Source organism: Lotus japonicus, chromosome 3, assembly GCF_012489685.1.
Source record: "Lotus japonicus ecotype B-129 chromosome 3, LjGifu_v1.2".
Classification (NCBI taxonomy): Eukaryota; Viridiplantae; Streptophyta; class Magnoliopsida; order Fabales; family Fabaceae; genus Lotus; species Lotus japonicus.
In genome coordinates this window covers 11,043,679-11,112,816 of record NC_080043.1, presented here as the reverse complement: position 1 = coordinate 11,112,816, position 69,138 = coordinate 11,043,679, and the positions used below count along the sequence as shown (strand labels likewise).

The 69,138-nt window shown below is 37.2% G+C and overlaps 3 protein-coding genes, 2 long non-coding RNA genes, 1 other non-coding gene and 1 pseudogene across 8 annotated transcripts; 4 read left to right on the top strand and 3 right to left on the bottom strand.

Moving 5' to 3' along the window:
• The first annotated feature begins 5,342 nt into the window (after window positions 1-5,342).
• Window positions 5,343-5,449, top strand: LOC130709731 (small nucleolar RNA R71). The gene has a single exon (XR_009010201.1). It is a non-coding gene; the product is annotated as a small nucleolar RNA R71 (small nucleolar RNA).
• Window positions 5,450-12,453: 7,004 nt separating this feature from the next.
• LOC130748424 (uncharacterized) lies at window positions 12,454-14,661 on the bottom strand. Its single transcript, XR_009022674.1, has 2 exons — window positions 14,260-14,661; window positions 12,454-12,744 (listed from the first exon to the last, which is right to left on the bottom strand). It is a non-coding gene; the product is annotated as an uncharacterized LOC130748424 (long non-coding RNA).
• A 3,504-nt stretch (window positions 14,662-18,165) lies between these two features.
• On the bottom strand, window positions 18,166-20,297 carry LOC130748400 (uncharacterized). Its single transcript, XR_009022671.1, has 2 exons — window positions 19,923-20,297; window positions 18,166-18,407 (listed from the first exon to the last, which is right to left on the bottom strand). It is a non-coding gene; the product is annotated as an uncharacterized LOC130748400 (long non-coding RNA).
• An 11,649-nt stretch (window positions 20,298-31,946) lies between these two features.
• LOC130743599 (uncharacterized) lies at window positions 31,947-37,713 on the top strand. The gene is made up of 3 exons (XM_057595839.1): window positions 31,947-32,021; window positions 32,232-32,658; window positions 37,673-37,713. Exons 1-3 carry the CDS (start codon window positions 31,947-31,949, stop codon window positions 37,711-37,713), a joined length of 543 nt encoding a protein of 180 aa, XP_057451822.1.
• Window positions 37,714-42,092: 4,379 nt separating this feature from the next.
• On the top strand, window positions 42,093-48,254 carry LOC130746276 (uncharacterized). Of its 2 annotated transcripts, none has more exons than XM_057598845.1 (3): window positions 42,093-42,465; window positions 44,093-46,271; window positions 47,890-48,254. In XM_057598845.1, exon 2 carries the CDS (start codon window positions 44,656-44,658, stop codon window positions 45,502-45,504), a length of 849 nt encoding a protein of 282 aa, XP_057454828.1. In that variant the 5' UTR covers window positions 42,093-42,465; window positions 44,093-44,655; the 3' UTR covers window positions 45,505-46,271; window positions 47,890-48,254. The 2 variants fall into 2 exon arrangements, with proteins under 2 accessions (XP_057454828.1, XP_057454829.1); XM_057598846.1 differs by lacking the exon at window positions 42,093-42,465 and adding an exon at window positions 42,472-43,056.
• Window positions 48,255-48,454: 200 nt separating this feature from the next.
• LOC130746277 (uncharacterized) lies at window positions 48,455-49,410 on the top strand. The gene is made up of 2 exons (XM_057598847.1): window positions 48,455-48,592; window positions 48,673-49,410. Exon 2 carries the CDS (start codon window positions 48,724-48,726, stop codon window positions 49,153-49,155), a length of 432 nt encoding a protein of 143 aa, XP_057454830.1. The 5' UTR covers window positions 48,455-48,592; window positions 48,673-48,723; the 3' UTR covers window positions 49,156-49,410.
• A 2,190-nt stretch (window positions 49,411-51,600) lies between these two features.
• On the bottom strand, window positions 51,601-57,546 carry LOC130743598 (cytochrome P450 CYP82H23-like; annotated as a pseudogene). Its single transcript, XR_009021485.1, has 5 exons — window positions 57,541-57,546; window positions 55,784-57,267; window positions 54,109-54,168; window positions 52,214-52,321; window positions 51,601-52,130 (listed from the first exon to the last, which is right to left on the bottom strand). The product of XR_009021485.1 is annotated as a cytochrome P450 CYP82H23-like (transcript).
• Between the last annotated feature and the right edge of the window lie 11,592 nt (window positions 57,547-69,138).

Genomic DNA, 69,138 nt, shown 5'->3' with positions numbered 1-69,138 from the left:
TCAACATAGACTTCTTCATTCAAATAGCCATTCAGAAAAGCACTCTTCACATCCATCTGATAAAGTCTGAACTTCAAGAGACAAGCAACACCCAACAAGAGTCTTATAGATTCCAGTCTAGCTACTGGAGCAAAGGTCTCATCAAAATCAACTCCTTCTATCTGAGTATATCCTTGAGCAACAAGCCTTGCTTTATTCCTTGTGACTATTCCAGTTTCATCTGATTTTTTCTTGAAGATCCACTTAGTGCCAATGATGTTTACTTCTTCAGGTCTAGGCACTAACTCCCACACTTCATTTCTCCTGAACTGCTCTAGCTCCTCTTGCATAGCATTTATCCAGTATTCATCAGTGAGAGCGTCATTGACATTCTTGGGTTCTATCTTAGAGATGAAACAACTATGAGCAATTATACTTCTGGATCTGGTAGTCACCCCTTCTTGAAGATTACCAATAATGTTTTCTTGAGGATGATTCTTCTGAACCCTGATTGATGGAGCTTTTGTCTGACGTGATATCCTTGTCTTCCTTTTCATCAGCACTTGCTTCTGACTCATTGTCGAGGGCAGTTGCTGGAGCATCGGCTGAAACATCAGCACCATCATCATCTTCATTCAATAGGAGACAATAGGAGACATTAACCCTTAGGAATGAATATCATGAGTTGGGAATGAGGTCTAAACCGAGTGACTAGTCGGGATACTCACCTCTCTAGAATAGGATTATCTAGTCGGAACTATTAGGATTTCTTGAGTGACAGTCAGAGATTCTATCCACTAGGACATGAACTTCTTAGGTTAGGAACAGAGCTTGGGAATGTCTGTTGGTTAATCCGCAAGTGTACGGAATTCACCCGGTTTTAAATTATCGAACCACAGGGAATTGGTGTGGCAATTCAGTTTAAGATTCGAGTTCAAGGTTGGAAAGCAAATAAAATTTAGTTTTAAGGGTTGATTGTTCAAGTGATTGAGTGACAAACTTAAGAAATGTAAGTGTGTGATAACAATGGTGATCTTGCCTTGGGTTCTTGCTTAACTAAATCAGTTTTAAATTAACCTATTCTTCCCACAAAAATTCTGAGTCTCTCCTTGATGTTATAGCCTATGTAATCATCTATCAATGCCTTGTATAGACAATACTCTAAAGTCAAAAGATAGGTTCAATTCCTTGACAACCTAAACATTTGCTAAAGGCACTAAGCATGCAATTCAGGCCAACAAACCCCAACCCCTACTCTATTCCTAGTAGCAAGCATAGAAGAGGTAATCCCATATCATGTCCCTAATCTATAACAAATTTCCATTATATTATAGAAAAGCATAAAGCTAGCTCATGATCTAACTTGAAACATAAAGCATAGATATGGAATTCAAGGGTTTACTCAGATGATTCATGTGAAGAAAAAGGAAATAAGATTAAAACATCAAGAGTCTTACAAGGAACCCAAAGCAAAAAGGTGTTTAGCCAAGCATGGCTATGAAATCCATGTTAGAAAATAAAGATAAAACCTGGAACATAAGACCTAGGGAAAGCTCCCAAAGCTTCAGAACTCAAGCTCTCTCTTCTAACTTATGAAACAAAATGATAAAAATGACAAAAGTTACAAAAGAAATGACAAAAAGCCTATTTAAAGGCTAACAGGTCGAGTCTGGGCGCTCAGGCGCCAATTCAGAGCGCCTGAACGCCAATTGCATGTAAAAAACATGCTCTCTGGACCAATTGGCGCCTAGGCGCCCATCCCCCAGCGCCTAGGCGCTCAAGCTCGCTTGAAAATGACTTTTTGGCTTCTGAAACTCCTCTTTTCAATCCTCTTTATGTTCTTCATCAATTCCATGCTTCTTGGCCTTCTTTCTCCTTTAGTTTATGCACTCCAAACCTAACCAACAAGACAAGGAAGATTCTAGAAGCTCCAAGAGCTCATTAGCACAAGAAGTCCTTCATAAAACACAACAAAACCATGCAAGTCCTAAACTTGACTTAAAATGCAAGAAAACTACCTATAAAATCACCAAATTACCGAAACGAAATAAAAACTAAAGAAAAGAATAAAAATGCATGAGAATGCATGAAACACTACATGAGACTCAACAAAAAGACTCAAAACCTACAAAGAAATGACCCTAAAAACACTACTAAATCCGGGTCATCACACCACTATACTCAACGACAGCTCGTCCTCGAGCGTAAATAACACTCGCTTGCCCTCAAGCATAAGAAATGCTCCCAAACAAGTGCTTACAACAAGGAATACTTCACAAAAACAGGGGGGACAAAGTAGTCACAGCCAGTTCCAAGAGAAAGACCCAACAACCTACTTCATGCATCTTTTGAAAACAAAGAAGATTGAAGAGTCCATCCATGAGAAGCATATAGATCTAAAATCCTAGGATGAGATATATATTTAGTGCACTGAGCACACAAGCAAGTTCTTAGGTTCTGAATATCATTCACTCAAGAGCAGCAGAGATCAAGCATGCATAAATTCAAAGAGACTTCAAAAAGGGTTGTAATGTTGGCTTGGTAAAGTACAAGGTGGTTGGCTCCTAAGGAAAGCTAAGGCTTCAAAGCACATTGAGTGTGGTCCAACTAGTAAACAAGGAGCTTCAACATCAAACATCATTAGCACATGTCTCTTGACCCATTTTTCAAGTTTCTTTTCTCTTTTTTTTTTGCACTCCAACTTTGATTAGGAGTATTTTTTTCTCTTTTTTTTTCTTTTACTTTGGGCAAGAGACAATTCCAATATTATTTCAGCTCCATAACATTGCAAAAACCAACACTTCCCAAGTTCCAACCTATCCTTCATCCCATCCATGTGGCTAACAAAGGAAATCTTCAATAAGGCTCAAGTGGGACAACTAGGGACAAATGTACAAGTTAACAAACTCTGAAGCTCAAACAAAACCTAAAAGTCTCAAGAATAAGGCAAGTATCACAAGCATGCTATGAGTGAAATCAACACAGAACCAAAAAGTGCAAGTGAGTCAGGATCCTCCAGGGAAATTTTATAGTGAAGGGTCAAGAATGGACCCTTAATGGACTCACATCAACTTCATTCTCAAGAAACAATCGGAAGACCGAAGTCTCCTCCTCTCTTCCCTAAAGCATGCAATCACTCATCCCCAAAAGACACAAGTATTCATGAAAACATTTTCGAAACTAGCAACATGTTAGAGAGCAAAACTACGGGCAAAAACATGTGAGTATAGGGAAGTAACAACCAAAAAAAAATGACTCTAACAAAACAATGCATGAATAAAAGAAAAATAAAAGCTACAAAAGAAAAATATGCAAAAATGCATGAGCTAAACTAAGGGAAACAGTTTACCTCCTTTACCAATTACCATGGAGGCCTTAGATACACCTCCTTCTCCAGAATTCAGGCTCTCATTCCCTGCAAAATGCAACAAACAAACAAGCAAAATAAAACAAGACTTGGGTTGTCTCCCAAGCAGCCCTAAGTTATAGTCCTAGGTGGACTCTCCTTCCTTTGGGGTTAGGAAGGAAATTCCTTACCATCAAGCTTCCTTCCACATGTGCAAGGTAGAAACCTCGCACAAAAACTTTGGAACAATTCCTCCCAAGAGAGGGTATCATCTAAACCATCGTACCAAATCCTTGCTCCCCCCTTCAAGGAGTGAGGGAAGAGCTTAACCTTGAGCTCATCACTAGTCACACCTTCCATCTTTCCAAGGTGACTAGCTTCAATGAATCGGGCCATGTGGTCTTTGAAACTCTCATCTTTAGACCCCCCATACTTGTTTTTACTAACAAGCTTGATGAGAGCTTGGCTAAGCTCAACATCTTTTTCACTTACCTTGGGGGTCTCCTTTGAAGACCTGGACAAGCTTTGAATCATATCACAAACAAAACCATCATTAAGGTTAGCTTGCAAATTAGGATTGAAAACTGAAAATCTTACCTTGTCCTTACCAACTCGGAGAATGAGCTGACCCTTATCAACATCAATTTTAGCCCTACCAGTGGCTAAGAAGGGTCGGCCTAGAATAAGAGGTATCTTTGCATCTTCCTCCATGTCCAGCACCACAAAATCAACAGGGAACACATACTTATCCACCTTCACCATAACATCCTCAATGATCCCATATGGTGTCTTTAGGGATCGGTCTGCCATTTGTAAGGAGAGCATAGTTGGGGTGACCTCTCCTAAGTTCAACCTCCTAAACATGCTAAGCGGCATCAAGTTGATGCTCGCTCCTAAGTCACACAATGCATCCACTTTCGACACCCCACCAATCTCCACCGGAATAGTAAAGCTTCCGAGATCTCTCCTCTTCCTAGGTATCTTCCTTTGCAAGATTGCACTACACTCCTCAGTCAACATGACCGTCTCATCAACCTCACTCAACTTCCTTTTTTTACTTAGGATATCCCTCATGAACTTAGCATAGATTGGCATTTGCTCCAAGGCTTCAGAAAAAGTTATATTGATGTGAAGTTTCTTAAAAACCTCCAAAAACTTAGAAAACTGTTTATCCAGATTTTTATTAGCCAAAGCCTTGGGGAATGGAATCTTGCTAAGTTCAGGAGAAGGAGTGCTCAAAACTCTAGCTTTCACAGGTTCACTCACCCTCTTCTTTATAACACCTTCATCTTTTTCCTCCACTTTGTCATTTTTCTCTCCCTCAACTTGTTTTTTAGACTCATGTAACACTCTCCCACTCCTAGTGGTAACTACAGCAGAATTTTCTTGTTTAGAGAAAATTAAAGAATCGGGAGAAAACTTACCTTGAGGTATCTCGGCCATTTGCTTGGCCAGTTGGCCAATTTGACTTTCCAAGTTCTTGATAGCCGCCTCTTGGTTCTTATGGTTGTTGTTCATGCGGTTGATGCAACTCTCCAATAGCTCCTCTAAACTCCTCTTGCAATTCACCTTTCCAACAACTTGTGTTTGGACAAGAGGTTCATGATTTGAGGATGGAACTATGCTTCCTTGAGCTATAGCTTTGGCTTCATTGCTCTCAGCATTGACAGTACACAAGTTACTAACATGAGGTCCACCACAAGACTTGCACTCCACACAAGTCATTCTTGCACCAATAGCCTTGGTCTCCTTAATATGCATTCGAATCTCCGCCACTTGTTCGGTGAGTTGCTTGTTGGAGGCCAAGAGCTTGTCATAAGCTTCCGCTTCAAACTTATTCCTTCGGGTTTGGCGATCATTTTCAGAGTTCATGGCTCTCGCTGCCATCTTTTCTATTAAGTCATACCCCGCTTGTGCGGGAAGAGCATCGAACTCGCCATTTGAAGCTGTGTCTAGGCCAAACCTCCAAGAGTATTCTAGACCATCATAGAATGTTGCAACCAATTCAGCTTGGGTGAGATTATGTTGAGGGCATTTCCTCAAGAGCTTCTTGAAGCGCTCCCAAGCTTCATAGAGATTTTCTTCAGTGGGTTGCACAAAATTCATAATGTCTTTTTTCAGCTTCCTCAAAAGAGCTCTTGGGAAGAACCTTGTTGTGAATTTTTCTGCTAGGTCTTCCCAAGTAGTGATACTCCCTTGAGGTTGTGAATTCAGCCATTCCTCCGCTGCATCCTTCAAAGAAAATGGAAACAAGCTCAACCGAATTGCATCCGTCGGAACATTGTTCACACGGTAAGTGCTGCAATTCCGGACGAACCTCTCCATGTGAGCATGTGGATCTTCCAAAGTACCTCCACCATATTGGTTTTGGCTCACCAAGTTGATGAATGCCAGTCTCAACTTAAAGTTTCCCACTCCCTCGGGAAAGACAATGCTCCCGGGATAGTCATAACTCATGGTAGCCGAAGTGAGTTCCCGAAGAGACCGGTTGGCATTCTCAACTTCTAGTTCACATAATCGGAGGGTGATCCCCTCTTGGATTCTTGCCTCGATATGGGCTTGCATCTCTTCCTCCGTCATATGGCCACCCATGACGGTGTCTCTCGTGAGAGCAACCTGAAAGTGTGGCACTAAAACAAAGAAAGATTAGTAGCACCAATTCTAGACAAAGATAAAAACAAAAAATAAAACCACAAACTAAAAACTTAAACCAAAATCCACAAACAATTCCCCGGCAACGGCGCCAAAAATTTGTTGGTTAATCCGCAAGTGTACGGAATTCACCCGGTTTTAAATTATCGAACCACAGGGAATTGGTGTGGCAATTCAGTTTAAGATTCGAGTTCACGGTTGGAAAGCAAATAAAATTCAGTTTTAAGGGTTGATTGTTCAAGTGATTGAGTGACAAACTTAAGAAATGTATGTGTGATAACAATGGTGATCTTGCCTTGGGTTCTTGCTTAACTAAATCAGTTTTAAATTAACCTATTCTTCCCACAAAAATTCTGAGTCTCTCCTTGATGTTATAGCCTATGTAATCATCTATCAATGCCTTGTATAGACAATACTCTAAAGTCAAAAGATAGGTTCAATTCCTTGACATCCTAAACATTTGCTAAAGGCACTAAGCATGCAATTCAGGCCAACAAACCCCAACCCCTACTCTATTCCTAGTAGCAAGCATAGAAGAGGTAATCCCATATCATGTCCCTAATCTATAACAAATTTCCATTATATTATAGAAAAGCATAAAGCTAGCTCATGATCTAACTTGAAACATAAAGCATAGATATGGAATTCAAGGGTTTACTCAGAAGATTCATGTGAAGAAAAAGGAAATAAGATTAAAACATCAAGAGTCTTACAAGGAACCCAAAGCAAAAAGGTGTTTAGCCAAGCATGGCTATGAAATCCATGTTAGAAAATAAAGATAAAACCTGGAACATAAGACCTAGGGAAAGCTCCCAAAGCTTCAGAACTCAAGCTCTCTCTTCTAACTTATGAAACAAAATGATAAAAATGACAAAAGTTACAAAAGAAATGACAAAAAGCCTATTTAAAGGCTAACAGGTCGAGTCTGGGCGCTCAGGCGCCAATTCAGAGCGCCTGAGCGCCAATTGCATGTAAAAAACATGCTCTCTAGACCAATTGGCGCCTAGGCGCCCATCCCCCAGCGCCTAGGCGCTCAAGCTCGCTTGAAAATGAGTTTTTGGCTTCTGAAACTCCTCTTTTCAATCCTCTTTATGTTCTTCATCAATTCCATGCTTCTTGGCCTTCTTTCTCCTTCAGTTTCTGCACTCCAAACCTAACCAACAAGACAAGGAAGATTCTAGAAGCTCCAAGAGCTCATTAGCACAAGAAGTCCTTCATAAAACACAACAAAACCATGCAAGTCCTAAACTTGACTTAAAATGCAAGAAAACTACCTATAAAATCACCAAATTACCGAAATGAAATAAAAACTAAAGAAAAGAATAAAAATGCATGAGAATGCATGAAACACTACATGAGACTCAACAAAAAGACTCAAAACCTACAAAGAAATGACCCTAAAAACACTACTAAATCCGGGTCATCAATGTCATATCGTGTAGTTATGTGCTATAATGCTCCTTTTATGATCATTAGGGCTTAAGGAATTAAGGCTAGGTTCTTAATTGGTAGATTCACTTAGCTAAGAAATTAGTAGGTGAATAGCTCTTATCGGCATCTTAAATGTTAATTTCATCTTATAAAAGTATTTTGGTAGAGAATAAGTTGTAAATCAAGTGAACTCATTTTCCAAATACGTTTTCTTCTTTGTGTGCCTCCGTAAACTTCTGTATCGGTTTAATTACAATTTTCCTTTATTTAAATAAACGATATTTCACTTTTTGAACCGCTTATCCAATATCTAGCTAGTGAGATTAATACATAGCAAAACAATCCCTGTGGAGACGACAAAACCCGATACTATACTACGATTGAGTCTTGAAAGGGATTTGATAGTAGCTAGTGGAGGAAAACCTCTTCATTAAATATCCTTTCATCACATGTCCAGAAGCAGAAGTTGCAACGTCAGGGGATCCAAGCTTCCGTCTGACTCTGATCAAAAGCTTCACCAACGTCCATCTGAAGCACTCCAGATCATAAGTCAGCTGGTGAAAGGACAGGTCGCTGTCATAGTACACATCGTACTGTCATAGCCTGTCCGCCACCTACCTCGTTCAGCCTAGCAGTCTGATATTACAAGAATGCCACTCCAACGGACAAAACCCTAGCAACGGCTACACCATATGCCTTGGAGTATATAAGGACTGAACATAGAAGAAAGAAGCTAAGAAACTTTGCTTATATTCTTGAATCCATTCTAACCGATCTCTTAGCAATATTTCTTCATTGTTCTTGAACATCTGAGTTTACTATTAGCTTTTTAGAAGCATTTCTTGTAAACCCAAAAGCTTTTACAAACACTTTGTAAAGTTCCTTAAGAGACCAAGTTTGGTCAGATCTTGAGAGGACTGAATCAAGTTTGATTCAGTGTTTAGCTAGTCTTGAGATGATCGGTTGATCAGCATCTTGAGAGTATACTAGTGAGAAAATCAGTGTACTGTTAGTCACTTTGCAGGTTGCAAGTGCAGTTGTAACATTCATTGATTTTAGTGAATTACCTTCATCAGAAGAAGGAAGAAATCACCTTCACGGGTGGACTGGATTAACTTGAGCTTTTATCTCAAGTGAACCAGGATAAAATGCTTGTGTGCTCTACTTCATATTCTTTAGCACCTAGTTCTTATCTTTAAGTTTGTCAAAACTTAAAAAGGGGAAAACTTTTGTTGAAAAACTCTATTCAAACCCCCATTTCTAGTGTTTTTCGCACCTTCAATTGGCATCAGAGCTCCGGTTCTGATTTATACACTTAACAGTGATCAGTGATCCAGAACCTAGTGTGATAAACAACGATGGCCCAAGCCAATACTTCCGCTGACAACAACAACAACAACAACAACCAACTCAGAGCACTAGTCTTTGATGCTGAAAAGTTTGAGTACTGGAAAGATAGAATCGAAAGTTATTTCCTTGGCATGACCCAGATCTCTGGGATATGGTCATGGAAGGCTATACTGATCCAGTAGATGCTTCAGGAGTGAAGATCCCCCGTACTGAAATGACTGACGCTCAGAAGAAGCGTTTCAAGGATCATCACAAGGCGAAGTCCATGTTGTTCAGTTCAATATCATATATTGAATATGAGAAGATCTCTGACAAAGAAACAGCAAAATCCATCTATGACTCCTTGGTCATGACGCACGAAGGAAATGAAGAAGTCAAGGAGACTAAGGATCTTGCTCTCATAAAACAATATGAGCAGTTTAAGATGGAATATGGTGAAACCATTGAGGAGATGTACTCAAGGTTTCAAACTCTGATTGCTGGAATCAGAGTGCTAAACAAGAGCTACTCTACTGGTGATTATGTCAAAAAGATCATCAGAAGTTTGCCTAAGGAGTGGATGGCTTTTGTCATTGCACTGAAACTTTCCAGGAATCTGAACTCCTTGAAGCTAGAAGAGCTTGTGAGTCATCTCAGAAGCCATGAGATTGAACTCAAGGAGCACAAGCCTCAAAGGAAAAGACAAATCAATTGCTCTCAAGTCAAAACCTGACAAGGCGAAAGCCTATCAGGCAGAAGAGGAAGATTCCTCTGAAGAATTATCAGATGCTTCTGGTGATGAAGAGCTATCTCTTCTCACAAAGAGATTGAGCAAGCTCTGGAAGAACAGACAAAGCAAGGGCAAAGGACCGAGGAAAAGTAAAAGAAGATTTGAATCTTCATCTAGTCAGAAGAAGACCTCTGGGAAGGAAGTCACCTGCTTCGAGTGCAAAGAATCAGGGCACTACAAGAGTGACTGTCCCAAGCTAAAGAAGGACAAGAGACCAAGAAGTGTCTTCAAGAAGAAAGCTCTTGTGACCTTTGATGCGACTGACTCTGATGAAGCTGAGTCAGAAGAAGATGAAGCTGTGGAAGCTCTGATGGCTACCACTAGCAGAGATGCTGAAGCACAGGATGATATGATAGCTTCAGAAGATGATTCAGACTCTGAGAATGACGATGAGGTATTCTGTAACTTTTCTTCATTTGAACTAAGAACTGCATTGTCTAAAATAATGAAGAAACATGATGTGCTTTTAAATAAACATAAAGAGCTTAAAAGAAAATATGCTGTTAAAACTAGTACATCAGAAGTTCATGAGAAGTCAGTCTCTGGACTCATTGAAGAGAACTTATCTCTTAAAAATGACAACTCTGTTCTTCGTGTTAAAAATGCCATGCTAGAAGATCAACTTGCATCATCTGATGTTAAGCATGAAACCTTATATGAGAAAGCATTTCAAAGGTTCCTAGCCAAAGGGATAGACAGCAGTGTTATGGCTTCATCCTCAAAAACCTTAATTGTAATCATCAAAATATAGAGATGCAACCACTGATCAAATCTTGATCTTACAACAGAGTCATTTTCTTTGATAGATCAATTAATCTCATTTTTTTATATAGCCAAATGTTAGTTGTTAGAAATGTTAATAAATTAATTTCTCCCCCGGGTTCGAACCCGGGACCCTTCACCCTTCACCCTTCACCCCACCCTACCCTTATGTCCCTAACTCTTACCACTTGAGCTATCCTTCGGGAACATCAATTAATCTCTTGACGATGTGAACTTCGGACCATACTTGTGCTTTTAGAACGATAAGATATATAGACATTGAGTCCTCTTTTTCCTTTTCATTTTTATATTGACGATGGGTAATATATACGTTGAGTTCCCTAAATTTGTGCATTTCATGATAGGGCAATTAAGAACGTTGTTATTACTCAAAACATGAGAATAGAGATTTATGAATCTAACGTTTGAACTTTACAGAGTGTTTGATCCTCATGAGACACACTCTTAGGGAGACCTTAGACCTTTTTTAAAATCGGATAGAACAAGATTGTCTTAGTAAAAGATTCGCATGTTAAACCAAAATTTAAGAAATGTAAAGAAAAAAAGAGAATGTGTCAAATATATTGTACAATTCCTACTATCCTAAAGGCTATAGCATGTAAGCATGGTATAATTACAACAAAAAAAATGTAAGCATGGTATAACTTCACTTTTTTCCGTTGCAGCAAACGATATAGATGGACAATATTGTCGTTTGATGTAGCGAAGGGTTAATAAGGCTGATGGAGAGTGCTAGCGAGAGTAAGCCACGAGAGAGGATCCATATCCATGCATAATATTTGTAGTAGCTCAATATTTGTATTTACATATTACAACATAAATATGAGAGATAGATATCTATAGGGTCATACGCATAGAATTAGTCCAATAGAATATATTGTTTTATTAGACCAGTTCATTGGATAGATTATTATTGGACAAACCTTTGGATGAGGCCAAGTACGCTACAATAAGTATTAAGGTTAGCTTTCTTTTAAGGGCCTATAAATATAGCATAAAATGCTCAAATCCTAACTATCATTTACGCACCTAGTGCTTCTGCTACTACAAGGAGCCACAAGTGAATCCTAGTTGGAGAGTTCGCGTGAACTACTGTAGAGACGAGGCTTTGACTTCTTCTTTCGTTCAGATCGTCCAGAGATAATTGGTATCTCTTGTTTTTCTTTTCTTTTATCTTGTATTGTGATGTGTGGTCTCGCAAGGCATTTCGTATTGGGAATTCATATTCCCTTGCGGTAATCAACCGCATGATTCCTTAACGAGTCGAGTACTGAGCTTATCCCGACTGGATTATCACTTCACTGTCTGTGGTGACGGGGGAGCCTTTCTACACTATTATATCCCGAGTATTTCTGTCTTCGTCATTCTACGGTAGGCGAGGAGAATGTGATGTGGACCATACACGAGTATTCGACAAAGGGGACATTGTATTAGCTTCTTCCGAGTAGCTGATAGTTCGAGAGTAGATTTGATCATGCATGACCTTCCTCCTCTTTTTGTATATTTGGGTATACATTTGGGTAGAGTTCGGTGCTATTTCTCTACTTGTGATTCTTGTGTGTAGGATTGCAGAAAGTATATCGTGTATGGAGTCATTCATGCGTGGTGTACTCTATGATTTGTGAGCAACGACATCCGAACTTTTTATTTGAGCCCAGGGGAATTGTGTCATTTAATTATCTTATCCTTTATTCATATGTACTTACTTGCACGATCAAACATAGTTATGTATACTTGTTTCAATAAAAATTACACATGGCTATGAAAGGTTAAAGATGGTTTAGTATGTTTAATTTCAGCGTTTAGTCACTATGGTAAAACCCTACAAATCAGGGAGTTACACCTTATGTTTCTGATTGAATCACTGAAAGCAACCACCACAACCCGTGTCGCAACTCGCCTCCACGCGTCATCACCTCTTCCGCGCATAATCGTGTGTTCGACCTCTACTTCATCTTGTGAGAACCCAAAGCCGGATTACGTACCATCTGTAACGCCCCGATTTCTCGAGTGTTACTCAGTAACTAATTAACCCATTTTCGTAAAGAGTTTTCGTCGATTCACTTATTAATCTTCAATTAATGACAAACCTCTCATTTTACGAAAACTCTTGAAACATAACCTTTCCAAATACACGCGGAAGTAACCAACATCGTAAAACTTTTTAAATAACCAACTGTAAAGAGTACGAATCAAAGGCCTGAATGAAAATAAAGATTACATCAAAACTTGTTCATTCGAATTTAAGCAATAAAATTGTTCGATACCAACACTTCGGAAACTCTCAACCCCAACAGAAAACAAAAGACTCTCAACCAAAACCCTATTCCTTAGCCTCTTCCTCTTCCTCTGAAGTGTAGTCGTCCTCCGGTATTGGCACGTCACGTAGCATCAACTCCCAAGAATGAGTCATCGCCATTATCTTCACGACCATCTACCCCCCCCAAATAAACACATAGCAAACAAGCAGGGTCAGGTCCAACAAAAAGAATGATAATGACAAAATCAACAACAACATATATAATATAAGTACATTATATGTCTTTTATGGGAAAGAGTCAGTTACTAACGGAATCTCACTTCACACAACCACCTTTCAACTTGGATCCAACACCATTCGTCCAGCAGACGAACAACACCATGAGCAAAGCTCACAACATCATGGCGTTCCTTGGAACGACCACAGCACACCATGGGTCAGACACCCACAAGTCATAACATCACGGTTCAAACCGCATTCACCCTCGCGTGCAAGTTATCCGTTTTGTCTCTAACGGAACCATTGTTCTCATGGTCCATAGTCCTAACCAGACCTATGTCCAAATTATTCACATTTACTTGCAAGCGAGTTATAGATTCATTCTCTTGGTGTTTAAGGCTCTAATGTCAATCCTAGAGTCTTATGAGTTAATATCGTATCAGATTACAACGTCAAGAAATAACAGTCACACTAGGAGGAATTACAACTGGGTGAGCGACCTCCTAAACAAGTCACAACTAAACTTCATGCAAAGCATAGAAATAATCAGGGCCTCCCAAATTCACAAATTATTTACAAATTCCAGAGGCTCAGTTTACAGATATCATCATATAAAAATCTCACAAAGGTCCCTAATCACATGTTACTAACATTTCCAACAATTTCTCAAATTTAGTGTTTTTGGACAACAGGTGCAGCGTGTACTAAAACTGGTCTACAGACCGCAATACTTAGCCACAAAATTCACATGATACATGACTGGAAAGATAATTCGAAACTCTACACTTTTATAGTTTATCACTTTTCCATTTGAGATCTATAATTAGGTGATATTAGGCCTTAAAGCTTGCTGTCCGGTACAGGAAGAACAGCAGGTGCAACAGTCACTAAGATCGACCTCCAGACCTCATTACTAGACCAAAAATTATGTTCTTTATATGCATAGAAAGCCAATTTGAAAATCTACAATTTTCCAGTTTATCCCTTTTTCATTTGAGACCCCGAATTAGGTGTAATTAAGCTCCAAAACTCGCTGTCCAGTACAGGAAACTGGCAGAGATACTTTTGCCTTCAAATTAATTTTTCAACCATTCAAGTCCCAGAGTTTTAAACCATATTCCAGCAGCAAGAACCACATATCATATATCATATATCATGCTTAAATTTCCAGAACCAAGATAACCATCAATTCTAGCACAAAAGGCAGATCTAAGCATATAAATCTTCAATCATTTTAATCAAGCAAAGTCATAGAAGAAACGGTAGTTGTAGTGATGATTAATGGAGAATCATGGCATCAACATTTCATCTCAAATCAGAAGCAAAACATCAAGACCTCAAGGCAGAAAAAAAACAGCAAGCATCATGAACACAAAACTCTTGCAAAAGCAATCATGTTCATGGCTTTTCTCATAGTAAAACATGGCAAATACCCTAGGCAATCTACCCAATCCTAGGACCAGCCCTTACCTTGGGTTCTTGGTCTGAAAAGAAGAAGAGAATGAAGTTTGGAAGAACAATCTCTTGCTGTCCAGGTCTCCTTCACCTTCCTTCTCCTTCGCGAAACCCTCTCTATTCGCGCTCTCTCCCTTGCTCGCGCGCGTGACCGGCGACAATGGTGGTGGCTTGGGCGGCGGCTCCCTTCTCTTCTCTCACACGTTCTCTCTTTGTTTTTCACGTGAAGGTGCTGTAGTGTATCTCTGTTTTCTGATTGTGGAAGAATAGGGTTTCCCCCCTTGGCTAAAATCCCATGCAACCCACAAGTGGGCTAGGGTTTTGTTTTCCACAAGCCCGACCCAAGTCCAACCTTAACCCACCAGTCTAATTACCTAATCAGACCTGAAACTTACTAAAACCTAAGCCCTCAAAGGTAAATTCATAATTAAATTCGGACTTAGAAGAAAAACAATGTAATAATCCCGCTGGCACTGTACAGCCGGAACTACGTTCACTAAAACGGGGATATCTGGAGCTACAGATATTGGATCGACACGAAACCACTTGGAGAATTTTCTAGACTTGAAGGGCTACAACTCTCATGAAGGAAGTTTTCTCAAATGAAGTCGTTAAGACCCTCTAAAAATTCACACAAGTTGACAGTTCTAATCTGCCAGTTATCAAACATAGCCAAAAACTTCAATTTTATTCAAACTTCCATAAAATTGTTCCAAATTGAACTTAGGGCCTTACAATACCACCCCCCTTAAAATAGTTTCGCCCTCGAAACTTAAGGGTTTACTAATAAATCGGGGTGTGACTCCCGCATCTTATCCTCTAACTCCCAGGTCGCGTCGCCAGTCTCTTGGTTCCACACGACCTTCACTAAAGGCACCTCCTTGCTTCTTAAGCGCTTTATGCTTCGGTCGACGATCTTGATGGGTGGCACCTCCATTGTCAGATCATCTCTCAGCTGTATATCGTCTGGCATAATCACATGTGAATCATCTGCCATGTACTTTCGCAACTGCGACACATGAAGAACGTCATGGATGTTGGATAGAAACGGTGGTAGGGCGATCCTGTACGCCACCGGTCCAACTCGCTCCGTGATCTGGTACGGCCCAATAAACTTCGGAGTAAGCTTCTTGGACTTGATTGCCCTTCCGACACCTGTCATCGGGGTAACCCGCAAGAAGACATGGTCTCCGGCCTGAAATTCCAACTCCTTCCGTCAGTTGTCGGCATAACTCTTTTGGCGACTCTGCGCGGTTCTCATCTTTTCCTGAATCCTCCTGACTTCCTCGGTGGTCTGTTGCACCAATTCCGGGCCAATCACCAAATTTTCTCCATCTTGATGCCAGCATAAGGGCGTACGACACCTCCGACCGTACAAAGCTTCGTAAGGTGCCATGCCGATGCTCGCATGGAAACTATTGTTGTAAGTGAATTCGATCAATGGCAGCGTCTCATCCCAACTGCCCTTGTGATCCAACACACAGGCCCGTAGCAAATCTTCCAGCGACTGGATTGTCCTCTCTGTCTGCCCATCGGTTTGCGGATGATAGGCAGAGCTCAATCTCAACTTAGTTCCGAGGGCCTGCTGCAAGGCTCCCCAAAAGTGAGAGGTAAACCTCGGATCTCTGTCTGACACGATGCTGGTCGGTACACCATGTAGACGCACAACCTCAGCCACATAAATCTCCGCCAATTTCTCCACCTTGTACTTCAGGTTGATCGGGATAAAATGAGCGGTCTTTGTCAAACGATCAACAACAACCCAAACTGCATCGAATTTCCTCCGAGTTAAAGGTAAAGCCGTCACGAAGTCCATAGAAATACTGTCCCACTTCCACTCTGGGACATCTAGTGGTTGCAGCTTCCCTGCGGGCTTCTGATGCTCTACCTTCGCTTTCTGACATGTCAAGCAAGTAGAAACATACTCAGCAACCTGCTTCTTCATCCCAGGCCACCAGAAGTGAAGTTTCAAGTCCTGATACATCTTGTTCATTCCGGGATGGATACTCAACCTACTCTTGTGCCCTTCATCCAGGATCAATCTTCTCATTTCTGCATCGTTAGGCACACATATCCGTCCCTTGCATCGCAAAATATTATCATTTCCAATAGAGAACTCTGGTGCCGTTCCCTGAGTCACACAGTTTCGCCACTCAGCTATCCCTTCATCAGTCTCTTGTCTAGACTTGATCTCTTCCAAAAGTCCACTTGACACCGTCACCATTCCGAAACTCAGTCTTCCTGGTGCGAGCTTAACGTTCAAGCTCAGATCTCGGAAAGCCTCCAACAGTTCTAACTCCTTGACCATCATTGAGGACACATGTATAGCCTTCCGGCTGAGAGCGTCGGCTACGACATTGCTTTTCCCCGGATGGTACTGTAGAGTGAACTCATAGTCTTGAAGGAATTCCATCCACCTCCGCTGCCTCATGTTCAGATCCTTCTGATCAAATAAGTACTTTAAACTCTTATGATCGCTGTAGATCGTGAACGTACTACCATAGAGATAGTGTCTCCAAATCTTGAGAGCATAAACTATGGCAGCCAACTCCAAGTCATGTGTGGGGTAGTTCTTCTCATGAGTCTTCAACTGCCTTGAAGCATAGGCAATTGCTTTCTTATCTTGCATCATTACACACCCCAAACCATTGTGTGACGCATCACAGTACACGTCATAAGGTTCTCCTTCCTTAGGTAAAGCTAGTATGGGTGCGGTGGTCAGCCGTTTCTTCAACTCCTGGAAACTAGCCTCACACTTCTCCGTCCACGCAAACGGTTGATTCTTCTTTGTCAACTGGGTCAACGGCGAAGTCAACTTTGCGTAATCTTTGACGAATCGCCTATAGTAGCCAGCAAGCCCAACAAAGCTTCTGATGTCGCTTGCTGTCTTTGGTTGCTCCCATGACAGAATCGTCTCGATCTTGCTAGGGTCAACAGCCACACCCTGACTTGATATGACATGACCTAGGAACTTCACCTCTGCCATCCAGAATTCACACTTCGAGCCGTTAGCATATAGCTCCTTCTCCCGCAATACTCCTAGCACTTGACGCAAATGCTCTTCGTGTTCTTCCTTACTCTCCGAGTAAATCAAAATATCATCAATGAACACGACCACGAACTTGTCCAGGAATGGCCTGAACACTCTGTTCATGTAGTCCATAAACACTGCGGGTGCATTAGTAACCCCAGACGGCATCACAAGATATTCATAATGCCCGTATCGGGTCCTGAATGCGGTCTTCTGGATGTCCGATTCCTTGACTCGGATCTGATGGTATCCCGACTTAAGGTCTACCTTCGAGAAGATCACCGCTCCTCTAAGTTGATCCATCAAGTCGTCTATCCGAGGCATCGGATAACGGTTCTTCACTGTCACCTTATTCAGCTGCCGGTAATCCACACACAATCTGGACTTCCCATCCTTCTTCTTTACCAATAGCACAGGTGCACACAAACGCACACAGGCGTACACCTTGGGGCGCAAAAGGGATTCCAAAGCCCACTCTTCCTTCGATTGACATTCCATCAATCGATCTCAGAGTTCAAACATCTTAATATAATCAAACACTTAGTCTCAAGTTCGGAAACTCGTAAGCCTTTGAAAACACTTTTATCAAAAACACTTTTATCAAAAACAAAAACACAACGAGTTCGGAAACTCGTAAGCCCAAAACCCTTAGTGCTCTGGTTTCTCAACCGGAGCTCTGATACCACAATGTAACGCCCCGATTTCTCGAGTGTTACTCAGTAACTAATTAACCCATTTTCGTAAAGAGTTTTCGTCGATTCACTTATTAATCTTCAATTAATGACAAACCTCTCATTTTACAAAAACTCTTGAAACATAACCTTTCCAAATACACGCGGAAGTAACCAACATCGTAAAACTTTTAAATAACCAACTGTAAAGAGTACGAATCAAAGGCCTGAATGAAAATAAAGATTACATCAAAACTTGTTCATTCGAATTTAAGCAATAAAATTGTTCGATACCAACACTTCGGAAACTCTCAACCCCAACAGAAAACAAAAGACTCTCAACCAAAACCCTATTCCTTAGCCTCTTCCTCTTCCTCTGAAGTGTAGTCGTCCTCCGGTATTGGCACGTCACGTAGCATCAACTCCCAAGAATGAGTCATCGCCATTATCTTCACGACCATCTACCCCCCCCAAATAAACACATAGCAAACAAGCAGGGTCAGGTCCAACAAAAAGAATGATAATGACAAAATCAACAACAACATATATAATATAAGTACATTATATGTCTTTTATGGGAAAGAGTCAGTTACTAACGGAATCTCACTTCACACAACCACCTTTCAACTTGGATCCAACACCATTCGTCCAGCAGACGAACAACACCATGAGCAAAGCTCACAACATCATGGCGTTCCTTGGAACGACCACAGCACACCATGGGTCAGACACCCACAAGTCATAACATCACGGTTCAAACCGCATTCACCCTCGCGTGCAAGTTATCCGTTTTGTCTCTAACGGAACCATTGTTCTCATGGTCCATAGTCCTAACCAGACCTATGTCCAAATTATTCACATTTACTTGCAAGCGAGTTATAGATTCATTCTCTTGGTGTTTAAGGCTCTAATGTCAATCCTAGAGTCTTATGAGTTAATATCGTATCAGATTACAACGTCAAGAAATAACAGTCACACTAGGAGGAATTACAACTGGGTGAGCGACCTCCTAAACAAGTCACAACTAAACTTCATGCAAAGCATAGAAATAATCAGGGCCTCCCAAATTCACAAATTATTTACAAATTCCAGAGGCTCAGTTTACAGATATCATCATATAAAAATCTCACAAAGGTCCCTAATCACATGTTACTAACATTTCCAACAATTTCTCAAATTTAGTGTTTTTGGACAACAGGTGCAGCGTGTACTAAAACTGGTCTACAGACCGCAATACTTAGCCACAAAATTCACATGATACATGACTGGAAAGATAATTCGAAACTCTACACTTTTATAGTTTATCACTTTTCCATTTGAGATCCAGAATTAGGTGATATTAGGCCTTAAAGCTTGCTGTCCGGTACAGGAAGAACAGCAGGTGCAACAGTCACTAAGATCGACCTCCAGACCTCATTACTAGACCAAAAATTATGTTCTTTATATGCATAGAAAGCCAATTCGAAAATCTACAATTTTCCAGTTTATCCCTTTTTCATTTGAGACCCCGAATTAGGTGTAATTAAGCTCCAAAACTCGCTGTCCAGTACAGGAAACTGGCAGAGATACTTTTGCCTTCAAATTAATTTTTCAACCATTCAAGTCCCAGAGTTTTAAACCATATTCCAGCAGCAAGAACCACATATCATATATCATATATCATGCTTAAATTTCCAGAACCAAGATAACCATCAATTCTAGCACAAAGGGCAGATCTAAGCATATAAATCTTCAATCATTTTAATCAAGCAAAGTCATAGAAGAAACGGTAGTTGTAGTGATGATTAATGGAGAATCATGGCATCAACATTTCATCTCAAATCAGAAGCAAAACATCAAGACCTCAAGGCAGAAAAAAAACAGCAAGCATCATGAACACAAAACTCTTGCAAAAGCAATCATGTTCATGGCTTTTCTCATAGTAAAACATGGCAAATACCCTAGGCAATCTACCCAATCCTAGGACCAGCCCTTACCTTGGGTTCTTGGTCTGAAAAGAAGAAGAGAATGAAGTTTGGAAGAACAATCTCTTGCTGTCCAGGTCTCCTTCACCTTCCTTCTCCTTCGCGAAACCCTCTCTATTCGCGCTCTCTCCCTTGCTCGCGCGCGTGACCGGCGACAATGGTGGTGGCTTGGGCGGCGGCTCCCTTCTCTTCTCTCACACGTTCTCTCTTTTTTTTTCACGTGAAGGTGCTGTAGTGTATCTCTGTTTTCTGATTGTGGAAGAATAGGGTTTCCCCCCTTGGCTAAAATCCCATGCAACCCACAAGTGGGCTAGGGTTTTGTTTTCCACAAGCCCGACCCAAGTCCAACCTTAACCCACCAGTCTAATTACCTAATCAGACCTGAAACTTACTAAAATCTAAGCCCTCAAAGGTAAATTCATAATTAAATTCGGACTTAGAAGAAAAACAATGTAATAATCCCGCTGGCACTGTACAGCCGGAACTACGTTCACTAAAACGGGGATATCTGGAGCTACAGATATCGGATCGACACGAAACCACTTGGAGAATTTTCTAGACTTGAAGGGCTACAACTCTCATGAAGGAAGTTTTCCCAAATGAAGTCGTTAAGACCCTCTAAAAATTCACACAAGTTGACAGTTCTAATCTGCCAGTTATCAAACATAGCCAAAAACTTCAATTTTATTCAAACTTCCATAAAATTGTTCCAAATTGAACTTAGGGCCTTACACCATCAACTATGCTCGTCTATACGCGTGAGTCACGCACCATCGCCTGAATCATCTCTCACTCACAACAATCGCAACATCAATAGCCTCAATGTTCAAATAGTCTAGAGTTCAGTCTTTGCCTCCTATCAATTCTTCTAATAGAAAGTTAAAATTTAGCACATAGAAACTTGGTCTCTACTCACACTTGAAGCCCAAATAAGTTCTTGGGATAAACGGTATGAAAGGAGGTTATCTCCTCCGTCATTCGGGGCAGCGGAATGAAAGCGCATCTTTTCTTTCACAAACCACCATGGAGATTGCACCCCAAAAGGTTTCAACAGGAGGAGCTCGCTTACTTCTCGCCCTCTTCTTTACTCTTCTTCTCTAAGGTAATGAAAGCGGTGACAATGACGATGACTCTTTAGTTTTCTAAACGGTATTTTTGTAATAATACTTATATCTAAATTAGCTAACTCTTGAGGAAGAATATTAAAATATAAAAAAGATATATCTTTATTTTAGTGTCTTTTACGATATATGAGTATTATCTTAAAGTAAAAAGTAATTTAGAACTTTTTTTTGATAATCTTAACTCTTTTGGAAGAAATTGAAATGTGTGTACTATATTGGTAAATCAGTTTTTTTTTCTTCCTGAACCTGAAGTCCAATATGTGTAATACACCTTTAGTCTTTACATGACTTTATTCTGTGTAAATAACTAGTTGTGAGTCGCTGTCCAAATTCCTCTTGGCTACCCAACTTCCCCTGTCTTCTATGTTATCTCCCTGTTCTCTTTGTATTTCTTCCACTGTCTACTGTTTATTACTTGCTTTTTGTTTGTTAACTTTTCATTGTATGTTGTTACTGTTTTGACTTGGGCAGGCACCCCCTTGTGCCATTTAATACAATTTGTTGCTTATCTAAAAAAAAAAAAGTTGTGACGCTAAAAAGGTATTCTATCTATACTGCATTTTAACCATTGTAAAACCGGTTCCCCTGTTCAAATGCTTTTTTCTTTTCTTTTCGTATGTTGCAATGACTTATAGAGATTCAGTGCCTTTAATTTGTATGGTTTCAGGAAGAGTTTTTGTTTTACGCCTTTGGGTATTTATTATTTGGTTTTCATTCTAGATATGGTGCATTAAAAAAAATTTACTCTTCCAAATTTTGCATTAGGGTCGGCATTATCTTGCATTGCTTTGGATTCACAGGCGGATGAAACTTAATTCTTGTCGTCTTTGGTTTGGTTTTTGTTAGAATATAATATAAATCATTCATTTAGCCCTTATTTAACAATTTAAGCTTTTGAGATAAGTGGTTACTTGACATGGTATCAGATTCTCTATGACCGAGAGGTCTAAACTTCGATCCTTGCTCCCCTCACTTTTTAATTAAAAAAATGGAATTTAATTAAGCAAATGGTAGTTAGGTCTGTGCATTTACCCACCCTTTAAGCCTAAGGGGCTCTTGTATAAGAGGGTGTGTTAGAATATAATATAAAACCTTTCATTTAGCCATTACGTACCGAGCAACTTAAACTTTTTATTGGGTTTTTGTTAGGTGGCTTGCCTTTGATCGACTTGTGCATAGGCTCTTTTGAGTTTGCCTCTTTTGATTAACTTTGTTGTCATTTGTTGAGAAGACTTGTATCTCAACCTTACTTTTTTCTGTTAGAGGAGGAAAACTCTCAACCTTAGGGGCTCTTACATGAGATGGTGTGTTAGAATATAATATAAAACCATTCATTTAGGGGGTTGTCTAAATGACTCATGAGAAAGTTTGGGTTAAATAACTCATCATCCAATCACATTGGAGATAATTAAGTGAGTTGGAAATAAAATATAGAAATTTCAACTCACTTATCTATATCTATATATATAAGTAAAGCACACTTGAACCATTACATTAAATACATTAGTAAAGATTGCATGTATTATAATGCATTAAGTAATAAAAAATTATCTTTGTAATAAATATATTAAATAATAAGATTAAAAACTGAAAAAAAAATTATATTGTCAAAAGCTATTCAACTACCTACATTAAATATTCACAAAAATAAAAATATTAAATAATAATAGTTATAATTTTAAAAATAACTTGAATTGACAAATATTAAGAATTAAAATTAATTGATTATAAATAATATTTATAATTAATTAATTTAGATAAAATATATTTAAAATTAATAAATATTTTTATTAAATAATTATTGATAGTTAAAATTATCATAGAGTAATTTTTGAATTTAACTACATATATGATGATAAATAAATTAAATATATTAAAAATTAAGTTAATTAAATTAGGGGATATATATTAAATATGTTATGCATGTCATGTTAGTTATCAAAGATAATAGAATAGCTTAGTTAAATTTATTTGTCAAAATATTTTAATTTAAAATTTTTGGTCGATTATAGTTATAATTTTGATTTAAAATATGTTTTATACTAATATTTAATATGAGTTTATAACCTCCTATGAGGTTTATCATTGTTGTACAATAGACTAAAAATGTAGTATACAATGAAGTATTTAATAAACTTCTTAATCTTTTTAACTAAGTCCTTATAATTTATTTGTGTTAACCAGATGTATCCTCTACTATGGGAATCATGTACTACTCAAGTGTAGTAAAAGTTAAAGGTCTATTATAAAGTTCATTCTTTATTTGTGTTTTCAAATTGTCTCATGAGGTTTTATATTTTTTTACTTTCTATAAAACTATAAAAATTTATGGAATAAGATAAATTATTATCTTAATTCATAATTAAGTTAAAAAATATATGCTCTTACAAACTACATATTAACTAATTAAATACTCATTATGCAATAAAGAGTATAATTTTTATATGTGTCACTAAGAATATGTTTCGACATTAAACTTTCATTAGCACACTTCTCATAAAGTTTCAGCTGAAAACACTATTTTCATGGCTAAAACATGAAAGCAAGAGATAAATACCACTTTATAAATGTCTTTTTACCTTTATAGATGATTTTACACAAACACAGACTAAATATTGACAGTGCATCATCACTATTTAAACATATAATCACCAAATAAATTGAAAATATTATTTATTAAACAAACATAAAATATAAAACATGTGCGTGAAGAGCTCTCGCGTGAGGAGCTTAGTTGACAACGCAGGCTGAGTGTGCCTGAAGAGCTCTCGCGTTCGATCCCTACACAATACACTCTGGGGAGGGATGAGAATCTTTAATTCTGACTAAATCTCGAATCTGTCGGTATATCCAAATGGTGACCCGGTACCAAATGTTTATACAAAAAAAATACTAAAAAATTAGTGTACAATAAATTCTTTATTGAGCTTCATTAATGTAAGTACATTACATATGTTTATCATATTCTTAATTATCTACTATTCTATAATTTTTCATATTACCTAAATTATTTTTACAAATATTAGACACATAACTTAAAAATAAACCCGTGCAACGCACGGGCTTAATTTCTAGTATATTAGTAAAGCTCACTTGAGCTAAACTATTAAATACAAAAGACTTGAAAAAGATAGCATTAATGAGATGATCAAATTCTTCACCTTTATCTTCATCACCTGCTTTAACATGAAATTAAAAAATAAATAACAAATCAACCTTTCATCTCCAACGCATGTTGACATATAACAAAGAGAAAAGTAACTATTGAAATGTAATTTAAAGAAATTAATGAGTAACGCAACATATAATTATGGGTTTCCACAATTGTCACTTCACCTGCTAAAATTTGTAATTTTTTGAACGTAAATTTACTAATTTCAAGAGGTGTGCAGCTTCATTCTAGCTCCACTACCTCTATATTACTCATTTCTCATAAAAACGGCTGAATGTCATTGGGATTATCTGCATTATGAATGAATTATTGGGTGAGTCATTTCTTCTTTTGTAATTCCTATTCTATCATTATTTAAACGCATGATTTCATAGTTCATACCCATTCTTCAAGTTCTTTTCGTCCCCCTTCTAATTCTTCAAAATTCTAGCTTTTTATGGACATTGTCTACCCATAGTACTCTGGACATGTTAACAATTGATATGAGCTGAATGTATCAAAACTTGATTGGTTAAAATCATATGATCTTTGCTCAATTTTTTTTTTCAATTTTGAATTTCATTCATATTTTGATGTTAACGATTTGATTAATCATCTTGGACTATTATTCATGTGATTGGAGCTTTTTAGTGATAAGTTGGATGTTGACATACGATGTTATCCGATACGATTAGTACGAGATTCAAAAACAGTGACATGCTAAATTGTTTGGTTTGGAAAAAAATTATAATTCCTTTTTTTTTCTTCTTCTTTCCTACTCCATTTTCTCCTAATTGAGATTTACTTTTTATTTGCCTAAGAGGTTTGTTAGGGTTGGAATATAATTAGAATGATGTTCTTATATGCTAATAAGCTATTGAAGGTGAAAAGACAATTCATGTTCCATTAGAGAGAACCTTTAGAAAATTAGAGCACTGAGTAATTCTCTAATTCATCTATCTTTTCATTTTTCCCACTACTTACATTCATTTGTTATGTTGATCTTAAATAGCTCTCTAGGCTCTAGTAGTTTGATCTAAGATTACTTATGAGGTTAGGGGTTATTTTGGGGTTTCTCTGTGTAATTTTAATTTATATAAATTGAAAAATGGTATACGTTAAGAATTTTGTATGTTTATGCATCTTTACTTCATTTCTCTTATTTTTTAATTTTTTTGAAAACTACTTCATTTATCTTAGCTTATATAGAACTTCAATTCCCTTCTTTCATTGAAGTATAACCAGTTACTTAATGTATTAAACTATTTGATTGTTATTTAGTTGATTTTCCTTATGGATGGTTAGGGTTCTGTTTCTTATTTGTTTTAGCATCTTTAATTTTAAGATTTGGATCTTGCAGTGCCTAAATGATGGTATATGAGAAGTGAGGGTTTATTTTTCTCCTTATCTTGGTCATTTTCAATTTCATGGTGTTTAGCTCTTGCCCTATTATGTATATCGTTGAAACTATACTTTTTAGCATGAAAGTTTTCTTTCTGAAATCCATTTGTTTCTTATTTTAGTCTTCCTCCAAGTACAAAGGTTTATGACACTATTGGGCATTGCAAATTCAAGATATGAGTTGCATTTTTTATTTTGTTTCTGGTGCCTTTTGCTGAAACTTGGAGATGCTATGAAAAACCATTTTCTGTTTTAAAATATCTTTTATTTTTTTCTTTTCGCATAGTATTAATAGCATTGTACTAAATAATCAAATTTTATTTGTCATAAATATATTAAACTGAAAAATTTATAGTGTAAAAAATCATTCAACTACTTACATTAAATAGCAACATTCATAAACTTAAAATATACTTGAGTTTTTCATTTCAAAAATATAAAAAATTAAAGCCAATATTAAAATAATATTTCTTAAAAAAGATTTTAGATTAAATTGTTTTAAAATTAAAAAATTTCTATATATACAAAAATACATATATATGTAAAAATTTTATTACTTGAGGTTTATCATTAAATACATTAAGAAAAAAAACTTAAACATCTTTGTATTAAAATACACTAAATAATAAAAAAGTTCTTTTGTAATAAATATATAAAGTAATATGATTAAAAACTGAAGAAAAAAAGTATTGTCAAAAGCTATTCAACTACCTACATTAAATATTCACAAAAAAACTTACATTATTTAATAACATTTATAATTTTAAAAATTAACTTGAATTTTGAATTAGTAACAAAAATTAAGAATTAAAATTAATTTTTTTTTTACAGCAAAATGCATTATTATTAATGCAATATTATTTTTTTATTTTTTTATATCTTATAATTAAAATGTTTTTTAGTGTATATTTATTTTTTTAACTATAATAATTCTATGTAATGTAAAAAATATTGTATATAAACCCGTGCAACGCACGGGTATAATATCTAGTCTTCAATGTGATTGGAAGATAGGTCATTTAACCCAAACTTTTCTTGGGTCATTTAGACAACCCATTCATTTAGACCTTACCCAACAACTTAAACTTTTGAGATAAGTAGTTACTTGACAGTATTGATTTTGCTTTCGTTGTTGCATTCGGTAGGTTTTTACTGGGTTTTTGTTAGGTGGCTTGCCTTTGATCGACTTGTGCATATGCTCTTTTGAGCTTGCCTCTTTTGATTAACTTTGTTGTCATTTTGTTGAGAAGACTTGTATCTCAACCTAACTTTTTTTTTTGTTAGACGAGGAAAACTCGCAACCTTACTTTAATAATAATTCATAAATTACTTTTACTTTTGAAAAAAATATGTATTTACTAATTTATTGACTTATTTCCTTAGTAAATTAATATATATGAGTACATATTTAATGTAAGTTAATATTTCTCAATGTTATTCTTAATGTACTCCACGTCTCATTTTCCTCTTTTCATTTCTTGACCTTCCTTCACTCTTTCAATTCTTACTGCAACGTGATCTTTGTTTACATATGAATCTACTAGTACTTTTACCCGTGCGATGCACGGGGGATATTGAGGATATTCATTTTAATTTATTTTGTGGGTTTTTATGATTTTTACGTTATTTTCTAAAATATATTTTCGTATTAATATATTATTTTTATATTAGAATTTTTTTTTATAGATGTGTTTTTTTTGTTTGGTTGTAGCATGATAATAGATTTAATGTGTCTGTGGTGTCTTGTCTTCCCTAAGACGACATAACACATACTTTTAACTTGTCTTGTTTTACAATCCTTGTCATATATTGGGTTGAAGTACCCCTTGTACTTCTTTACTATACAAATTTGGCTTATAAAAAAAACAACCCTTGTTGTTTGTCGTTTGTGTGTTGCTTTGGTAATATATATATATATATATATATATATATATATATATATATTTTGGATTGTATTGTATTACCTATATATATATAATCTCCCATATATATATTGGATTGTATTACCTATATGCAGGATTATATATGTTATTTTTTTACTTTGGCTGATTTTGGTAGTGCAGGTATTCTCATGTCTTTTTTCTACACTATTCGGGAGGATCCAAATAATATGTATCGTCGCATTGAGTTTTTTGTTGTGACATGCTGTTGCATTGTGTCCATATTTGGTGACAACAAATACCTCATATGCGCCAAAACTTCTAGGGAGCTTCCTCCCCGACATGTGCTCGACATACTCCAGATGTGGTGAAGGTCAATTTTGATACAATATGCGTCCATATTTTTGTTTTGAATTAATATTTTCTTGAAATTTGTGATACAATATTTTCATGTAGGTTGAAACTTTCAGTTGTTCTTGTCATTCCACAACAACAACTTCTCCTCCCAAAAGGTTTGTTGAAATTGTGTTTATTAGTAAATATTATAATATTTCCGAGTATTCAGTCTACAACTTTAAAATAATGCTTGTGAGTAATGGGTTATTCGTCCTTTGATCTTATAACTGTTGTTAATGTTCTCCAAATAAAAGTTCTCTCTGTTCTCTCCAAATAAAAGCTCTCAATTTGAGTCATTCAGGGGAAGTCGTCTAATGACATGTTGTTGCTCTGCAATAAAGTGGTTAATTTTGCAAATACGAAAATTTTTATTTTCTCCTAAATAAGTTTTAAATCTAAAATATTATAAATGATAGTGTAAGAAAACTATTGCATTATAAATAGTGTTGTTTTTATATAATCTTTGTTTTAAATGCACTCATTTCTACGTTACATAGTAAGTTTCTATCTTGCAAAATAAAACACCATTATAAAAATTGTTTTTATTTTATTTTAAAATGACATTGTTTACTTTTTATTGGATCGTTTTTATTTTTTATTTTAAACTCATAAAAATATGATTCTTTTATTTGGTCTATGATTATTAAATGATATTAATGCATAATATGGAACACTGTTTTTTTTTTTGAAATATATGTAAATATATATTGCACATGTTATATAGAGTTATGGATGTGAAAAGTTTTTTGTCTCATGAATTTAATTCCTTTTTTTTATGATTAGACACTTTGAAGTGAGGTTTAAATTCATTTTTGAAGGTTACAAATTTCTTAATTTCTATTTAAATCCGAAAAGTTTTTTTGTAGAACACTTAAAAGGTTACAAAGAACAACAAAGATGAAAACTAACGAACGGTCATGATTGATCTCCTATAAAAAAATCTACACAGTTAGAAAAATATACATGATAAAAAAACATTCATGACTCGTAGTTAACTGAATGACTACTATATCCTTCAATTTTTCAAACTACCTTCTCTTAAGACTTTATATAAGAGAGACACACTTGTGTGTTTTAATCCCCTCTCCATAAAATAAAAATTTACTTGAGTATTTAATTTCAAAGATATTAAAAGTTAAAGTCACTAATAAAATATTATTTATTAACAAAAAATTTAGATAAAATAGTTTTAAAATTAATTTTTTTTATTTATATGTAAAGGAAATTTGAGTATTACATTAAATGTATTAAACCATAAAACTCTCTTACTTTTATATTATAACGCATTAAGAAATAATAATTTTTCTTAGTAAAAAATATATTACAAAATAATTGAAAACAAAAAAAATTGTATATTCGAAAACTATTCAACTATTTACATTAAATAACATTTTCATCAACTTAAAATGGACCTTTTTAAAAACACTAAAGTTTTCTAATATTTTTCATTTGCAAAATATAAAAAATTAAAATTGTTTAGTAAAATAATATTTTTAATAAATAATTTAGATAAAATAGTTTCAAAATTAAAAATGCCGCTAAAAGGTATTTAATATGAAGTATAACATATATGTGCATCATCGAAAAAATATTCAAATATATTTTCTATCTATGATATATTAGTACAAATTACTCGAGGAATCACATTAACAAAAAATAATAATGGGCAAAGTTGTATAAATTTTTATTGTTAGAGACTTATTCACTTAACATGATCGTAGAGTCTCGAGGAATTAGTCTCATGGTTATTAACTATGAGGAAACATTTGGAAACCAAATAAGTTGAATAAATTTAAATTCATTCGATAATATTTTATGCTATTTAAGTTATAACTTATTATAATTTAAAAATTTAAAATTAATTTATTTTTCTTGGTCTTGACAGGTCACAATAAATGACTTTCCCATTTAAAAGTATAAAAAATGATATTAAACACTTCTTACCTAACCTATTTTTTTACTTTATTTAAAATTAAATTAATAATGTTTCATATTATTAAATAAATAAATTTTAAAATTTTTAAAATTATTTCTATGATAATAATTTAATATCAAGAATTAATTTTGAGTAATTTAATTATTTACATAAAAAGAACTCTAATTATATTTATTGATATGTCTTAACACAATTTTTTATATATTTATAATTAAAAAATATTTTAAATTTTATTTACGTTAATTATAATAATTTATATATAAATCTTAAAAAATATTGTAAATAAACCCGTGCAACGCACGGGTATAATATTTAGTTGAGAAGTAAAGAGAGACTCCAAGTTAATGTTGCTGTTGTAGTGTCTGCAGCAGCCAAAATTAATGACTGCAACATAGAGTAAGCATATTTTTAATTAAATTATATTAAGTTAGTACGAATTTACAATATTAGTAAAAATAAAAGTAAAGTAAATTATCTGTCAATTTCATAGAAATTAAAAATAGACTAATTAATATATATATATATAGGATAAGATACGTACCAGAGATGTAGCTTTGATTATGGTATCAGCACAGTCCCGATATATACACACCTTCTACAGTAAACCTCTCCATTTCCACCTTGTCCACGTAAGCATCTGTTGAGCATTTTCCATGTCAGCTTACAGGTTGGATGAGAGAGGTAAAATCAAGTTGGATGAGAGAGATTGGAAAATTGAAAGGGGGCAAACGAAATTTTGCTTGCAGCCTCTCTCTCATTAGACAGCAGCCTCTCTCTCATCTTCACCTCTAGGGTTTTCCTGCTCACCCACCGTCTCCCCCACCATTTTGCTCAGCCACCGTCGCCCCCAATAAAACAAGTCCCCTCCGCTCGGATCGGTCTTCCACGTTGTCGCTGGGTTCGGTCCTCCCTCGTCCCATCCGCGGCTCGCCCTCACTCTCTCTTTCCCTAGTTCAGAACCACCCTTTCTCCCCCTTGAGAAACAAGGTATGATGGTGCTTGTTATTGTATCTATTTCCAATCAAAATCAACGTCTGGGTCCTTATTATTTTCCCCCAAATGCATGTATTTGTTGAGAAATTTGATTTTGGTGGATTGATATGGGTTTAGAGAACCTCCCCTGAATAATTTTGATATGGGTTTAGAGAACTTTAGAGAACCTCCCCTGAATAATTATGATATGGGTTTAGAGAACCTCCCCTGAATAATTTTTCTGTTGTATTGAATTAGTTTCATTTGGGTGATGTAAAATTTTCTTTTTATTTCTTGTGGGTATTTTTCTTTGGGTGAATTAGCTGGATTGATTTAGTTGTATTGATATGGGTTTAGAGAACCTCCCCTGCACATTTGGGTGCTATTTTTTTTTTGTACCCATGGATTTGATCATTCCTCATTACTTTCTGGATCAATAAGTTTGTGTACATGATATCCATGCGCATCTATCACATGTTCTGATAGAGCTGCTACTGTATCTAGGCCAGATAAACCTCCTATCAAGCATGTATGTGTGAGGCACCAAGCTGGCACTAGTGAGGTTAACTAACTGTAGTTGACAGTTAGTGTTAAATAAAAGAGGATTAACTAACTGCAGTTAATGGTTAGGGTTAGGATATACTATAAATTGGAGGATTAACTTAACTCCTCAGTTAGCATTCTTCTGGTAGATAGAAATTGGTTAGAACTGATTGTGGAATCAGTTAGGGGTTTCCTTCCTTCCAGAAGTTTCTTGTTCATTCTCTGTTTTCAGTTTCTCTCAAACTAGAATCTCCATTGTTACTGGTTGAGAGCTTTGAGTCTATTGTATAGTGATTTTGTGTGAAATTGCATTACCAGTTCTAACATGTTCTGTGTCCATTAAGAGACACTGATTTTGATTCTGCTTGTACAATGCTCCTAGTATTTTCTTCAGAAACCATGTTTGGCACATGTGCTTTCTGAGATTCCTTATGGTGAAGGGAATTGTAAAGTTGATTCTTTGGTTTTTAATTTTGTCATTTGTAGAAAGAGTATGAATGTATTCTGCTTTTGAATATATTGTCAAGCTGTTGAAATCTCTGGTTTTTCTGCAACAGGGATCCTCATAGTCAAAGGAAGATGGCGATACTTGCTTTTCTTTGCCATTTAAACTTGTAGAAGGTTCGGTCATACATGTCTCAATTTGCTGCTGTTCCTCCTCCCACACCAAGCCCAGCTGCATCCACTCACCCATTTATGCAAAATATGGTGTGTTTTGCTTTTGATTGGGTTTTCTCTACCATCCTGCTTCAATTAATTTCTGTTTTGTCCTCATTCAACATTCCTTTGTGTTTCCGTGGAGTTTGTTAGTTTTTAAAATAAGTCTCGTGGTACTTTCTTATTTTGCTTGAAAATACACTTATATTTCACAAAACATGAACACCAAAATTGAACATGCATTTTCATTTTTTTTTCCAGGTACGTTTTAGGCACACTTGTAAGACAAAGTGGCTTGTTAAGGTGAATAAGCATCTAACAGATGCCCAAAGGTCTCGAATTCAGAGAACCCCGTTTCACTCGTTAATGGAAATGCCCGAAAAATTACGTACCAATTGCATATTGTTGTCTAACTTAGCGAGTCGGTGGGAGGAGAACCGTTTCGGTTTTAAAATACAAGATAATGTAGTGTCTTTTACTCCACTAGATGTATGTTTCTCACTAGGATTGCGTCTAGTTGGACTAAATGTGAATTACAATGGAGATGAAGATGCTGAATGCCATACCAAAGGTTTATTTAAGGGGGAAGAAATAACAGTTAAGACAATAGTTAAGCAACTAAGGAGGCATAAAAGTGATGACAAGGTTGATGACTTTTGTAGGCTATATATCCTTCTTGGATTTGAAGGTGCGAAAAACACTAGAAAGGGGGGGGGGGTTTGAATAGAGTTTTTGAATCTCGGGTATATTTTTAAACTTTTTCAAAACTCAAGGATAAAACTAAGTGCTGAATAATAGGAAGTAAAGCACACGAGTATTTTATCCTGGTTCACTTGAGATAAAAGCTCAAGCTAATCCAGTCCACCTGTGAAGGTGATTTCTTCCTTCTTCTGATGAAGGCAATCCACTAAAATCAATGAGTGTTACAACTGCACTTTGCAACCTGCTAAGTGACTAACAATACACTGATTTTCTCACTAGTATCCTCTTAAGAAGCTGATCTACCGATCCTCTTAAGACTAGCTAAATACTGAATCAGCCTTGATTCAGTTCTCTCAAGATCTGACCAACCTTGGTCTCTTGATGAACTTTACAATGTGATGTATAAGATTTCGGGTTTACAATGAGTGCTTCTTACAAGCAAATAGTAAACTCAGAAGTTTAAGAACAGTGAAGAAATAAAGCTGAGAGAATGGTTCGTATGTGTTGAATATTTTCAGCAAAGTTTCTTAGTCTCTATCTGCTTTCTTCAGCCTTTATATACTCCAATACTTGTGATGTAGCCGTTGCTAGGGTTTTATCCGTTGGAGTGGCAATTCTGTAATATCAGACTTCTAGGCTGTACAAGGTAGGTGGCGGACAGACTGAGACTTGTACGACGTTGTACTGTGATAGCGACCTGTCCTTTCACCAGTTGACTTGTGATGAAGGAGCTTCAGATGAACGTTGATGAAGCTTCTGATCATCGTCAGATTGAAGCTTGGAGTCTTCTGACCATGCAACTTCTGCTTCTGAACAAGTTCCTCAGAACTTCTGATCGTCAGAGCTAGAATAGCCTGGGTCTTCAGAACCAACTTCTTGTAAGTCTTCAGAACTTGAGTCTTCTGCTTCTGGACCGTTCCACTGGAACATCTGGTCTTCAGAACTTCTGACTTGAGTTCTTCAGATCTTCTTGAGAGCTTCCATCTTCAGAGCTTCTGAAGTATTTGCCACTGTTCAGAACGAACATGATAGATTAAATAGCTCTCTTTTTAGTAACCCTTGGTTCTTCTTCTTCTGAACAAATAGACTTGGGTGAGATTCAGAACCTGTTTGTCACAACTTAAAAAGACAAACGTTAGGGTACCACAATTGTTCATCATCACACACCTAAATTGTAATCATCAAAACATAGAGATGCAACCACTGATCAAACCTTGATCTTACAATCTCCCCCTTTTTGATGATGACAAAACAAGTATTTTGATGAACAATTTTTACATAATAAACTGAATACACAAGAGAGAAAAGATCAGAGAATAAACTTATCCTTGTGTAACAGTTTGCTATGCTCTTTCTGAATCTGGGTTAAAACCTGATTCTGAGCAAGGGTCTCCCCCTGACTCCCCCTGAATCTATGACTTGATGAATTTGTGAAGAATTTAGATTCGGAGTCTGGTTATGTGATCAGAATTTACGCTAGAATGGATGTATACTCATCAGAAGTGATGGTTTCAGAGCTTAGCGAAACTCACATAATAACGTAGAGTGTTGTCCAGATATAATTGGAATAAAGCGTTAGAGGCAAGATTAGTTCAAAATGTATTCCTTATCTGAGACGCTTGACAATATCTATGTGCTATAAGTATTGATACTTATTCTCCTCTACTTGGTTTTATGTAATAAAAATTTATCAAAAACCAATTTAAGTACTCCCCCTTTTTGTCATAATCAAAAAGAGTGAAAAACACAAACAACAATAACAATAACAGGAAATGATGCAAATAAATTATGTTATTATTACTGAACGGAGAAGAAGTACAAAGGAAAGAGATGAATGAAGAAGACTAATCCTAGATAAATAGGAACGCTCGAGAATTCTTCATGGAGAGAAGTTGAAGGTGGAGGGGACGAATGTCCTGATCAATTGAGGCTAACTGAGTAGCTAGCTCCTCCTTCAAGACAACATTCTCCTGGACCGCCTCTGGATCCGCTTCATCGTTATCTGCTTCATATTCCAGAAGCATGCAAATGCCCTGGAGCTGAGCTTCAATGTCCTCCTGGCGATTGGTCAGACGGAGGAGATCATTCAGAACATCTTGAAGGTTCTGAAGACAGTGAGTCTGATGAGAAGTGAGCCAACAGGTCAGAAGATGCTCAATCTTCTCAAGAGCTTGAGAGATCTGAGAGGAAGAAAGATTTACACTCCATGGAAAGACTTGGTCAAATACCAAAGTCTTGAGTTCAGAGATTAAGTCGACAGAAGTCATTCTTGAACTAGGGAGAATGGAGCAGAATGAAAAGGAAGTGAATTGCGTTGTGATGGAGAAGAAGGATTGCGGAGATTATAAGGAGAAAAAGTAACAGAAAATCATGCATAAAACTTATCAAATCATAAAGGCATGTGAGTTACTAAATGGACGGTGCATATAATCAGATAAGAATAATTAAGCATTGTCAACATAAAATAAATGCAGTCAGAACAATTAAATGTATGCATGATAGAGATGAGGAATTCAAGGCTTGGAAGAGGAGGGAAGGTTGTCCATGAGGTACTTCATGATTGCTTCCATTTTGCCTGAGGACTCTTGAATTTGCTTGCTTTGCTCATTCTGAATACGTCCTTGTTCCTCAACCATCTGAAATAACCTCTGCTGATCATTCTGAATTCTGTCAATTCGGGCAGCAAGAACTTCAACTTTTGGTGCTGGATCAGATGGAGGAACTTCTGGAGCTTGAACTTGAGGAGCAATTCCAGCCTCTGATGATGTTGCAATATCAACTTGAATTGGCCCTTGCTTCTGAGCTTCATCAGCATCTGCATCTTCCAGAATGAATATGCCATCTGTGCTTTCTTCTTCTTCCTCTGCTGAGAGCATCACAGCATCTTCTGAGGTACATTCAGAGACAACACATGGTCTTTCAGCCATAGCTCTCCTCAAGGGTTCACAGACCTTGTGTAGCACTCTCTGCCTCTGCTCATAGGCCCTCTCAGATGCATCATGAACTCTGAGTCTTTTCTCCCTGCTAAGTTGCTTCTGAAGTGCAAGACCTTTGCCTTCTGACCATCTCTCAAAGGCAGACCATAGACCATCAACCAGAGAGGCATCAAACTGATTATCAGTTACCTGATACAGCCAGTTCAGCCTTCTGGTGGCTTCTTCAGAAAACTCCTGAATGAGTTGAGGAAGATTCTGAGGAAGGAAAGAGGTGGCCAGGGTCAGAACAGGCTGAGGAGTTCTGGCAGCATTGGAGCTCGAAGCATTTGATTCTTCCATGTGCTCAGAAGGAATGGAATCAATCTCATAATCCTTCTCTACGCCTGAGTGATCTGATTCATCCATATGCTCAGCTTCAGAGATAGTATCTGGCCTTTGCCTTGAGGTGACAGTCTTCTCAGGTGAAGTGAAACTCAGATCCTGTGAGTTGACTACTGAGTAATTGGACAAGGATACATAAGAGGTCTCAGCAGCGTCTGGAATCCGATCTTCAAAATTGGAAGCAATTTGTTGAAGGGGCTTCACATTGAAGGGTGGCTCAAGGATCTGGATATCATCGTCTTCCTTTTCTTTCTCAGCAGGGATCTCACCAGTCTGGGTTATGAGGAAGGTGTGTGGAGTGGATGCAGGCTTGGGAGAGAACTGTTGAACTAAGGTTCTCAGAGTGGCCTCATGTTGAACAATACCTTGAATGAAGGAATTGAAAGGAGGTATTGGTTCAGATGGGATGGATGTGGAAGAGGTGTAAATTGGAATGGAAGGGATGACTGTGGTAGCTGTTTGGATGGTTGATGTAGGAGCTTGAGGTGCAGCTTGTGTTTGAGGTTGTGTTTCAGGGTGAGGTTCAGGGTGAAGAGGTTTGGTGTGATTTGTGGTAGGTAGAGAGGTAGATATAGACAGAGGTTGTTCAGGTATAACTACCAAAGCAGAATCAGAATTAATGCTTTTAGTAATTACCTTACTAGGGCTTCTGATGGGTGAGGTCCTGGTGAGTCTTGCAGTCCTTGTTGGATCAGAAGTGCGTTTAGATCTTCTTTCCCTCTGTACTTCTGAAGATGGTTCAGATGCTTGTTCTGTTGCTGGTTCCTTCTGCTGAAGTGGTCTCCTCAGAGGAAGCTTCCTTCTCCTTACCAGGGGAATAGCATCAGAATCAGTAGAGTCTTCAGCATCTGAAGCTTCCCTTATATCCTGAATCACATTCTGGATGATCTCATGGTCATCCTGCTCATCTTCCTCTTCCTCACGAATAATTTTGCGTCTCTTAGCCAGAGGCATGTCTTCATCTTCAGTTTCCTCACTTGAGAAGTCTTCCCATGTGTCTTCTGAGCTTTCAGAATCAGACATTTGTTGTTGTTGAGCTGAGGTTCTCTTCAGAGGCCTTTCAGAAGATGGTTCCCTGATGATCACAGTCTTGGAAGCAGCCTTCTTCTTTGCAGGTTCCTCTATCAGAATCCCTTTGCCCTTAGGATCTGAGGGCTTGCTGCTTGTTGCTCTTCTGGATTTCCTGGTAGTCAGCTTAGGAGGACTTTCAGGAAGAGTGTTAACGAATTTTGTAAGGGTGATAGGATCTCCTTGTCTTCTGAGAATCCTTACATATTCCAGAATGCATGCTGGATTGTCCTTCTTGGACCAAATGGGAAAGTCATCAATAGGATAATTCCTTCGACGAACTTCATCAGAAGTGTCTTCTTTGGGAACAACTTTAATCTTCTCAATGATCTGCATTTTCTTCAACTTTGTGCCATTGAGAGCATCACCAACTGTCATGGTCAGATCTTCGTGAAGTCCAAGATCTGATAGAGTCTTGACAAGCTGATTTTGGACGAAGATGTCTGATAGCAGCCTTCCATACGGGATGTAAGAGACAAATCTCTTGTTCTCAGAACCAGTTGTGGTTCTTGATTTCTCAACACACTCCTTCAGATAGTTGAAAAGTAGGAATGGCAGACATATAAGCTCACCAATTGAAATGTAATACATGATTACCTTCTGAGTTGCATTTAGGTAATCAGTTCCTCCAGTTCTGGGATGAATACAGTGCATGAAGATCTTTTGCCAAATCTTCATCTCAGACTTCAAGTCCTTAATGTTGTACTTGGTTTTCTCATAAGACCAGTTATCATAGAGCGCCTTGTTGACCACGGTCCTCATTCCAGTAACATTTGCTTCAACATTCTTGATCCTTTTTCCCTGCTGAAACTCCATACCCAGCAGTTTTGCTATAGACTCTTCAGAGATCACAATTTTCTTGTCCAGTACATGGGAGACGACATAGTAATCGTTGCAAACTGCATTCTTCCAGAACTCGACAACCAATTTGTGATAGATTGGACCAACGAGTCTGTTGAAGTACCCAGACCATCCTTGCAAATTGACTTGGTTCCTAATATCAAACCCATGTTGAGCAAGATTATCAAAATCAACTCTTGCTTCGCAGCACACTTTCAGTTCTTCCACTTTCTTTGCACAGGTGACTACATTTGGTGCATTCAGAATCTTCTGTGCTTCCTCGAATCTTTGCTTCTCTTGATCTTTGGCAGTTTGTGTGGTAGAAGCAGAAACATTCACCTTAGGTTTCCTCGATTTGCCCATGATTCTTAGAGATGGAGGTTTAGGGTTCAGAGAGAGAGGAGATGTTGAAGGAAGGAATATGAATGAATGCAATGCACACGGAAGGTTTCAAAACCGTAAGTGTAAGTGAGTGGGAGATCGTGTGTGACAGTGCATATAGTGGGTTTAATGGTAACCGTTGACAGTTTGTCTAAGAAATTAAAGGCAAAATCAACGGTTATAAAATAGATAGTCTGAAAATAGCATAGTAGAGGAGAGTAGACATCATCATTATAGCAGATATACCACGCGACTCAAGGAACTATGTCACAAGTGAAGTGACACGTGTATTGTTGTCTACCACAGAAGTTTAACCAGTGGGTTAAGTGCTTCTGATCGAGTATCTTCTGAAAGGGGTAACATCTGATGACTTCAGAGGTTCCATGGTCAGAAGTTCTAAAGAAAACCTTACTCTGGACAAAAATCCATGTTCAGGTTTTCAAGAATAAATAAAAACCTATCTTCTGCCAAGGGCTTAGTAAAGATATCTGCCCACTGATGTTCAGTATCAACATACTCTAATGATAGAGTGCCCTTCTGAACATGATCACGAATATAATGATACTTTACCTCTATATGCTTTGCTCTTGAGTGTAGAATGGGATTCTTGCTGAGTGAAATAGCAGCTGTGTTGTCACAGTAGATAGGAACCTTCTTCATAGACAATCCATAGTCCTCTAGATGATTCTTCATCCATATGGTTTGTGTACAGCAAGTGGCAGCTGAGACATACTCTGCTTCAGTGACATGTGTATTGTCCCAAATTCTCTTATGCTCGTCATGTGTCGCGAGCATCCACTGTCCAGGAACCATGACAGGTGTCTTAACTGAGCTGCATAAGATGTCTGCAACAGGAATAATTTTTGTTTTAGGTACCCATATCTTGGGTCCTTTCTTGTTAGTTTTCCCAGAAGTTCTAGGAACTTTGGGTGCAACAGGAGGATAATGCATAGGAACCTGATTATAGTATCTAGACATGTCAAGTTTGAACTTTCCCTTTGGTTTCACCACCTTTGGTTTAACCTTCTCTGGAATGACCGTGCCAGCGGGAACGAAATGGTTATGCAATGGTTCGCGTTTGGGCTCAGATTACTTATCTTTCATGGATTGAAAGTAGCCAAGGCCACTGTTCCCATTTCTGCTCATGCCATAGATCATTGAAGCCATAAGACTTCTGTCTATGCCCTTTGCAAGGAACTTTTGAAACGCTTTCTCATATTTTGTCTCATACTTAACATCAGATGATGCAAGTTGATCTTCTAACACATCATTTTTAGCATGAAGAACAGCATTGTCATTGACAAGAATATAGTTTTCATCCATGAGTTCAGAGACTGACTTCTCATGAACTTCTGAAGAACTGGTTTTAGCAGCATATTTCGTCTTAAGCTCTTTATGCTTATTTAGCAAAATATCATGTTTCTTCATTATTTCAGATAAAGCAGTTCTTAGCTCAAATAGAGAAAAGTCAGAGAATACCTCATCATCATTTTCAGAGTCTGAATCATCTTCTGAAGCTTCAGCACCTCTGCTAGTGGTAGCCATTAGAGCCTCCACAACTTCATCTTCTTCTGACTCAGCTTCTTCAGAATCAGTTGCATCAAAGGTTATGAGGGCTTTCTTCTTGAAGACTTTTCTAGGTCTCTTGTCCTTCTTAAGCTTGGGACAGTCACTCTTGTAGTGCCCAAATTCCTTGCACTCGAAGCAAGTGACTTCCTTTCCAGATGATTTCTTCTGACCAGATGAAGATTCATATTTTCCTGAGCTTCTCTTTGGTCCTTTTCCCTTGCTATGTCTGTTCTTCCAAAGTTTTCTTAGCCTCTTTGTGAAGAGAGACAGCTCTTCATCATCAGATGCATCTGATAGCTCTTCAGATGAGTTCTCTTCTTCTGCCTGATAAGCTTTTGCTTTGTCAGACTTTGACTTAAGAGCAATAGACTTGTCTTTCTTCTAAGGCTTGTCTCCTTTGAGTTCAATCTCATGGCTCCTGAGATGACTCACAAGCTCTTCTAACTTCAAAGAGTTCAGATTTCTGGAGAGTTTCAGGGCAGTGACAAAAGCTCTCCACTCTTTAGGCAAACTTCTGATAATCTTCTTGACATGATCACCAGTAGAGTAGCCCTTGTTTAGCACTCTGATTCCAGCAATCAGAGTTTGAAACCTCGAGTACATCTCCTTAATGGTTTCACCAGATTCCATCTTAAACTGCTCATATTGTTGTATGAGAGCAAGAGCCTTGGTTTCCTTGACCTCTTCATTTCCTTCATGCGTCATGACCAAGGAGTCAAAGATGGATTTAGCAGTTTCTTTGTCAGAGATCTTCTCATACTCAATATATGATATTGAGGTGAATAGCATGGACTTCGCCTTGTGATGATCCTTGAAACGCTTCTTCTGAGCGTCAGTCATTTCAGAACGAGGGATCTTCACTCCTGAAGCATCACTGGATCAGTATAGCCTTCAATGACCATATCCTAGAGATCTGGGTCAGTGCCAAGGAAATAACATTCTATTCTATCTTTCCAGTACTCAAACTTTTCACCATCAAAGATTGGTGCTCTGAGTTGATTGTTGTTGTTATTGTTGTCAGCGGAAGTATTGGCTTGGGCCATTGCTTGTTTTTCACACAAGGTTCTGGATCACTGAACACTGTTAGGTGTTAAAATCAGAACCTGAGCTCTGATGCCAATTGAAGGTGCGAAAAACACTAGAAAGGGGGGTTTGAATAGAGTTTTTGAATCTTGGATATACTTTTTCTGCTTTTTCAAAACTCAAAGATAAAAACTAAGTGCTGAAAGATAGGAAGTAAAGCACACGAGTATTTTATCCTGGTTCACTTGAGATAAAAGCTCAAGCTAATCCAGTCCACCTGTGAAGGTGATTTCTTCCTTCTTCTGATGAAGGCAATCCACTAAAATCAATGAGTGTTACAACTGCACTTTGCAACCTGCTAAGTGACTAACAATACACTGATTTTCTCACTAGTATCCTCTTAAGAAGCTGATCTATCGATCCTCTTAAGACTAGCTAAATACTGAATCAGCCTTGATTCAGTCCTCTCAAGATCCGACCAACCTTGGTCTCTTGATGAACTTTACAATATGATGTAAAAGGTTTCGGGTTTCAAAGAGTGCTTCTAACAAGCGAATAGTAAACTCAGAAGTTTAAGAACAGTGAAGAAGTAATGCTAAGAGAATGGTTCGTATGTGTTGAATATTTTCAGCAAAGTTTCTCAGCTTCTTTCTTCTTTCTTCAGCCTTTATATACTCCAAGACTTGTGATGTAGTCGTTGCTAGGGTTTTATCCGTTGGAGTGGCAATTCTGTAATATCAGACTTCTAGGCTGTACAAGGTAGGTGGCGGACAGACTGAGACTTGTACGATGTTGTACTGTGATAGCGACCTGTCCTCTCACCGGTTGACTTGAGATCAAGGAGCTTCAGATGAATGTAGGTGAAGCTTCTAATCATCGTTAGATTGAAGCTTGGAGTCTTCTGACCATGCAACTTCTGCTTCTGAACAAGTTCCTCAGAACTTCTGATCGTCAGAGCTAGAATAGCTTGGATCTTCAGAACCAATTTCTTGTAAGTCTTCAGAACTTGAGTCTTCTGCATCTGGACCGTTCCACTGGAACATCTGGCCTTCAGAACTTCTGACTTGAGTTCTTCAGATCTTCTTGAGAGCTTCCATCTTCAGAGCTTCTGAAGCTTTTGCCACTGTTTAGAACGAACATGGTAGGATGAAGAGCTCTCTTTTTAGTAACCCTTGGTGTAACACCCCGTTTTTAATTAAAATAATGTTGGTATTTTATTTTAATTAAGATTATATTGTATGGGGGTTTAATAGGTGATATATTAATACTTTAATGAAATAAAATAATTTTTTTGTGATGCTGAGTGTGTTTTATGAAATGGAAGAGAGCTAGGGGGTGAAAGTTAGGATTAAAAATAGAGACAAGGACTAGGAGAGATTTTAGGATTTTTAGTTTAGCCCTTGAGGAATTAGGTTTAGATGGTTTAATAAGGATGGGGAAGCAGCTAAAGAAAAAAAAAATAAGAAAGAAGAGGACGCGTGAAAGAAGGAGAAAAAAAAAAGAAGAAGGTTGTGCGTGAAGTAGCAGGAAGAGAGGGAGAGCGGATCGGCTTCGGAGAATTCGATCGGGAACGGGGAGCTGCACTCAATCCAAAGGTAAGGGTGGGATTTTGAGTTTCTAATGGAATTATGGTGAATGATATTAGGGATTTGGGAGATGTAGAATTGTTTCTGTTAATGATGTTCTGGAAATCTGATTTGAAATCCATTGATTTTGGGATTTTCTTTTGTGTGATTGAACGGGGTGAGGGCAGAACCATAGTATGCTAGGAGTTTTGGGTTGAGGTTCCCTTTTGATTTTCTTTATGATCACGCACATAAGGACTGTTAGGTAGCATGCTTGTTAGGTTTTGTGTCTTGTTTGATGAGAAACAACTTTAATCACTTATTTTGGAACATAAAACGGACTGGTCATTTTCCTGGTATGAACCGTGACTTTCGAAGCCTTTTAGAGCCTGTTTAGAGTGCTCGAATAATGTTGCGTTGAACTGAGAAAGTGTAGGCCTTTGAAAGAGCTTTCTGGTATGATATGGTACATAATTTTTGGTTGAGAGACGAGGTCTGTAAGTTCAGTTTAGTAAACCATGTTTTTCTGCGCTCTGTATCTGCTATCTCTGCCAGTGAACTTCAACGTGATTTTTCACCTTGTTAATGTGCCCAGAAAATTCTTTGATGAACTAGAAAGAGGTAGAGTTTTCTGTTAGCTTTTCAAATTGAGGTCATTTGTAATTTTTGAACAAGTAACGAATCCTGTAGGTTATCTCTACTGAAATATGTTTCTGCTGTGAGCGTAATTCCTGAACTGCTATATGATTTATGCACGGATTTGATGATGCTGTGCTGCTGTCCAAAATTTCCTGGGCTGGACAGTACACTTCGAGACCTGTTTTCGCCCAGTTAGAGTGCTCAAATGAAGATGTGATCAACTAAGAAATTGTAGGACTTTAAGTTAGCTTTCTAGGCATATAAAATACATGATTTTTGGTTCAGTAACGAATTCAGGAGACCGCTTTTAGTGGCTGGTGTTCCTGCTGTTTTTCCAGATTACGGAAATTCTGATTTTTTTGGAAATATAATTAGATTTAGCTTACATGTTGTATGAAAGTTAGTGTCTTTATGTTCCATGTATTAGCTATGAGAATGATGCATGTGGCTGAACACCTTTAGCATGAAATCCATAATTTATTTACCATATGTGATAGCTTCTTCCATGATTGCATGCTTAAGTGAGTTGTTTCATTGATTTGGTGCCAAAATTGCCTAAGATGTCAGGGTAATTGTATAGTTGATAAAAATGCATGTGTGCTGAATTGTGTTGTTTTAAGCGATGTTAGTGATGTAGTGATATAGGCGCAATGCCTCATGTTGAAGTGATGATTATGAGATGTATACGTCCTTTTGAGTCGCATAGCATCTGCATACTCTGTGATGGCCTGTATTGGCGATTTGTGATGAAGGCTTATGCCTTGTGCCTCCAATAATTGGCAATTCGTGATGAGGGCTGAAGCCCTGTTGGTACCACATACATATGCATAGTCATTGTTGTGTTCGAATTGTATCCGAGTCGATGACGTTATTTGTGACTGTTTTAGTAACTGAGCTATATGAATATAAAAAGAAGTGGTGTGGCATTAATCTAGCATATTTATTGCCATTCTTATATTTATGATACTCGATATCTCGCCCCTTCTGTTTGAATGTTACCCTTGTTGGTAACGTGCAGGTAATTAGGAGGAGTAGTCTATAGCCTTTATTTCGAGTTGGAGTCCTTGCTCTGATACGTAGCACTCGGGGGGGAAATGGACGCTTGTTTTCCTTCTGTTATAATTTGAATTAAGTTGTTATTTGAGAAGTTGTTTCTGTTTTAAGTTGTGGGCAAGATACTATGTTTTCTTTAAGTTTTAAAGACACTGGATTCGCTGCATAACTATTTGTCAAAGTGAACTAGTTCAAAGACTAATTAACTGTCACAAGAGCATTTAAGTTTATTTATGAGTTCATCTCAAAGTTTATGTGCTATGTATCTGTTACAGGAGCATTATGATAATGTTTTAAGTGATTATGTAATGCCCCATGAGTGTTAGAATTTTTATCACTCTGATATTTGCAATACATATACCGTTTAGAATTGGGGTGTTACATTAGTGGTATCAGAGCAATGGTTGGTCAGTGACCAAGTTTTTAGTATAATATATATTCTAATACTTACTGATACTCGATATGTGTAAGTAGCACTATCGAGCTGTTGTTTGATAAGAGTTGTTGGCTGTTTGGAGATTCAGGAAAATGGTTGCCGGAAGGAATGATGAAGCTATCGCTGAGGCATTGGCAATGTTGGTTGGCGCCATTGGGCAAGGTCAGCAAGCGAACCTTGGGAACCATAATCAGGATGAATTCCGTGCTTTGGGAAAGTTTCAGAGGAACAATCCGCCAACCTTTGAAGGAGCATACGACCCTGACAAAGCACAGGCATGGCTGAAAGCAATTGAGAAGATCTTTCGAGTCATGAATTGTACTGACGCGCAGAAGGTGCAGTTTGGCACCCATATGCTTGAGAAAGAAGCTGAAGATTGGTGGGACAACACTGTTCAGAGGTTTGAAGGTGATGGGATGGAGATTACTTGGGATCTTTTCAAGGGTGCATTTCTGGAGAAGTACTATCCAGAAGATGTGCGTGGAAAGAAGGAAATTGAGTTTCTTGAACTCAAGCAGGGTAATGGAACCGTGGCGGAGTATGCTACAAAGTTTGAGGAATTGATTAAGTTTTGTCCCCACTACAATACTGCCGAAGCTGAGAGATCTAAGTGTAACAAGTTTGTGAATGGTTTGAGACCTGAGATCAAGAAGGTTGTGGGATATCAACAGATTATCCGATTTTCTGACCTGGTTAACAGGAGTAGGATATATGATGAGGATAGCAGGGAAAGTGCTGCTCACTACAAGTCTTTGAAAGAGAAGAAAGAAAAGGGGCAATTCAGAGGGAAACCGTATGGGAATCCTGTTGATAACGGTAAACAAGAAGCTGGTAATGACAAGAAGCCGAGTGGGGGAGGAGCTCCTAATCCGGTTAGGTGCTACAAGTGTGGTGTTGAAGGACATCGTTCTCCTGAATGTCCCAATTCAGAAGCAACATGATTTAAGTGTGGCAAGCTGGGCCACAAATCCTTTGAGTGCCTAGAAGGTAAAACTGTGGCATGCTACAGATGTGGAGAGCAAGGTCACATCAGTACTAATTGTGACAAACCCAAGAAGGATCCTGCAAGGGGGAAGGTGTTTGCTTTATCTGGTGCTGAGACTACTGCTGAGGATAGACTAATTCGAAGTACGTGCTTTATTAATGGCACATCTTTGATTGCCATTATTATTATGGGTGTGATGCATTCTTTATTTCATTGGAGCTTGAGAGTCAGATGAGAGAGTCCTACCCCGAATTGTTCGTTTAAGGAAATTTTCGAGGGCGAAAATTCTTAAGTGGGGGAGAGTTGTAACACCCCGTTTTTAATTAAAATAATGTTGGTATTTTATTTTAATTAAGATTATATTGTATGGGGGTTTAATAGGTGATATATTAATACTTTAATGAAATAAAATAATTTTTTTGTGATGCTGAGTGTGTTTTATGAAATGGAAGAGAGCTAGGGGGTGAAAGTTAGGATTAAAAATAGAGACAAGGACTAGGAGAGATTTTAGGATTTTTAGTTTAGCCCTTGAGGAATTAGGTTTAGATGGTTTAATAAGGATGGGGAAGCAGCTAAAGAAAAAAAAAATAAGAAAGAAGAGGACGCGTGAAAGAAGGAGAAAAAAAAAAGAAGAAGGTTGTGCGTGAAGTAGCAGGAAGAGAGGGAGAGCGGATCGGCTTCGGAGAATTCGATCGGGAACGGGGAGCTGCACTCAATCCAAAGGTAAGGGTGGGATTTTGAGTTTCTAATGGAATTATGGTGAATGATATTAGGGATTTGGGAGATGTAGAATTGTTTCTGTTAATGATGTTCTGGAAATCTGATTTGAAATCCATTGATTTTGGGATTTTCTTTTGTGTGATTGAACGGGGTGAGGGCAGAACCATAGTATGCTAGGAGTTTTGGGTTGAGGTTCCCTTTTGATTTTCTTTATGATCACGCACATAAGGACTGTTAGGTAGCATGCTTGTTAGGTTTTGTGTCTTGTTTGATGAGAAACAACTTTAATCACTTATTTTGGAACATAAAACGGACTGGTCATTTTCCTGGTATGAACCGTGACTTTCGAAGCCTTTTAGAGCCTGTTTAGAGTGCTCGAATAATGTTGCGTTGAACTGAGAAAGTGTAGGCCTTTGAAAGAGCTTTCTGGTATGATATGGTACATAATTTTTGGTTGAGAGACGAGGTCTGTAAGTTCAGTTTAGTAAACCATGTTTTTCTGCGCTCTGTATCTGCTATCTCTGCCAGTGAACTTCAACGTGATTTTTCACCTTGTTAATGTGCCCAGAAAATTCTTTGATGAACTAGAAAGAGGTAGAGTTTTCTGCAAATTGAGGTCATTTGTAATTTTTGAACAAGTAACGAATCCTGTAGGTTATCTCTACTGAAATATGTTTCTGCTGTGAGCGTAATTCCTGAACTGCTATATGATTTATGCACGGATTTGATGATGCTGTGCTGCTGTCCAAAATTTCCTGGGCTGGACAGTACACTTCGAGACCTGTTTTCGCCCAGTTAGAGTGCTCAAATGAAGATGTGATCAACTAAGAAATTGTAGGACTTTAAGTTAGCTTTCTAGGCATATAAAATACATGATTTTTGGTTCAGTAACGAATTCAGGAGACCGCTTTTAGTGGCTGGTGTTCCTGCTGTTTTTCCAGATTACGGAAATTCTGATTTTTTTGGAAATATAATTAGATTTAGCTTACATGTTGTATGAAAGTTAGTGTCTTTATGTTCCATGTATTAGCTATGAGAATGATGCATGTGGCTGAACACCTTTAGCATGAAATCCATAATTTATTTACCATATGTGATAGCTTCTTCCATGATTGCATGCTTAAGTGAGTTGTTTCATTGATTTGGTGCCAAAATTGCCTAAGATGTCAGGGTAATTGTATAGTTGATAAAAATGCATGTGTGCTGAATTGTGTTGTTTTAAGCGATGTTAGTGATGTAGTGATATAGGCGCAATGCCTCATGTTGAAGTGATGATTATGAGATGTATACGTCCTTTTGAGTCGCATAGCATCTGCATACTCTGTGATGGCCTGTATTGGCGATTTGTGATGAAGGCTTATGCCTTGTGCCTCCAATAATTGGCAATTCGTGATGAGGGCTGAAGCCCTGTTGGTACCACATACATATGCATAGTCATTGTTGTGTTCGAATTGTATCCGAGTCGATGACGTTATTTGTGACTGTTTTAGTAACTGAGCTATATGAATATAAAAAGAAGTGGTGTGGCATTAATCTAGCATATTTATTGCCATTCTTATATTTATGATACTCGATATCTCACCCCTTCTGTTTGAATGTTACCCTTGTTGGTAACGTGCAGGTAATTAGGAGGAGTAGTCTATAGCCTTTATTTCGAGTTGGAGTCCTTGCTCTGATACGTAGCACTCGGGGGGGAAATGGACGCTTGTTTTCCTTCTGTTATAATTTGAATTAAGTTGTTATTTGAGAAGTTGTTTCTGTTTTAAGTTGTGGGCAAGATACTATGTTTTCTTTAAGTTTTAAAGACACTGGATTCGCTGCATAACTATTTGTCAAAGTGAACTAGTTCAAAGACTAATTAACTGTCACAAGAGCATTTAAGTTTATTTATGAGTTCATCTCAAAGTTTATGTGCTATGTATCTGTTACAGGAGCATTATGATAATGTTTTAAGTGATTATGTAATGCCCCATGAGTGTTAGAATTTTTATCACTCTGATATTTGCAATACATATACCGTTTAGAATTGGGGTGTTACACTTGGTTCTTCTTCTTCTGAACGAATAGGCTTGGGTCAGATTCAGAACCTGTTTGTCACAACTTAAAAAGACAAACGTTAGGGTACCACAATTGTTCATCATCACAAACCTTAATTGTAATCATCAAAATGTAGAGATGCAACCACTGATCAAACCTTGATCTTACAGTTCTTGCGTGGAAGACCTATACGTACTGGTACCATACGGTCATTTCCGCGATTTTTACGTTGGCGAAATGTTGCAGTGCGCAAGGATAAAATACTGAAAGCATTTGAAGACAATCGTGTAAGAATGCAATTCAGTAAATTTTAAAATTATCGGGGTAATACTATAAGAAATATTTGATGTTGTATATTCATTGACAGGTACTTGAGAAGTTGGCTGCCACAAGTGAAGAGCTACAGTATGATGTTGTGATGGAAGCAATGCAAAAGGCACCAAGCGGGTTTCCCCATTGGCACAAGCTGAGTTTTTATGCGGAGAGAGAGACATGTAAACATCAGGTCATAGTTGCACACAAGGAGATTAAGGAAAGGATGTCTTTTATTCAAAATGATTTGATGATGATCAAGAAAGTTCTTCCACCAACGGTTGAGTCAAGCCCACAAACTATTAATTACACATGTGAGGATGAAGCAAACACATGGTGTGACGATAATCGTAGTTCGGCCAAAGATCATGATGAATGCCACATTGAGGAACAAAATCTGCAAGTAATATCCAACATATACACACGTCTTAAGGATGAACCAAGAAAGCGCATAGAAAGTGCAGTAACTAGATCACCTTGGACTACATATCAAAGGAGACGCAACAAGGGCAAGGAGGTTAAAGCTGGAAACTTGTAACAGTTTTTGTTAAGTTCTTTTTTGAAGAGAATGTTTTAGGTAGAAAATCTTTGTTAATTAATGGGGTAACTTTGATGTACTATGTAGATGCACCATCTATAGTGGTTTTGTTTTGTCCATTGAGAATAGGAGTCCTAATCCTATTCATGTGTTTTAGACATATATTTGTAGCCTTTATTAAGAGTAATTACCCGCAAAGTCAAACATTACTACCCAAGTATATGTAATTGATACTTTGTTATGTGCCACTGAGATTACAGGCTCTTAATCGACTTCAAGATTACAGGATCTTAATCTACTTCAAAATTAAAAACATCTTTATCTATCATAATTTATTTATATCTGATTTGGTAACCAATTGTACAAATATATACCCATGTTTTGAACCTGAACTACCCATCCTTTTACAGTCAATTTCAGATTAACCTTATCCACTTAGATGACTCAAATACCACCTCGTGGGACAACTATATTTCATTAGACAAAGTTTAAGAATGGTCTCAAAATATTAATCTCAGTTTTGGACCAAAAACTATGGGAAGTGGCCTTATATGAAAGCAACTAACCAGGAATTTAAACTATACTACCCAAGTATGTGTAATAACTTTAATTTGATACTTTGTTATGTGCCACTGAGATTACAGGCTCTTAATCTACTTCAAAAATAAAAACATCTTTATCTATCATAATTTATTTATCTCTGATTTGGTAACCAATTGTGCAAATATATACTCATGTTTTGAACCTGAACTACCCATCCACTTACAGTCAATTTCAGATTAACCTTATCTACTTAGTTGACTCAAATACCAATTTGTGGGACAACTATATCTCATTAGACAAAGTTTAAGAAAGGTCTCAAAATATTAATCTCAGTTTTGGACCAAAAATTATTGGAAGTGGCCTTATATGAAAGCAACTAACCAGGAATTTAAACTATACTACCCAAGTATGTGTAATAACTTTAATTTGATACTTTGTTATGTGCCACTGAGATTACAGGCTCTTAATCTACTTCAAAATTAAAAACATCTTTATCTATCATAATTTATTTATCTCTGATTTGGTAACCAATTGTACAAATATATACCCATGTTTTGAACCTGAACTACCCATCCACTTACAGTTAATTTCAAATTAACCTTATCCACTTAGTTGACTCAAATAACAATTTGTGGGACAACTGAATGTTAATAAGAGAGTTTAAGAATGGTCTCAAAATATTAATCTCAGTTTTGGACCAAAAACTATTGAACGTGGCCTTATATGAAAGCAACTAACCAGGAAGTTAAATTATACTACCCAAGTATGTGTAATAACTTTAATTTGATACTTTGTTATGTGCCACTGAGATTACAGGCTCTTAATCTACTTCAAAATTAAAAACATCTTTATCTATTATAATTTATTTATATCTGATTTGATAACCAATTGTACAAAGATATACCCATGTTTTGAACCTGAACTACCCATCCACCTACAGTCAATTTCAGATTAACCTTATCCACTTAGTTGACTCAAATACAAATTTGTGGGACAACTATATTTCATTAGACAAAGTTTAAGAATGGTCTCAAAATATTAATCTCAGTTTTGGACCAAAAACTATTGGAAGTGGCCTTATATGAAAGCAACTGACCAGGAATTTAAACTATACTACCCAAGTATGTGTAATAACTTTAATTTGATACTTTGTTATGTCCCACTGAGATTACAGGCTCTTAATCTACTTCAAAATTAAAAACATAGTTATCTATCATAATTTATTTATCTTTGATTTGGTAACCAATTGTACAAATATATACCTATGTTTTGAACCTGAACTACCCATCCACTTACAGTCAATTTCAGATTAACCTTATCCACTTAGTTGACTCAAATACCAATTTGTGGGACAACTATATTTCATTAGACAAAGTTTAAGTATGGTCTCAAAATATTAATCTCAGTTTTGGACCAAAAACTATTGGAAGTGGCCTTATATGAAAGCAACTAACCAGGAATTTAAACTATACTACCCAAGTATGTGTAATAACTTTAATTTGATACTTTGTTATGTGCCACTGAGATTACAGGCTCTTAATCTACTTCAAAATTAAAAACATCTTTATCTATCATAATTTATTTATATCTGATTTGGTAACCAATTGTACAAATATATACCCATGTTTTGAACCTGAACTACCCATCCACTTACAGTCTATTTCAGATTAACCTTATCCACTTAGTTGACTCAAATACAAATTTGTGGGGCAACTGAATGTTAATGAGACAGAGTTTAAGAATGGTCTCAAAATATTCATCCAAGTTTTGGACCTAAGACTTCTAAATATAGCCGTATTTGAAAGCAACTACCCATAAAGTTAGACGATACTACCCAAGTATATGTAATAACTATAATTTGATCCTGTTATGTGCACAAATCTATCAACTGACACCAAAATCTGAAAATGAACAACATAAAACATATATATATATGGGATCAAGCCTGAACATCTGATTTCATTGTCATGTACAAAGTGGCCAAACTGTTAGTCCTTGAATATAACCCTATACGTTTGTAGTTAATACAAAACATTGCCATTTCCCTTGCCAAAAAATTTCTATATATATTATACCTTACACATAAAATATACAAAAAATGCTCTAGTTTGAGACTCTGCTTCTTCCTTACACTCCACTGGTTCACCTGAAATGCACAACCCAAGCGCAAAGCATACATCTAGAGGAGTGAAATGTATAACCCTAGTTCCTACTCTAAATTCACCACCGTCTGGTGACCACCTGCTAATCAATTCTCTCAACAATATACCATATATACTTATTTTTTCCTCTAGGTACAAGCACCATTTGAACGGCGTAGCCTCAATTCGTTGACTTATCAATTGGGTCAAATGCTTATCTGCTTTCGGGTCTCTCAACTGGTTATTGGCTCTTAATATGTAGCAGGTTCCACACTTATTCCTTAGGCGTACCTAAAATTACCAACATCAACAATTTAAAAAACACAACAACATTAGTGACATTAGATATCAAAACGTCCACCATGATTTCATACCTGATGCCCACCTTGTGACTTGGAACGCTTCATGATAACAACACAATAAGGTCAAAGCTCTCACTTGCCCGCCTTGGGTTGGAAGGGAATACTAATTCAATGTGCAACCTATAAAATCATAAAATGATTATGTATAAACTACAAATACAATGTGTATTCACATAATGCTATAAAAAGTTTGGTCCTTTATCCTAACTCCAAATTATCACATTATAATTATTACATATACTTGGGTAGTAATGTCCGACTTTGCGGGAAGTTGCTTTTAAGTAAGGGTATTTTTAATAGACTATGACCATAGACTTGGATGAATATTTTGACACCATTCTTAAACTTTGACTAATTAACATTTACCACAAATAGGTATTTGAGTAAATTAAGTGGATAAGGTTAATCTGAATTGACTGTATATGGATGGATAGTTCATGTTTAAAACATGGGCATGTCTGTAAACATCTGGTCACCATTTCAGATATAAATTGTTGTTCCTTTGTTATGATTGTCTGCATTTTAGCTAATGTTGTTTGAGTACTGCTGTTTGTGCATGTTTGGCCTTCAGTTCATGTTTTAGCCAAAATTTGCCAAAGGGGGAGATTGTAGTTCTTTTTCTTGGCTGCATTTTGCTCAAAACATGATGTGCAACCATATGTTCCAACATCTGGAAAACCATGGTGTGTTTACGTATGTTGGTGGTTCAATCGCTGAAATCAAGTTATTTGTTGGGCTGCTGATTGTATGGGGATTCAGAAGATTTATTCTATACTGTGCGTTTTGTCTTCTGAAGGCGTGTTTGTTTTAATCTTGGCTGAAGTAACAAGATTGATAACGTGTGAACCAAGTCTATCTCAAAGTTTGAATTCTGTTTTACTTGGTTCTGTTATTTTATTCTGGTAAGATTTGATTCCTGGAAGATTCTTTCCAGAAGTTTTGTTGTGGACTTCTTTGTTCGTTCAAGCCCATCAAAGACAAGGCCTGAACAACTGATATTTAAGAAGACCTAAACCTAGTTCTAGGTGTGCCTTTGGTTGGAGAAATTAGGGTTTCATATTCGTGAGTTTACACCGTGTTTCTGTTGTTCTCTCAGCAGCTTAATGTTCTTGTATTAGCTGAGAATTGTTGCATTAGTTTTTGATCATGAGATCTGTCTTTCAATCTCTTGTGTAAAGGATCGGTCACTGTGGCAGTGATCATTAGGAGTTAGGGGAAGTTTCCTCGTAGCTTAGAGGGAAGGGCTAAGCTAGAATCACTAGTTGTAATAGTGGGAGACATTGAAGAGGCTCTATACTAAGGGGGAGTACTTAGGTATAGGAGGGACTTTCATGTATGACCTGAGAGCTATTACTAAGATAGTGGATTGACTCCTGGATTGGTATCCTCCAGACGTAGGTGATGTTCACCGAACTAGGTTAACAATTCTCTGTGTGTTTTTAGTGATTTATTGTTGCTACTGTGTTGTTTCTACTATATTAAACGTGTGGCTTAATTTTTGTACTGTTGTGCAATTGTGGAACCGATTGTCCCTACATCGCGTTCGACATCTGTCCTGTGCGAGAACCAGAATTTCATAAATCAATTATGAAAGTTGCACTATCTGGTTTCGAAATTAAAGACCAATTGAGGAAACAAGAGAATATTTTTTCTTCAGGAATATAGATTTAGGAAACAAAATTCTTAGCGCTAAACTGCTAAAGTCTGAATAATGCTTTCATGTTCCCTTCCTAAGTGTTGCGCAAGTTTCATTCATGACAAGCACAAAAAATGATTTGTCCATCACATGTCCAGGTGTGTAGGTAATACATATATTTTCTTGTATGAGATCCTAAGTGCCAATTCTTCACAGGACAAATGCAAAAACAGGGAAAAAAACAAACTATTTAGAGAAGTTGTAACCTTACCTCTGCACAAAGGGCTTGCAATGGCACTGGAACCAGCGAGGAGCGTGGTGTGACAATTCGCTGGAAGGAAAAGAGGATTAGGTGCTTACAGAAATATCTTCTTGCTTTAAATCATATTGCACAAGTTAGATTCAAACAAATCTAAATCACATTTTGCCAATTTGTTAGTGTCTGTCAAGTAAATCTCATACAACATACCCTATCCATAATGATTTTCTATGAAGGTGTTGTTGTGACTTGAGATGGTCAGAGGACCGAGTCTAGTTCAAAACCAAGCGATTTGTGTGAAAATCTTGAAGCATGTATAATGTGGGCTAGCCCTGCATGGTTTATAAATAATATATATCTACTCCAATATCACTTTAAACTATACAATTTTCAGTTATGGCTAATTACCAGTTTTACACTTCCAATCTCATTCTTTTTCCCTACGCAGGTGGTGTAATTCGCAGAATAGTGCAACAAGATTATTCAACTAAATTTGGTCAATGATATTAAGAAAATGAATTCTAATATATTTGCCAACAGAATTTGAAAGAAAACATGTTGTTTACTTTAATTTTATAACATTTCATGAAAGCATGTTCGTTAGGACATATATATGGACTAACTACATATATGATAATATGACAATTGTTTTGAATTGCATTACCAATATCATAGTACTAACAATGTGATTAATAATATATCTTTGCCTAGGAAACATTAGAAACAAAGTCTACATAGAACCAAGAATTTGATAGTTTAATTGAAGACCTTCCAAAAGAGACATCATGAGCAGATAGACCAGAGACAACAAAAAGCCTTGGAATTAGAAAGTTATCTCAATTCACCATCAAACGTTCATGATTCCAGGGATTCACTATCTGAACAAAATTCATAAGCTCAATAAACAGAGTAATTTTTAGGTCCATTCACTATTATCATCATGTTGATGACTAAAGAGGGAAAAAGAATTTTACACAAAAAAAAACAAAAGGAAGAAATTGTCATGCGACAAAAAGAATGAGCTATAATGGGAACTGGAATGAACCCATATATCTAAATTCTAAAGCAGAGGTCTACAACTAATTTATGAATTCTAGAGTTCTTAAGCATAATGTTGTTACCATGTCACATATTCGAGTCGTGAAATCGGTTTCTTACAAAAATGTAAAGTAAGACCGTTTACATTTGATACACAAAGTGAGCTTAGCCCCTCTCTGGTCCTATGCTCATCCAGAAACTTTATAGTATTACATTTCCCCCTTTTCTTTAGAGTTCTTAAGCATAACTTTGAAAATTAATCTATTTGCATCATAACTTTGAAAATTAATCTATTTGCATCATGCTTTAATTTTGAGTGTGGTAATCCTTAAATTGGCCACTTCATCAGTTATCACATCACATGATCAGAAAAAACAGACAAGCAAGCAACTCAAGTAGTTCTAACAGAACTGCTACTATACATTTTTAATACTGAATCAATCTGATGTTAATATTCTGTACAAACCCGTTGGAACTAAAACTACCAGAGCAGAATGATCTGGTTTCTCTATACATCATCTGGAATATGAATCATTGCTTCTAATTTAACACTAGAGAAACCATACTAGATAACAAATTATACAGTCTATGTTAGGTTTTTCTTCTAAAGCAGAATCACAAAAAATATTTGCTTTTGTGGAAATCTTACCTCTGCACAGAAGAGTAGAGAAGAGGAGGTTGGAGCCCGTTGGCGGCGCTAGCAGCAGCAACGTGGCGACGACGGAGTGGAGAACGGAACCGCAGGAAGAGGAGCGCCTGTTGGCGGCGCTAGAGGCAGCAAGGTGGCGGCGAAGGAGTAGAGAACGAACCCTCGACAGACTTGCGCGTGGTCGTCCGTGACGGAGTGGAGGAGGAAAGCCAAGGGAAGAGAAGGGAATGGAAGAGAAGGGAATCGGGTAATGGAGGTGGTGGTGGGGGGTTTGGGGAGAGAGAACCGAGTGGAGGAGGAAAGCCAAGGGAAGAGAAGGAAATGGTGTGGGGAGTTTGGGGAGAGAGAACCCTAATTTTTTCCAATTTTGGTTTCCCCCTCTTTTCCCTCAGTTTCTAATTTTCCAGGCCAAATAAGTTTCTTTTCTTTTCCAACAATTACACGGTGGCAAGCTGATCAGGCTGGTTGTGATGTGGCAGAGGTGGAAATGGAGAGGGACACTATTCAAGGTGTGTATATAACATTTCCGGGTATCAGCATCATGACCATCAAAACCTTCATCATCAACGGTGGAAATAAGCACGTCCATGAAGTCATGCTTACCCTCATTCCATTCCCCTGAACCAATGTCTCTATTGCGTTTGTGTTGCTCAAGCCAAACCTGAGCAAAATCATCTAACTCTTTGGCTGTCTTCTTCATCTTCTTCTCTGCTCCATCCAAATCCAACCATCTCAAAAACGGAATCGCATCAGACACAGGGAACAAACCACTGAGATGGAAAAAGTCCTTAACTGCTTTTTGTATCCTTTCATTTTCCTCCACTATATATTTCACCATCACAACCAACCCCAACCAAACGTTTTCCTATCACCGTTCTAAACATAATATTGAGTGTTATATCACCAAACCACTTCTTCATCTCAGTAATAGGAATAACCTTTTGATCAGTACCATCACTCTCCTTCTCCTTCATCTTTACCCAAAAATTGTAACTCTCTTTCATAGCTGCTTTAATCTCCGATTCCATCACATGCTTAAGTATCTATATGCGTTTGGTGGCGAGGACCTCCAAGGTTGCTATCTTACGCACGTGGCGCCAATAGGAACCGTAGGGTATGAAAATAAACATGGAAAAGTTTAAGCCCAAAATTTCAGTGGCTAATGTTTTGGGACGGGAAGCAAACGCTTTGTCGTTAACAGTAAAGCACTCTTTAGCCATTTTTGAGTTGCTTACAACTAAAGTTCGGTGAACGCCTAAACGCAAGGTGAAGATAGGTCCGTATTTGTCAGCCATGTTACCCAAGGTGGTGTGAGCTGGTTGGGAGCCAGCTAAAAGGTGGAGGTGACCGATTAAAGGCCAGGCGCCGCTGGCTTCCGGTGGTGGTGGTTGTAGTGTGTTTGCAGTGCGGCGTTTGTGCTTTACCCAAAAAAGAATGAAAAGGAAGAGTGAATGTAACTGTCGAATGTGAGGGAAGATCCATGGCTATGGAATAATATTCCAGTGAGGGTGAACTTCTAGTTAGTTATGAAAATAGGACCTATCACAGATTAGATTAATTAAATTGGCTTGTGGTTCTTGGCACTCAGTGAAAGAGTTGAATAGGCTGAGGAATTCCCTCAAAAAAGAAAAATTGGGCTGAGGAATTAATTGTAATATAAGGTGAATACTTTAGCTATAGTTCTTTTCAAAATGCATATATAGAGAGAGATGTAGCAGTGATTGAAGCGGGTCAAAGGTTTTATTCGCAGAAGTTGCTTTCATTGTTGGAAAATGTTTTGTAGGTCATTAAGGACTAATGCTCTGTTTGGTAGAGTAGAGAGTGTAACGCCCCGATTTCTCGAGTGTTACACAGTAACTAATTAACCAATTTTCGTAAAGAGTTTTCGTCGATTCACTTATTAATCTTCAATTAATGACAAACCTTTCATTTTACGAAAACTCTTGAAACATAACCTTTCCAAAAACACGCGGAAGTAACCAACATCGTAAAACTTTTTAAATAACCAACTGTAAAGAGTACGAATCAAAGGCCTGAATGAAAATAAAGATTACATCAAAACTTGTTCATTCGAATTTAAGCAATAAAATTGTTCGATACTAACACTTCGGAAACTCTCAACCCCAACAGAAAACAAAAGACTCTCAACCCAAACCCTATTCCTTAGCCTCTTCCTCTGAAGTGTAGTCGTCCTCCGGTATTGGCACGTCACGTAGCATCAACTTCCAAGAATGAGTCATCGCCATTATCTTCACGACCATCTACCCCCCCCCAAAATAAACACATAGCAAACAAGCAGGGTCAGGTCCAACAAAAAGAATGATAATGACAAAATCAACAACAACATATATAATATAAGTACATTATATGTCTTTTATGGGAATGAGTCAGTTACTAACGGAATCTCACTTCACACAACCCACCAAAACTTCCATGGCCATCTTCGTGCTTCCGCAGAGGCACGGTTATCACGGTGGCCGTAGTCAACCAAATCACGTGGAGCCGCAATGATCCACAAAAGTTCACGGTGACCGCAGTCAACCAAATCACGTGAAGCCACACCGGCCCACAAGGTTCACGGGAGACCGCAGTCAACCCAAATAACTCCCTCGCGTGCAAGGTACCATCGTTCTCATGGACCATAGTCTACCTGACCTATGTCCAAATTATTCACATTTACTTGCAAGCGAGTTTATTACACTTTTCTCTTTGTTACGTCTCTAAAGTCAATCCTAGAGTCTTATCATACTCTTTATACAACAACCTTCACAACACAACATTCACGGGTTACAAGGGAATTACGGCTAGGTGAGCGACCCTTGAACCATTAACTGAGAAAATAAATATAATCCACGTAAAGGAACGCAAGAACATTCACTCATACATAATATATCATCGCAACTTCAACATATTGACAGCAGAAACAACTTTCACAAAAATAGAGCCACAGAATGCATCTTTCAACAAAAAATCACGTATGATACATTTCTAGAAAGCTATTTTAAATATCTACAACTCTCTAGTTACACACTTGTTCATTTGAGTCCCAGAATTAGGTGATATTAGGCCTTAAAGCTAACTGTCCGGAACAGGAAAAACAGCAGGTGTGACAGTTACTAAACACGACACCCAGATCACATTACTAAACCAAAAATTATGATTTTTATATGTCTGGAAAGATATTTCGAAAATATACAACTTTCATTTTAATCACGTTTTCATTTGATGACCATAAACAGGTAAAAAGGGGCTCTGAAGTCCGCTGTCCAGTACAGGAAACTGGCAGCGAAACTCCCATGGCTCTATGGTTTTCAAAAATAATTTTCCTTCCTTCCCCTTTGATCATGGCAATCTTGGTACAGCCCCAACAACCCAAATATCCACTCAAAATTTCAGAACCAAACATTTAGCAAGGATCATGTTATAACAAGTGCAAAATAGCACAAAACTTAACAAATACCATGGCAACTCGCATAAAATCATAGATTCAGATCATAAACAACGTTTGATGATCATATTCATGGCTTTTCAAGAGAAAAATTCCAGCAAGCAAGCATGTACAGGAAATCATGCAAAAACAGTCCAAAACTCAAGTTGTTTCTCATGGTAATTCATGGCATATTCCCTAAAGAACCTACCCATTCCTAGAACCAGCCCTTACCTCGGGTTTTGAATGAATTTAGATGAAAAGAAGCAGGATTTTGATGGAGAGAAGTGAAGAATAGAAAGAGCTTCCTCTGCTGTCCAAAATTCTCCTTCCTCCACGTGCTTCCTCTCCTTCTCGCGTTTCCTCTCCTTCCTTGCGGTTTTTCTCTCTTTCTCGTGTCTCCTCCTCCTTGGTGGGCGGTGGCTGGTGGTGGTGCAAGGGTGACGAGTGGAGGCCTCTTAGGAGCAAGGGGAAGGGTGTTGGTTTGCTTGTTTGGTTGGTGTTTACGTGAAATATTTTTTGGTGCTGTTTTGCATGTAAGAAAATAAGGATTTCACTCTAATCCTTGCCTATAGGTGGCGGCCAGGGCTTGTGTGGGCTAGGGTTCTGGTTTCAGATCTGATACAGCCCAAGAAAAGAGTATTAATGACTCATTAAAGCTCATAATTCAGAGGAAAAACCAGCTGCAGCCCCCTTCCTTTTCCATGGGCAGCCGGCGGCTCACCAAGCCTCAGGGTTTTCAAAACCCTTGCTTCTTTCCTTGGATCAGCCTTCCTTGGCCCATAATGCTCCATTCAGCCTAAGAACCTTCTGATTATGAGTTTAATCCACCACTTAACCCAAATTAAAAAGGTTTAAGCCCAAAACACAAACCCAACTTTTAATAAAATTTCGTAGGTACTGTACAGCCCGACCTTTGCTCATTAAAACAGGGATATCTGGAGTTACAGATATCGGATTTACACGAAACCACATCGAGAATTTTCTTAACTTAAAGGGCTACAACTCTCATGAAGGAAGTTTTCCCAAATGAAGTCGTTAAGACCCTCTAAAAATTCACACAAGTTGACAGTTCTAATCTGCCAGTTATCAAACATTAGCTAAAACTTCAATTTTATTCAAACTTCCATAAAATTGTTCCAAATTGAACTTAGGGCCTTATAGAGAGATAGAGAAGAGAGATTAGAGAAGAGAGAGTTTGAGTAGAGAGAAATAGGTGAGAAATAGAGTAGATTTTGAGGTTGTTTGGTATGATAGAGATAAAGGAGAGAGAGAGATAGAAAATAATGAGGTGAAAGAAAGAGAAAAATTGACTTTTGATTAAAAAAACATTTTTTTATTATAAAGGTGTCATAATGCATTTAGTGGCGGTTCAGAACCGCCACTAAATGCTAAGAAAAGGACAAAAAAAAATATAATAGCGGTGGTTTGGAACCGCCACTAACTGCACCGGAATAAAAAAAAAAAAACACCCCACGTGAATCTCTTCGCAAAACGCGAAGAGATAAAAAAGTGGGTTTTTCCCACCCTCAATCTCTCTCTCCCCTCAATCTCTCTCCAACCAAACAAGGTTCCTCCCTCTATCTCTCTTCATCTCATCTCTCTCTACCCTAACTCTCTCCTACCAAACAATGTGTAAGATACTGAAAGAAATAAAACAAAATAATATATGTGATATATATATTGTGATGTGATAAGAAATGAAATATAAAAAGAAAAATAAGGTGTTTAAGGCATGTCTTTAACGTTATAAGGCATTTTTAAATATTTTTTACTCAGTTATTAGTACACCTGACAATTCTAGACGGATATAAGTGTCAACATGTAATTTATAGGTCCGTCATTTTAAACCCTTGGATCTTTGAATTTAAGAATATTCTTTAGATGGATGACTTTAATTAATTAGAGATAAAAAGGTAAAAAGGTAATATTTCTTCTTTTATTATTTAAAAATAAAACGAAAATTTATTATATCTCCTCATTTTCTACTCATTCATCTTTATCTTCTTATGGTTCATCTTCATATTCTTCCTCACTTTCCATTGACTAAATCTAATTTATACTTAATTAACAGCAGGACAAAGAAGTCATATGACAATTCTACTTGTTCATCCTGCCGTTTTTACCTCGTTTTTTGTTTCTTGTTTTCTTTAATTTTGTGACTCTTGTGTATTGGGTTGAAGTACCTATTGTACTTCCTTTCAATATATTTTTGGCTTATAAAAAAAACTTGATTAACAACAAATCAATTTGATTTCATTAAAATTTTAGAAACCTAATTTCATTAAAATTGAATTCATCTCATCTTCTTGTTAGTTTCAGAAACCATCTATTTCTCTCTTCATGTTTTCTTCTTCTTCTTCTTCTTCTTCTTCCTCTCTCATAAAAACCACCATTCACGGAACCACCCCATGATTATGTTCATCCTCTCCAAATTGCCTAGACCATGAGCTCCATGGCCAAGGCCGAACCACCGCCATAGAAGCACGAGGATATTGCCACTACTACGAGCTCCTCCATCTCCCTCCGGTTCCGGCGAGATCTCCACCAATAACCACTACCTTGGTTCACACTCAACCTGACCCCAAACTACTCTAAAACGCTCAATATATCCTCCTAGACGAAGAAGGAGTGCTTAGAAACCTTAAAGCACGAAGATTAAATCCTTTGATCAAGGATAAATAATTCCATAGAGGCAACGTCATTCTTGCGCTACCTTCGAACTGAAAGGTCAACTCTAGGAACGTTAACGTATCCGCGCCAGAAAAATTGAGCAGAGGCTCAACCTCCTTTGCTGATGAGAAATTGGAAAGATGTTTCTCAAACACTTTAGCTACCAAATCGAAGATCGGCAACTCCATGAAGGTGAAGGTGGGCAAAGGGGAAGCTCCTAGGAAGCCTTAGAACAAGGCTCCACTGCGAATTGAAGGTTTTCTGGTGAGCTACCACCACCTATAACTGGATTTTCCGCTCAGACCCGGGGTTTTTTTGGGAAACAAACACCACCATGAAGATCCTCGTCATGAGGAGAAGATTCGTTGCTCAGCTCTACTCCGACCAAACCGCCGTCGTGAACCGTTGTTGGAGATGATTTCTAGAGACCACTCCAACGAGCCCTATTATGGAAAAGGAAGGATACTTTCAAAACAATTTCCACTCCCTCAAACTTAGATCAAGGAAAGTAGGAGCCTTTCCTCCTTACATGTCAATTTTAGGAGTTCTCATGTTTCGGAGTTCTATTCCCTAGTTTCAGTGAAGGATGGTCACAAGAGGAGAAGAAAACTACAGCAAGAGAAGATGAAAACATGTTAGGTTAATATTTTGGTAATGTGTTCTTTAAAGATATTTTCTAAAATATGATTAAAACAAAATACAAAACAAACAAGTTTTCATTTTTGATGAAAATGAAAAACGAGTGAAAGCATTGAGATGGAAATGCGATAGTGGTGGTGGTGGCGGTGTAGGTGGCAACGAAAGTTGCAGCATTGTTGGTGGTGGTAGTGACGGTGTAGTGTTTTAGGGTGGTGGTAGCAATAGTTAGAGAATGATGATGGTGGCGGTGGTGATTAAATCAATTTAAAATTTATTTCAATTATTTAAAATATATTTATATTTTTATGAAAAACATTTTTAAAGTAAAAACACATGTTTTCTAATTTTTTTTAAAATTTGAATATGAAATTTATTTTCAAAAAATGAAAAATGAAAAACAAAACCTATTTTCTCAAACGATCTTTTAAATTACACTCATATCTTTCCTTTGATTTTTAAACTTACACTTCTCACCCTGAGAGATGAGTAAATTATATTTATGTCACCTCTTATTTCAAAACTTACACTTTCCAAAAAAAATGTATAACATTATAGTATATTTTATTTTAAATGAATGTTTTTATGGTTTAAACTCCAAATAAATAGAATGAGTCTCCTAACAAAAATTTACACTATTTGTAATCACAGTAGTTTTCTTTTTTTTATTGTCAAAGCAAATACAGACAAGTTACTTTAAAGGCTTAATTGCACTTTTGGTCCCCCAACTATTGCCTTCCTGCGAAAATCGTCCCCAAACTTCAAAATTAGCAAAACACGACCCTGAAGTTTACACCCGGTTGCAAAATTGGTTTTCCGTTAACTTCCGTCTAAAAACTAACAGAATATTCCTTTAAAAATGAATTAAAAAATAAAGAAAAATTAAAATTGAGAAAAAAATAGTATTTTAATTGAAATCCAGAAATACCAACCTAACATCTCACCTTCATCGTTCTCTTCCCTTTCTCAGCCCCACTCTCTTCATCTTCTTATTCTTCTCCCACACAACCACCACACTACCACCACTCAACCACTGCACCACCACAACTTTCACGCCACCACACTCTGTTCTTCTTCATCCCTTCTCAACCCCACCGATCCCAACATTCAAATCAACTACGAAATCCAAATTTCTCCCAGCAAACACTCCCAAAAGAGAATCAAACCCAAAATTCACAAAGATCCCTTCCCCCTTCCATCTCCAAACCAACATTCACAGCAAAACCAGAAACTAAAATGGCCAAGACTTCAAACCAGGAACCTCAAACACCAAACCCTAAACCATAGCCACAGGCCCCAAATTCCAGCTCCATGTTCTACTGCCGTGAGAAGCGGCGTCGATTTGGGTTTTGTGGGAGATGGGCGATTTGGGTTGATGATTTCATCAAATAGAGGTGGGGTGAGGGAAGGAGTGGGTCTCGATGATGGTTCACGGCTTGGTAGAGGCTTCAATGATGGTTCACGGTGTGGGTTTGGTTGATGATACAGGAAGTGGGTCTCTTGCACAGAAACAACGATGGAGAAAGGAAAAAGCTTGGGAAGGATGAAGAAAATAGAAGCGGTGGTTGAAAACAAGTGAGGAATGAGGAGGGGAGGAGGAGTGGTGGTTATAGATTGGGGGACTAAAAATGCAACTCACTAAATTATGCAGGAAGGGAGGTGGGTTAGGAAAGGTGAGGGAGCAAGAAGAGGATGTGGTGGAGAAGAGAGAAGGGGAAGAGGGATTTTTGAAGTGGGGGAACATGGATTTGTAGATTTTTTTATAAAAAAAATTATGGGTTTTGTTTTATGAAGATGAAGATTCTGGGTTTTATAAGATTTAATGATGAAGAAGTTTGAAAAAGATGAAGAACCAATCAATACTTGGGTTTTTGAATTTTTTATTTTATTTTCCAGCAATCTGTTAAGTTTTGGACGGAAGTTGGACGGAAAACCAAAAGTGCAACGACATGTATAGTTGGAGGACGTGTTTTGCTAATTTTGAAGTTTGGGGACGATTTTCGCAGGAAGGCAATAGTTGGGAGACCAAAAGTGCAATTAAGCCTACTTTAAATAATTCATTTGCTCTTTCTTTATTCTTTTCTTCTCATGTGAAAAATGCTACCCATACGCGGGGCGCCATATTTAATCGGACGGCATAGCAAAAATATTAAAATAAAATAAAAAGTATTGAAGGTTGTCCATTTTCTTTAGGCGGTGCTTTGCTCATGAGGATAACATAGAAAATTTTCTTGTGTGAAATATTATTGGATGGTTTAGAAATCGATCCTTATTGACTTTGTGGATTGTGATAATGTTGGTACCTCTTTTTTATTGCGCGTGCACATCTAAACTAAAGTTGTTGAAAATTTGTTGATATTAACCTCTCCCTATTAAGCGCGTTGTGTTTTATGAAGTGTCATTATATGTTGCTTACGAATTAGCATTTTTGCAGCTTGCTTTTCGTTATTTTTCTTGATAGAATTGTTATGATTCTGACGTAGGTCGTTTTTCTTGTGGTTGGTTGTCCATTGTTGAAATGAATTATTTCTCGACACTTGTTTCATTTAATAAAGCTTTTACTTTAGAAAAAAAAACCTAATTTAGTTACACATGCTATTAAAATAAACCTAGTTATTACCATAAGTAGTAAAGTAACTCATGATGAGATTTTCAAATCTCTAGCACTGTTCATCAATGCTTTAGTTGTAAAGGACTAAAAGGGCTAACTTGGCTGCTATATGTATCTTACCCGACCAGCCCAAAAATTTCAAGCACGCTACTGGAGATTCATATTGTTTACAAGTCAATAACACTTTGCGGACTTGCAAGTATTTTTATTAAGAAATCAAATCCTTACGATATTCTTAGCATTTTATCTTGTTCAGAATTTCCAAAATGTTTCACTTAGCCCTTTTTCTTACGTTGTGGTTTTTCTAATTTTCTTTATCAACAAAGAAATAAATGCATTGAAAGAAAGTACAAGGGGTACTTCAATCCCAATTACAATGAAATCAGAAAATCAAGGTTTTTAAAACAGAACAGAAGAAAGTCAAACACGGGTACAAATGAAGGAAAACCATCTCAAGGCTTGAATAACCCAACAAACACAACAACACCTGGGCCACACACAATATACAACAGAGCCTACACAAGGAGCAGTTACAGACCAACAAAGAAGCAGAGAGAGACAAATGTAACAAGCACACCAGCGCGTCAGCAAGACCCAACACAAAACCAAAACTGCGATAGCCTTAACCCTGGTCTAGCAAGTTCGACAGAGGTTAAGGGCACAAACTCAAGTCTCTAGATATCTCAGCAATCAAATTCCTTCCTTAGGTGTACTTAAAGACTTCCCAAGCAGATGAGTGGATTCGAACTCCACTCGAGGTTTTTCTATGAAACCCTCACAACACGCAAAAACTTTGTCGGGGCTTTGAAAATGAACCCTAGAAATATTACACTCAAAATTCTCATAATCAAACAAACTTCATCCCATAGATAAGAAAAATGTCAATTTTTCGCTTAAATATTATTCAGGGAATAATTAGGTTTTCTACGACGGCGTGCCATTTTCCACCATTTCAAAACATAACCAAAATTCTTCGGCGATGACAAGAATTTATCACTTAAATTATAACTTCATTTTAAGTGAGTCATGAATATTATTTTCTCTTTTATTTAATGTCTCCAGGTCTGACATAATTATGCTAATACAAAGAAAAAACATACAAGCCAAAAATTAAATAAGTTTATTTTTCAGAACAAATTTTAGGTTTTACACGTTGCGTCTGTCACGGTAGTGATATGAAAGACTCCACAACAATTGGCTTAGAGTTGATGAAGATAAAGAGTATGAGGCTCGGAATAACTAAGGGGAAGGTTGGGAGGGAGATTAAGAGTATTTTTTTTTGTGGGAGAAGGGTACAGTTGCCGGTGTGGGAAGAGGAAGAGATAATTGTAGAAGAAGAGGAATAGTTGTGTTTGAAATTGGGATTAGGTTTCTGAATGGAAGAAAATGTAGAGTTTTGAAATTAAAGAATCTAAGGCTTAAATATTAATTTAAGGTATATTTGTATTACTTAAGGAATCACAATATTCATGTAGGATGCTGCATTAATTATAACCTTGATGATGTTTAAATATGCCACATATATAAGCTTCAATTAAGTGATTTAGCGTTTTTTAACTGGGATTCAACTTTCACGGACTAAAACTATTTAACATTTAAAAATGTATACCAAAAAAACTTATAGGAATGTAAACCAAAAGTCCTATGTAAGCCTACTGCCTACATGTAATCACGATGGTTAATTAATGTCAAAGCAAATACAACCAAGCTGAATGATTATCATGTTGTGATATGAAAAATGTTTCCAATACGACACAATGTGGGGGACCTATTGAACGGGATATCTTTGTCATCATCAATACGTCGCAATGTGCCGGGCTTATTAAATGGGAAATGGAGCTGTGATGCGATGCCGACCCAAAAAGGAAAAAAATCTCACCTTAAATGCGGTCCATTTTCTTTTTTAGGCGGTGCTTTTTCCACAATATCCAACAAATTTGCACCAATAAGAAAATTAATATTATCAACTTCTACTTTGTTTGCTACACCGATTACCACTTGTCCACTACTTAACTAAATCCGAGGATTATCTCACAGCTTGGTGCTAAATCTTTTTTAGAAAAGCCATACTATTATAAATAAGGCACTAAGTACATATCCAAAGCTCAGGTCATAGCACCAAATATTTTCCAACGCCATGGGTTTCAATAATCTCCTCTCAGAGTCAATGGAGCCATACACAATCTATGCCACGCTGATCTTTCTCTTTTGCCTTCTTTTTTGGTTACTGAAGAGAAGCCATGCTGACATAACCACAAAGGCACCACCGCCACCAGAAGCTGAGGGTGCATGGCCTTTGATCGGCCACCTCCACCTCTTAGGTGGATCTCATGCAGCTCATGTCATCTTGGGTGACATGGCCGACAAATATGGACCCATCTTCACCTTTCGTTTAGGTGTTCATCGAACTTTGGTGGTTAGCAACTGGAAAATGGCAAAAGAGTGTTTAACCGTGAACGACAAAGTGTTTGCTTCCCGTCCCAACTCTTTAGCCAATGAAATTTTGGGCTTCAACTTCTCATTGTTTGGTACCAGCCCCTACGGCCCCTATTGGCGCTACGTGCGTAAGATAGCCACACTAGAGGTCTTGTCCACCAAACGCATAGAAATGCTCAAGCAAGTGATGCACTCGGAGGTGAAGGCAGCAATGAAAAAAAGCTATGATTATTGGATAATGATGAAGGAGAGTGGTGATAAAAAACCGGTTACTGAATTGGAGAAATGGTTTGCAAACATAGCACTAAACGTTATGTTCAGAACAGTGTTGGGAAAACGGTTAACTGGGATAGGTTGTGAAGATGACGAGGAAGAGAACGAAAAGATTAGGAAATCAGTTAGAGAGTTCTTCCATCTCTTTGGGCAGTTTACTGTTTCTGATGCGGTGCCGTTTTTGAGATGGTTGGATTTGGATGGACATGAGAGGAAAATGAAGAAGTTAGCCAAAGAATTGGATGACTACACTCAGGTTTGGCTTGAGCAACACAAACGCAACAGAAATAGTGGTTCAAGCGAATTGAAAAAGGGTGAACATGACTTCATGGACTTGCTTCTTTCCACCGTTGATGATGAGTGCCTACAGTACGGTCATGATGCTGATACCATAGTAAAATCTACATGTCTGGTATGTATAGTCTCATATTTCACTGTACTTTTCTTTTATAAATATTATTTGTGTACACCAGAATGGTGGCGAACACCATATACCTACAATTTTTAACAGTTTTAATTACCATAAATTAAAGAGTTTATATGAAATCTTTAACTTATGGTTGTTTCTGACTGTCACAAACAATTGGTGCATGATGTTCGTCAATATTCTAGTGTACCCAAAAAAATGTTTTTGTATTATTTTGGAGATTGTGGAAAAATTTAGGTTATTCTGAATTGAACAAGTAAGAATAAAATTAAAATTAAAATTGTATCTTACAAACAAAATAATAATAGGTTGGAGTTTTATGTTTTTTTTAACTAAATTAATTTAACGCAGAAAAAAATAAATTTTAACTTATTTAATTACTAAAAAAGCTGACATTTAATTGGATTTTAGTCCTTTTACTATATTGATTTGTAGTTTTAGTACACATAAATATTATTTTCGCAAATTTAGTCCCTTGATTTTTAATTGTCATAATTAAGACTTTTGCAATTTTATTCTATTTAAAATACTTCAAAAACGCCCCAAATGATAGCTCAAGAGATAAGAGTTACGTGACATGTGGGTTGGGTGGGAGAGGTCTAGGGATCAATCCCGGTTGGGTACAATTTATCTTTACGATGTAAAAAAATATACTTAAAAAAATAAGATAAATCTCCATAAATCAACTAAAATGATATTTATTGTATTTTGCAGCAATTAATTTTAGCTGGCACAGACACTATGACAGGGACATTAACTTGGGCTCTCTCCTTACTTCTCAACAACCGTGAAGTCCTAAATAAGGCTACACATGAGTTACACACACAAATTAGTAGGGAAAATGTGGTAGTGAAATCAGACTTCGAGAAGTT

What these genes read in the sequence shown, in the direction of transcription:
- LOC130743599 (XM_057595839.1), top strand. Translation starts at nt 31,947, where the DNA reads ATGTCTCAATTTGCTGCTGTTCCTCCTCCCACACCAAGCCCAGCTGCA. An exon ending in ACCCATTTATGCAAAATATG is followed by an intron (nt 32,022 to 32,231) that starts GTGTGTTTTGCT and finishes TTTTTTTTCCAG; the next exon opens with GTACGTTTTAGGCACACTTG. An exon ending in TATCCTTCTTGGATTTGAAG is followed by an intron (nt 32,659 to 37,672) that starts GTGCGAAAAACA and finishes AGTTGCATTTAG; the next exon opens with GTAATCAGTTCCTCCAGTTC.
- LOC130746276 (XM_057598845.1), top strand. Translation starts at nt 44,656, where the DNA reads ATGGTTGCCGGAAGGAATGATGAAGCTATCGCTGAGGCATTGGCAATG.
- LOC130746277 (XM_057598847.1), top strand. Translation starts at nt 48,724, where the DNA reads ATGGAAGCAATGCAAAAGGCACCAAGCGGGTTTCCCCATTGGCACAAG.